The sequence below is a fragment of the Dipodomys merriami genome, unplaced genomic scaffold (assembly GCF_024711535.1).
Source record: "Dipodomys merriami isolate MVZ:Mamm:240054 unplaced genomic scaffold, mDipMer1.0.p SCAF_71, whole genome shotgun sequence".
Lineage (NCBI taxonomy): Eukaryota > Metazoa > Chordata > Mammalia > Rodentia > Heteromyidae > Dipodomys > Dipodomys merriami.
In genome coordinates, this window is record NW_027206302.1 from 7,027,106 (window position 1) to 7,097,737 (window position 70,632).

Consider the following 70,632-nt stretch of genomic DNA (forward strand, 5'->3'; position numbering starts at 1 on the left):
AAAAAGTTAAGCTTAATTTTTAAATTCTAAAAGATGTCAGCATAAACATATCTCTTAATTGCCTTGTAAATACCTTTTTTCATATAGGTAGGAGGCAGGTAGGTGTATGTGCAAGTACTGGGGCTTGAACGCAGGCCTTTTGCTCTTGCTTGATTTTTTTTGCCCGAGGCTGGCACTGTACCACTTGAACCACACCTTCACTTCCAGCTTTTGTGGGTTTTTTGTGTTTTTTTTTTTTTTTTTTTTTTTTTTTTTTTTTTTTTTTTTGCCAGTCCTAGGGGTTTGAACTCTGGGCCTGAGTACTGTCCCTGAACTTCTTTTGCTCAAGGCTAGCTCTCTACCAACCACTACCTTCTGCTTTTTCTGTTTATGTGGTACTGAGGAATTAAACCCAGGGCTTCATACATGCTGCACAAGCACTCTACCACTAAGCCACATTCCCATCCTCCACTTCCAGCTTTTTTGTGGTTAATTGGAAGTAGAATTTCAGACTGCCTGGGTTGGTTTTGTACCTAAGTCCTCAGATCTCAGCCTCCTGAGTAGCCAGGATTATAGGCATGAGTTGCCAGTGCCCAACCTATAGAACATTTTAATTACTAGTGTTTAAGAAGGAATTATAGCCTGGCTCATACCTGAAATCCTAGCTACTCAGGAGGCTGAGATCTGAAGATCACAGTTCAAAGCTAGCCTGAGCAGGAAAGTCCCTGAGACTCTTATCTCCAATAAACCACTCAGAAAACCGGAAGTGGCACTGTGGTTCAAGAGGTAGAGCACTAGCCTTGAGCTAAAGAACCGAGGGACAGTACCCAGGCCCAGAGTTCAAGCCCCACCTCCACCCCCATAAAAAGAAGAAGAAGAAGGAATTACATATACCAGAAGTTAACTTGTTTAAAACAAAACTTTGGAAGAGGAGTCTCTTAAGCACCCAATCTCTGCATTGCCAGCAAGGGGCTTTTCTTTTCTCCTTTATCCTAGTTTGCTAAATAATTATTGCTAAACTTCAGAAACAAGAAGCCTGGGAAGTGATTTCATGTTCTTTAAAGATGGACTTCAGGTCTTGGAGCATAGTTAAGTGTCACACATACAAAAGAAGAAAAAGACAGACTTTATTTCAGAGGCTCTCTTGAATGAAAAGCCTTCCTCCAAAGTTTAAAGATGAAACCACAATCTTGTTTCTCCTGTCCTTTCTGGAATGCATTTCTTTCTATTTTATATGTTTGTTTGTTTATTTTTTCTTTTGACAGATAAAGCGCCTGAAGCTCATCAAGAAGCAGCGGGCTAAGCTAATTGAGGAAGGGAAGTATACTCCTCCACCTCACCACCAGGGTCAGGAGGAGATCAGGCCTTGAGCAGGTTCTCTGTATTCCTCTGGGAAGATGGCTTGCTGGAAATCTGTTTCTCACAGTATAAAATAAAGGATTGCTCCACTTTATTTCTTTTATTTTCTCATGTATAATACTCTTCTTTTTTGTCAGTCATATGGGGCTTGAACTCTGGGCCTGGGTGCTGTTCCTCAGCTCTTCAGCTCAAAGTGAGCACTCTACTACTTGAGCCACAGCACCACTTCTGGTTTTCTGGTAGTTTATTGGAGATAAGAGTATCACGGTCTTTTCTGCCCCAGCTGGCTTTGAATCATGTTCCTCAGATCTCAGCCTCCTGAGTAGCTAGAATTACAGGTATAAGCCACTGGTGCCCGGCTTTCTGTGAGACTCTTATCTCCAATAAACACTCAGAAAACTGGAAGTGGCACAGTGGCTCAAGTAGTAGAGCATTCACTTTGAGCTGAAGAGCTGAGGGACAGTGCCATGACTGACAAAAAAAAGAGGGGCTGAGAAGGTGGCTCAGTGGTAGAGCGCTTGCCTTGCACGCATGAGGCCCGGGTTTGATTCCTCAGCACCACATAAGCAAAAAGAAAAAAGCTGGAAGTGGTGCTGTGTCTCAGATGGTAGAGTGCTAGCCTTGAGCTGAAGAGCTGAGGGACAGTGCCCAGGCCCAGAGTTCAGGCCCATGACTGGACCCCCACACACCCAAAAAAAAAAAAAAAAGATGACATGGCTTACCTGATATCAAACAGTGGAAGCACTAGAACCAGAATATGAATCTAGGTCTGGATTTACCTTCTGATTCTGATTGTGTAAAGGCCTTGAGATGTCTGGACAATGCCACTGTGCTTTTTCACAGGACTTACAAAAACAGTATATGCAAGAAAACCTTGGCAAACTAAATTCCAGAGAGAATTCAAAGGTGAACAGGAAGCTTGATCAACTCCTAATATCACCAAAAATTAAAAATCATATGGGAGGAGAAGGGACAAGAGCAGGCAGAAAAATGCATTTGTATATGTGTTGTATGCTGATCCTACGTCTTGAACTCAGGTCACCGGCAAGGTCCCTGAGCTGTTTTTGCTCAAGGCTAGTGCTCTACCACTTGAGCCATAACTGTTTACCCTTCCTCCCTTCCCTGAAAGGGATTCTTTAAGTCTGTGTATAAAGTCCTAGGCAAACATTAGGCAAACTCTTGATTGACTCATGTGTTAAACTGAATAGAATTAACATAGCAGAATTAACAGAGCAGAATACCATGCAGGTTTTCAGATTTATCTCTGGTAGCACATAAATGAAGCAGACCAGAATAGCACTGCAAGCATTTTGAAAAGGAAATTGTCTTTGCAATGACAAGCCTACATAATTAAACCAGGACTGGAATTAAACTAAACCATGCCAGCTAAAATAGAAAGTAGGATGCAAAGTCTCATACCATGCAAAATGTCCAAGTTTCAATACAAAAGTTATGACTTGAGTGAGAAAATACAATCGAGCTGGGTGCCGATGGCTTACGCCTATAATCCTAGCTACTCAGGAAGCTGAGATCTGAGGATCACGATTCAAAGCCAGCCAGGGCAGGAAAGTCCAGGAGACTTTTTTTTTTTTTTTTGGTCGGTTGTGGGGCCTGAACTCTGGGCATGGGTGCTGTCCCCCAGCTCTTCAGCTGTACACCAGTGCTCTACCACCTGTGCCTCAGCCCCACTTCTGGCTTTTTCTGCTTATGTGGTACTGAGGAATCGAACGAAAGGCCTCATGCATGCAAGGCAAGCACTCTACCACTGAGCCACCTTCCCAGCCCCCGGGAGACTCTTAACTCAAATTAACCACCAGAAAACCGGAAGTGGCACTGTGGCTCAAATGGCAAAGCTCTCACCTTGAACTGAAGATCAGAGGAACAGTGCCCAGGCCCAGAGTTCAAGCCCCAGACCGACAAAGAAAAAAAAAAAAAAAAGGAAATACAATCAACATGCCAATGCAAAGATAATTCAGGTGTTGGATTATCTGTCAGCTGTTTTTTTTTTTGGTTGGTTGTGGGGCTTGAACTCTGTCCCTGAGTTCTTTTTGCTTTAGGCTAACTTCTACTACTTTGAGCCACACCTCTACTTCTGGTCTTCTGGTGGTTAATTGGAGATTACAGTCCTGCAGACTTCTCTGCCCAGGCTGGCTTTGAACTACAATCCTCAGGTCTCAGCCTCTTGAGTCACTAGGATTACAAGCATGAGCCACCAGCACCTGGCCTGCCAAAGATATTAAAGCAAAGCAAGGCCTGTAATCCGAGCAATTCAAGAGGCTAAGAGCTCAAGATTTGAAGCCAGCCTGGGCAGGAAAGTCTGTATCTCCGATTAAGCAACAAAACAGATGGAAGTAGAGCTGTGGCTCAAGTGGTAGAGCACTAGTCGAGCAAAAAAACTCAGGGACAGCAGCTAGGCAGAGTTCAAGCTTCAGGACCAGCAGACAAAAAAAGAAAAAGCAAACATAAAAATGTTTCACTGAGGGCTGGGAAGGTGGCTCAGTGGTAAGCGCTTGCCTTGCATGCCTGAGGCCCTGGGTTCAATTCCTCAGCACCACATAAGCAAAAAGAAAAAAGCCGGAAGTGGTGCTGTGGCTCAAGTGGTAGAGCGCTAGCCTTGAGCTGAAGAGCTGAGGGACAGCACCCAGGCCCAGAGTTCAGGCCCCACAACTGGACCAAAAAAAGGGGGGGGGTGCTGGGAAGGTGGCTAAGTGGTAGAGCACTTGCCTTGCATGCTTGAGGCCCTGGGTTCGATTCCTCAGCACCACATAAGAAAAAAGCCGAAAGTGGTGCTGTGGCTCAAGTGGCAGAGTGCTAGCCTTGAGCTGAAGAGCTGAGGGACAGCGCCCAGGCCCAGAGTTCAGGCCCCACGACCGGACCCAAAAAAAAAAGTTTCACTGAATAATTACAAGTTCTTTTGAAACAAATTCATTTTTTAAAATATCAATAAATAGAAAATATAAAAGTAGAAACTATTATTTAAAATTTTTCATGTATGCCTTGCATACATGAAGAAGCCAGCCCAAGCAGGAAAGTTCATGAGACTTATCTCTAATTAACCAGCAAAAAGCTGAAAGTGGAATTGTGGCTCAAGTGATAGCTAGCCTTGAGCAAAAAAGCTTAGGGATCATTATCCCTGAGTTCAAGCCCCAGGACCACAAAGATTCAAGCTGGGGGCTTGGCTCAAGTGTAGAGCACTTTCACAGTATGCACAATGCCCTGGGTTCAGTCTTCCCTATCAGCAATACAAAAGTCAGTCTGAGCTGGGAAGGTGGCTCAGTGGTGGAGTGCTTGCCTCACATGCATGAGGCCCTGGGTTCGATTCCTCAGCACGACATAAGCAGAAAAAGCCGGAAGTGGCACTGTGGCTAAGTAGTAGGATGCTAGCCTTGAGCTGAAGAGCTGGGGGACAGGCCCCATGACCGACAAAAAAAAAAGAAAAAAAAAAAAGTCTGAAATTAATCAAAATGAAAAGTGCAGTAACCAGAATTTAAAAGTCAGTGTGAAAATGAACAAAGAGTCCATGAACTTGAAGACCGATCAACAATGCTACCAAATGGGCCAATCTGCCTGTTGTGCAATAGTCCAAAAGTTACTGAAACTAATTTTATAAAAGTTTATTCACAAGGCAGCCAAGTATGTGGAGATGAGAGCAAATGTGCCTCCTCAGTAGATAATGCGGTTAAAGCCCAATGGGTTAAAGTCCCCAACCATGGCACTATTGAAATGGAGGAAGTTAGGTAACTGGGATTGTCCAATGAAGGTCACAGATTTTTCTGCCCAGCTGGTTTCAGACTGTAATCCTCAGATCTCAGCTGAGTAGCTAGAATTACAGACATGAGCCATTGGTATCTGGCTTTTGCAAATTTATTTTTGTAGTTGTAAAATTACAAAATAAATGGGCAGCCAAGTTATTTCTAAGTAGCAAAAGATAAATAGATTTTTCCATTCTTGGCACTGCAAAACAATGAAAGATACTAGCTGAGATACTCGTGAAGCAACACACATGGGTGATAGGAGGAGGCAGCTTTGGATGTGTGGCCCAGCATTCCTAGGGGAGGCCTGTGTCAGGTCCCTGCATGGAATCAGTCCTTTCCCCATCACCCAGGTGGACACATGGAGGACTCTTTCAATTCCAGTGACCACTCAAATTCCTGGAGTTGGTATCCGTCACTTGAAAGCCAGAGATTCAAGCATAAATGACCTAGGTCAGGATTACTGACTTTTATTATCTTTTTTTTTTTTTTTTTTGGTCGGTCGTGGGGCTTGAACTCTGGGCTTGGGCGCTGTCCCTCAGCTCTTCAGCTCAAGGCGAGCGCTCTACCACTTGAGCTACAGCGCCACTTCCAGGATTACTGACTTTTAATCTGCATTGTCATTTGGAGGCACTTACCTGCCAACTCTGGCTGAAGACCATAGCCATTTTCCGCTGACATGGCTTCTGCTGCCCAGACAGTAACTCCAGACAGGAAAGGGACACAAAGGCCAGGTGCTGGTGACTCACAGCTATATCCTAGCTAATCAGGAGGCTGAGATTTAAGGATCAGCAGTTTGAAGCCAGCTGAGGCAGGAAGGTCCATGAGACTTTGGTCTCTAATTAACCACCAAAAAAACAAAATGGAGCTGTGGCTCAAAGTGGTAGAATGCTAGCCTTGAGCCCAAAAGCTCAGAGATAGCACAACTGAAGGAAGGAAGGAAGGAAGGAAGGAAGGAAAAAGAAAACTACAAAGTTTTACAAACCTTATTTGGAACCACAAATTCAGTAGACGTGTCACTTGCATCATGATATCAAGCATCCCAGATAGGTTTGGGCTCACCATGGGATCTCCCTTGCCCAGCATCCATTCTGAAAGCAAGACCCAAACAAAGTTCCCTGCCAGCCCAGGAATTAGAGTGTGGTGGTAGCAGCTGCAGGGGGAGTAGCTCCTAGCTGCTTCTGCCAGAATGAAGTGGTTGGTGGCAAGGACACTAATCATTATGTTCCCTAGTGTCTGTCAGAGTAAGACCTGGTCAGCATTCTCAGTGAGTAATGGGCTGGCCTGAAAATCTAGCCAGGCAGAATATTATCAGCTGTCCCGGAAGAGTCCCAATAGTGAGCAGATGGTACATTCAATTCAGGGTGATTTGGAGAGAGTTTAGGAAAGGGAATGTTTGCAGGGGTGAGGTAGAGAATCCACAAGGAGGATGCAGTATCACGGGGCCTGAAGAGATGGGGCAGGGAAGCAGTCACAGAAGAGACCAGCTGAGAGATGATGGCCTGCGCATGGACCAGCCTGCAGAGAGGAAACTGAGGGAGTTAAGTACCCAGGCTTTGTGTTCCACCTACTGGGACTCCATCAGCCAAACAGAACCAGAAATGGAGGACCAGGGAGCCCACTGACATCATCTTATCAGTCTCCTAGGGTACAGGATCTGGTGAAGAATAGTGAGGAGCCAGACTGGAGAAACCAATGGAACACTGCCAGCACAAGGCAGAGAGATCTGGATTCAGAGCCATTCTGTCTCTATAGTTCTGTGATCTTCAGCAAGTCACATACCCTCTCTGAGCTATAATGTCCTCAATTGCAAAGTACAGATCATTCTGATTATATCACAGAATTTCTCTGATAATTAACCAAACAGACACATGCGCGTGTGCATGCGCGTGTGCACACACACACAATTCAGAGCTGCTTTGTATAGAATAAGCATTTTGTAAATAATAGTTTCAGCTGCTTCTCTTCTCTCTCTCTTTCTTTCTTTCTCTCTTTCTTTCTCTCTTTCTCCCTTCCTTCCTTCCTTCCTTCCTTTCTTCCTTCCTTCCTTCCTTCCTTCCTTCCTTCCTTCCTTTCTTTCTTCCTTTCTTCCTTTCTTCCTTTCTTCCTTTCTTTCTTTCTTTCTTTCTTTCTTTCTTTCTTTCTTTCTTTCTTTCTTTCTTTCTTTCTTTCTTTCTTTCTTTCTTTCTTTCTTTCTTTCTTTCTTTCTTTCTTTCTTTCTTTCTTCTGATTGTAAGGCCTGAACTCCAAGCCTGGGTGCTGTCCCTCAGCTCTTCAGCTCAAGGCTAGCACTCTACCACTTGAGCCACAGCGCCACTTCTGGCTTTTTCTGCTTATGTGGTGCTGAGGAATCAAACCTAGTGCCTCATGTATACAAGGCAAGCGCTCTACCACTGAGCCACCTTCCCAGCCCATCTTCTCTTTATTTTCTTGTCTCCTGCTTGTTACTATTACTATATTATATATGACCAGACCCTCTCAAAGGGTCTCTTGGAAATGGGTTTCCTCCTGTCTGACCAGTGCCCTTGTCTCCTCATGGTGCAGAAGATAAGGCCTGTGGCATTGTGGCCAACACATCTTACAAGATACATTAAGCTAGGGTCCTATTGACAGATCAAATCATGCTGTGTTTGGTTTTCCAGGGACTGAATGTCTCAGAGATGCATGGGCTGGGCAGGGACAGAGGCCCAGCTTGCTGTACACTGCTATGCTTTTTGTCAAAACAGCAAAGAGCAGTGTGCCCAGAAGACTAGAGGTGGTGAGCTGGAACAGGGAGTGGTTTGGGTTGGGCAAAAGAGAATCAGTGGCTTCCTCTGGAGATGTCTCTGGGTAATACCATGAGTATGCTGGAGGGACTAGGTGGATCACAAGGTCTCATATTCCCCAAAGAGATCAAGGAAACTGCCTTGAGATGGATTCTGCTGCTCCTCTGTGCAGACAGGTTTCAGAGTTGCCGTGGCAGAGCTGGTTAGGTGAGCAAAACGTTAGAATCTATGAGGAGAGAGAGCGGGGGGGGGGGGGAAGAGGGGGGGACAACAACTGCTATAGTCTGGATCTTGAATATCCCCTAAAAACTCATTTGTTAAAGGTTTTGTGGTCAAACTGTGGCACTGTTGGGAGGTGGTGGAACCCTTAGGAGGTTGGGTCTAGTGGGAGGAGGTCACTGAAGGGATGTCCTTGAAATGGGTATTGGGACCCTGCAACCCTGCACTCTCTGTCTCTCAGTAGCTTTCTGTCTCTGTCCCTCTCTCTCCCCGCACCCCTGGTTTCCTGGCTCCTATGACGTGAATACTGTGCCATACCTCAGGCCCAAAGCCACAGAGACAAGTGACCATGGACTGAAACCTCTGAAATTGTGAGCCAGAATGAGCCTCTCTTTGTAAGTTGATTATTCTAGTGTCAGGAGTAGTGTACATCTGAGAACACAGCACTCAGGAGGCTGAAGTAGGAGGGCTGAACTACATAATGAGACCCTGTCTCAAAACAAAACAGTACCCAAAAATCATACACCCACAGGCACACTACAGGTTTTTTTTTGTTTTTGTTTTTGTTTTTTGTTTTTTTTGTCGGTTGAGGGGCTTGAACTCTGGGCCTGGGCGCTGTCCCTCAGCTCTGTCAGCTCAAGGCTAGCATTCTACCTCTTGAGCTACAGCACCACTTCTGTTTTTTTGTTGTTGTTTTTGTTTTTTGGGTCCAGCCGTGGGGCGTGAACTCTGGGCCTGGGCGCTGTCCCTCAGCTCTTCAGCTCAAGGCTAGCACTCTACCACTTGAGCCACAGCGCCACTTCCGATTTTCTTGGTTTTTTGGAGAAAGGAGTCTCACAGCCTTTCCTGCCAGGGCTGGCTTTGAACCGTGATCCTCAGATCTCAGCCTCCTGAGTAGCTAGGATTACAGGCGTGAGCCACCTGCGCCCGTCTTACACAACAGTTTTTTCCAGGTATTTTTTCATGGTGGTAGAAAGCTATCAGAAAGGAGCCTGGATTTAGCATCTTGGTCTCTCTACTGAAGCTTCCACATTACTGGGGTCTGTCTGGAGCCACCCATACAGTATCTTTGGCTGTTTCAGAGCAGAGCGCCTCCCCTTGGGGCGGCTATGTAGGCAGAGTCCAAGCCTTATGCTTATGCTTATTTCCCTGGGTCTGCGAGCCTCTGGCTGGCTCTGCAGTGTTTCTGCAGAAAGAGGCCAGCAGCCTCAGTCATGATGAGGCGTATCGCAGGAAGAGAAATAAGCAGGATTAAGGTGTGTCTGTCTGTCTGTCTGTGTGTTGTGTGTGTGTGTATATGTGTGTGTGTGTGATCCTAGGGCTTGAACTCATGGCCTAAGTCTGGTCCCTGAGTTCTTTTGCTCAAGGCTAGAGTTCTACCACCTGAGCCATAGCTCTACTTCTGGCTTTTGATGGTTAAGTGTAGATAAGAGTCTCCCGGACTTCCTGCCTAGGCTGCCTTCAAACTACATTCACTAGTTATCAGCCTCTTGAGTAGCTAGGATTATAGGCATTAGCCACCAGCATCTGGCTGGGTTGTCTTTTTAAATTGTGACTGCTCATGCTTCAAAGCAGTTTTTAGGCTGGGAAGGAAAACATTTTTGTAGTGATGTAGCAGAATCCTTTAAGAATCCTGCCAATGACTTGCTTTCACTTGTCTCATCCAAGTTTGCTGTGGCCAGAACTTCCTGGAGATGACACAGCCTGTGATCAGAGGTGACAAGTTTACACCCCAGGCTGTATAAGGATAAATGAAGCAGGTCTGAGAGTTAGTACAAAGTATATCTCCCATGCTAAACAGGACTCAAGAAACAAAGGATCTCCATTCAATTCAGTGTATCATTTCTAAACGACTCCATGTTCTTTTTTTGGTCAGTCATGGGGCCTGAACTCTGGACCTGGCGCTGTCCCTCAGATCTTCAGCTCAAGGCTAGCACTCTATCACTTGAGCCACAGTGCCACTTCCAGCTTTTTCTGCTTATGTGGTTCTGAGGAATCGAACTCATGCATGCAAGGCAAGCACTCTGCCACTGAGCCACCTTCCCAGCCCTGAAACATTTGATTTTTAAATGTTGGTTTTATTTTTTTGTTTGGTCATTTTTTCTGTTTTATGACAAGGTCTTGCTATGTAGCCCAGGTTGGCTTGGAACCCACAATCTTCCTGCTACCATCTCCTGTGAACTGGGATTGCAGGGGTGAACTATCACACCCAATTTAGTATTTTAAAGTATGTGAAGCAACTTCTGCCTCTGGCAAGACAAAGAAGATATCTTTCCTCTAGTCCTGCTCACTAAACACAACTAAAAACCCTGGACACAGTCTGTAAAAGAAACAGGAAGGCGGCTGGGAAGGTGGCTCAGCGGTAGAGGGCTTGCCTTGCATGCCTGAGGCCCTGGGTTCCATTCCTCAGCACCACATAAGAAAAAAGCCGGAAGTGGCGCTGTGGCTCAAGTGGTAGAGCGCTAGCCTTGAGCTGAAGAGCTGAGGGACAGCGCCCAGGCCCAGAGTTCAGGCACCACGACCGGACCCAAAAAAAAAAAAGAAACAAGAAGATGTAAACAAGAAGGCAGCCCATGATGGGTATCTTGAGATCAAAGAATGACTCAGCCCTGAGTTATCTGAGTGTTCTTTTTGCTTCCCATCTGTCAGAATGAATACTGGAGACCGGAGCAACCCAAGCAGTAAACAAGGGCAGACACAGGGAACTCCTATGGTCATCAGTAACAAGGCCTCTCTTCCCACAACAGCAGTGGAGACAACATGGGGGGAAAGAAGACAGCTCTAAGTGTACTCCTGCCCCTGGACATCTCCACTGCAACAAGATGGGGAGGGGAAAGCAGTGATGTGCATGACCCTCAGCCCAGCCCTGGCAGCCCAGCCTTGGTGTGTGTTTGGGTCTTAGTTATTAAGACAACTTTCTTTCTTTCTTTCTTTCTTTCTTTCTTTCTTTCTTTCTTTCTTTCTTTCTTTCTTTCTTTCTTTCTTTCTTTCTTTCTTTCTTTCTTTCTTTTTCTTCCTTTCTTTGTCAGTCATGGGGCTTGAACTCTGGGCCTGGGCACTGTCCTTCAGCTCAAGACTTACACTCTACCACTCGAGCCACAGCGCCACTTCTGGCTTTTTCTGCTTATGTGGTGCTGAGGAATCAAACCCAGGGCCTCATGCATGCGAGGCAAACACTCTACCACTGAGCTACCTTCCCAGCCCCCCTTCCTTCCTTCCTTCCTTCCTTCCTTCCTTCCTTCCTTCCTTCCTTCCTTCCTTCCTTCCTTCCTTCCTTCTTTCCTTCTTTCCTTCTTCCCTCACTTACTCCTTTCCTTTTCTTTTGTGCTCTGGGCCTGGGTGATGTCCCTGAGCAATTTTTTCCCTCGTGGATAACACTCTGCCACTTGAATCACAGCTCAATTTCCAGCTTTTTGTTAAGTTTTTGGAGATAGAGTCTCATAGACTTTCCAATTCAGGATGGCTTTTTATTTATTTATTTATTATTTTTTATTTTTTGGTCAGTTGTGGGGCTTGAACTCTGGGCCTGAGCACTGTCCCTGAGCTCTTTAGTTCAAGACTAGCACTCTGTGTTTTAAGCTAATACAAGTCAAAAAAGTTTTCAAAATTAGGCCTGGGAAGGTGGTGCTCAGTGGTAGAGTGCTTTTATCGCATGTGTGAGGACCTGGGTTCGATTCCTGAGCACCACATAAACAGAAAAGGCTGGAAGTGGTGCTGTGGCTCAAGTGTAGAGTGCTAGTCTTGAGCTGAAGAGCTCAGGGACAGTGCCAAGGCCCAGAGTTCAAGCCCCATGACTGACCCAAAAAAAAAAAAAAGTTTTCAAAACTAAGTTTATAAGTTTATAAATCAAAGAAGTTAGAGAGCTGGCCTCAAACTTTATATTCTCCTGCCTCTGTCTCCTGAGTGGTTGCCTAGCATGCATAAATTCTGGGTTCATGATCCAGAATTGTCAAAACAAAACAAACTACTCAGGAGGTTAAAATCTGATGATTGCAATTCAATGCCTGTCTGGGCAAGAAAGTCTGTGAGACTCTTATCTCCAACCACCAAAACCCTGGAAGAGGAGGTGTGGCTCAAATGGTGTGTCAACCTTGAGCAAAACAGCTAAGGAATGGTACCCTGGCCCTCAGTTCAAACCTCAGGACTTGCATACACCGCCACCCCCCCCTACCCCCCCCCCCACACACACACAAAGAAAGAAAGACAGAAAAAGAACAATAATCTGTCAACTTGAAATTCTGTATTTGCTGAAACAGGGGAAGTGAAGACATTTCTTTTTTTTTAATTTTTTTTTTTTTTGGTCCAGTCGTGGGGCCTGAACTCTGGGCCTGGGCGCTGTCCCTCAGCTCTTCAGCTCAAGGCTAGCGCTCTACCACTTAAGCCACAGCACCACTTCTGGCTTTTTTCTTTTTGCTTATGTGGTGCTGAGGAATCCAACCCAGGGCCTCATGCATACAAGGCAAGCACTCTACCACTGAGCCACCTTCCCAGCCCCGAAGACATTTCTTGACAGGTGGAAAACTAAGGGAATTTGTCACCAGCCGACTTACCCTATAGGGATTCCTGAAGGCAGTCCTCCAGACAGGAAGGAAATGGCAACAAAAGGATTCTTAGAGCATCAAGTAGAATAAAAGGAACAACAGAGAATCATCCTAGTTTGAGAATTTCAAACTGTTTTATGAGAGGATAGCACTGATGTGGCTGTGAATATTTGTAGATGAAATATTTCAGACAATTACATTATCAGTAGAAAGGGCAAAGGATAAAAGTAAGGTGTCTAGGGGCTGGGAAGGTGGCTCAGTGGTAGAGCACTTGCCTTGCATGCATGAGGCCCTGTTCGATTCCTCAGCACCACATAAGAAAAAAGCCAGAAATGGCACTGTGGCTCAAGTGGTAGAGTGCTAGCCTTGAGCTGAAGAGCTGAGGGACAGCGCCCAGGCCCAGAATTCAGGCCCCAGGACTAGACCCAAAAAAAAAAGTAAGGTAAGTATCAATGCAAGTAGATTATACAAAGATATGTGTATAAAATGTAATAGCAATCACTGAATTATATAAGGAGATGCACTCAAAATGTTGCAGAAAATCAAAATGCAATGAGAAAAAGTTCACCTGGCACTGATGGCTCATATTTGCAATCCTTGGTTTAAAAACCAGCTCTGGGAGGTAAGTCTGTGAGACTTTTATCTCTAATCAACCCTAAGCTGGAAGTGAAGGTATGGTTCAAATTGTTGCATGCTAGCTTTGAGTGGAAAAAGCTAAGGGACATTGTCCAAGCCCTGAGTTCAAGCTCCAGTACAAGCACAGATAGATAGATAGATAGATAGATAGATAGATAGATAGATAGATAGATAGATAGCATGATCCAATCGGCCAGGCACTGGTGGATCACACATATAGTCCTACTTACTCAGAATATCTGAGAATCCCAGTTTGAACCCAGTTCAGGCAGACAAATTTTCATTTAACCCAGCAAAATGCCTGAAGTAGAAGTGTGGTTCAAATGGCAGAACATTATCCTTAAACAAGAAACCTGAGCCAGAGAAAGAGGCCCCTGGTTCAAGCCCCAGTACTGGCACTAAAGATTGAAAACAAAAGAGATTGAAAAGGTATGAAAACCTTAACCACAGAAAGGTAAATAAGAATGGCTCTAAGGTGAGGTAAGTGTAAACAGACTTTAGAATAAAGAAAGTTACGAGGGCAAGTAAAAGACATTGCAACCAGGCCCTGCTGGCTCAATCAGAGGCTCAGATCTGAGGATGGAGGTTCAAAGCCAGCCTGGGCAGGAACATCCTTGAGACTCATCTCCAATAAACCACCAGAAAACCGGAATTATCACTGTGGCTTAATTGGGAGAGTGCTAGCCTTGAGCTGAAGAGCAGAGGGACAGTGCCCAGGCCCAGAGTTCAAACCCCACAACCAAAAAAAACAAAAACAAAAAAACATTGAATAAGAAAGAAGAGACAACCAGTGAAAAGTACATGGCAAATATAAATGTGTACATATCAAACAACACAGATGCAAAATAACTGAAAGGAGAAATAGGCAAATTCATGATTACAGTTCAACTTTAACACTCCTGATTCATAAATTGATGAAACTACTAACAAGCCAAAAAGACTCTAGGGCTCAAGCCCTGTAGAATATTTCATTCAGGGGCTGGGAAGGTGGCTCAGTGGTAGAATGCTTGCCTTGCATGCATGAGGCCCTGGGTTCAATTCCTTAGCACCACATAAGCAGAAAAGGCCAGAAGTGGCGCTATGGCTCGAGTGGTAGAGCACTAGCTTTGAGATGAAGAGCTGAGGGACAGTGCCCAGACCCAGAGTTCAGCCCCCCTGACCAACAAAACAACAACAACAACAACAAAAATCCTTGCCCTCATGGGCCTTACATTCTATACTTTTTCCTTGAAACTCATCTCCACAGCTGATCCTCCTTTTTATTTTTTTTTTATTTTTTTATTTTTATCAGTGGTGGGGCTTGAACACTGGGCTTGGGCGCTGTCCCTGCACTCTTCAGCTCAAAGTGAGCACTCTACTGCTTGAGCCACAGCACCACTTCTGGTTTTCTAGTGGTTTATTGGAGATAAGAGTCTCTTGGACTTTCCTGCATGGGCTGGCTTTGAACCCAGATCCTCAGATCTCAGCCTCCTGAGTAGCTAGGATTATAGGCTTGAGCCACTGGCGCTCGGCTGATCCTCCTTTTTTGTTGCCCACACCACAGGCCTTTGTCGGAGTGAGAAGTGATCTGCAAGGCCTCTGTGGCTGTCATACAGGAGACTGGGTGCTATTGCAGAGCAAGCTCTGTGCTTAGAACAGCAGACCCATCGAATCTTTCCTCCAGCGCTCTAGCTGTAAGTGAGAACTTAACAAGATATCATCCTCTCCCTTCCCTGATTTCTTCATCTGTAAAATGTGATGATGACATTTTATACCGGGAAGGGTGCTGAGTGTATGCACAAAACATGTGGCCTTGAGCCTAAATAGTAAGGTTTCAATGAATGTGGCTGTGTTGAGTTTTGTATATCAAAGTCAGGAGGCTTGAGCAGAAGGCTCAGGAGGGAGATGCAGCATCCACATATAGAAACATAGTAGCAGAAGAGTTTATGAGCCAGGAGCTAGCAACTCACACCCACAATCAGGAGGCTGAGATCATAGGATCAATGGTCAAAGGCCACAAAGGAAAGACATGGTACCCAGCCTATGTGGTATTAGTGAAAGCCATATGGGGAACCTGACTGCCATCCTGGCTGCCCAGTCATGAGGAGCCCCTCCAGCACCAGCTGCCAGTATAGGCCAAAGAGAAAACCTGGACTTTCACCCCTCCTGGCGGTGACAAGGCTGCATCCCTGTTTTCCCCACAGGGTTGTGTTGGAGGAGACCTGCTCAAACACAGGGTATGAACAAGATGCAGAGTTTTACTACATCTAAAACGTCTGAGCCTCAGTCCAAAAAATCAAAATCTGACTTGAATAAAAAAATCTATAGGGCTGGGAAGGTGGCTCAGCGGTAGAGTGCTTGCCTTGCATGCATGAGGCCCTGGGTTCGATTCCTCAACACCACATAAGCAAAAAGAAAAAAGCTGGAAGTGGCGCTGTGTTCATGAGACTGATTTCCAATTAACCACCCCAAAACTGGAAGTGGAGCTGTGGTAGAGCACTAGCCTTGAGCAAACAGCATTCAGGGATTTCCCAGGCCCTGAAGTTAAGTCCCAGGAAGAACAAAAAAACAAACACAAAAACAAACAAACAAAACCTCTAGAGTCTCAGGTTGTTAATGCTGGCTCATAATCCTAGCTATCTGGAGACTGAGATCTAAAGATGAAAGTTTGAAGCCACCCTGAGCAGGAAAATGCATAAGATTCTTATCTCCAATTAACCACCAAAAAGCCAGTAGTAGGGGCTGGGAAGGTGGCTCAGTGGTAGAGTGCTTGCCTTGCATGCATGAAGCCCTGGGTTCTATTCCTCAGCCCACATAAGCAGGAAAAAAAAGCAGGAAGTAGCACTGTGGCTCAAGTGGTAGAGTGCCTTGAGCTGAAGAGCTGAGGGAGAGCGCCCAGAGTTCAGGCCCACGACCGGACCCCCCCCCCAAAAAAAAAAGCCAGTAGTAGAGCTGTGACTCAAGTGGTAGAGTGTTAGCCTTGAGCACAAAAGCTCAGTGACAATGCCCAAGCCTGTCTACTAGGACCAACACCCAAAAAGTAAAGAAACAAAAAGCAAACAACAACCAAAAAACCCCAGCATCTCAGGGAAGAAATATAAAGTCTCAACAGTCAGTACAATACAAAAACTAACAAAAAACAAGAAACAAAAAAAAAAAGCCCCTCAAAGCAGCTAGTAACATAAGACAGTCATCTCAAAGGAAAAACAAAAACAATAATGACAACAACAAAACCCAGCGAACAAATAATATTCTCACCTCCACATTTGTCAGCTGCCACCCTATCATTTTTTCCTTCCCTGAACTTCCTCATTCTATAGCTCCCCTCAGCCTGCTTCTAACCCCTCACCTCTACCCCAGTCCTCAATGCCTGCTCATGCCAATCACATGCAAACCTCGCTGTTCTGGTTCTAGCCCCTTTATCAAACAGAACCAGCACCTGCACTGCATTTCACGTTACAAGAGACTTTGCGTGTCCCTTGTTTAGAACCCTTTAGTGGTTTTTGAGTCACACTTAGAACAAATCCCACGCTGCTTTGCACAAGACTTCACAGCAGCCCATCTCATCTGCTCCTACTCGGCCCACCTACATCTCACTCCTTCCTGCCCCACTAGACTCTCCTCAAACACACAAAACCATACTCCCACCAGTCCTGAACTGGAACTTCTGTACTTGGATTTCCTTTGCCTGGAACATTCATCATCCACAGCCCAATACCAACTACTACCACACTCAGGTATTGCAAATGGAGGTGCACCATATATATGAAATGCACACCAGACTAAGTTCACACACACTCAAAAGTACTGAAGTGTTTTTTTCATGTTGATATTATTTTCCCCAAGACAATTTCCACTATGTTGTACAGGCTAGTTTTTAAACTCTTAGGCTCAGTGAGTCTCTTGTCTTAGCTTCCCAAGTAGTTGGAACTAGAAGAATGTACTAACCATGCCTGGCTGATAGCATATTGAAATTATATTATTTTAGGATATGTCAGACATGTAGAATTATTTCCAGGACTGAATATTCCATGAGTTTCTATATACTTGTCCCCACAAATGCACAACCACTTTCAGCATTAACTTCCCACACAATAGGGATACCTTTGGTACCATTTATGAGCCTACACTGAGAGATTGTTATTGTCCAAAGTTCATACTTGATATTAAGATTTACTCTTAGTGTTTTTTTTTTTTTTTTTTTTTTTTTTTTTTTTTTTTTGGCCAGTCATGGGCCTTGAACTCTGGGCCTGGGCGCTGTCCCTCAGCTCTTCAGCTCAAGGCTAGCACTCTACCACTTGAGCCACAGCACCACTTCTGGCTTTTTTCTGCTTATGTGGTGCTGAGGAATCGAACCCAGGGCCTCATGCATGCAAGGCAAGCAATCTACCACTGAGCCACCTTCCCAGCCCTACTCTTAGTGTTGAACATTGTGTGTGTGTGTGTGTGTGTGTGTGTGTAGTGCTGAGGAAGGAATTCAGGGCTTGATTTTTGCTAGGCAAACACGCTACCACTGCGATATATCCCCAGCCCTACATCTTCCAGGTTTTTAAAGTATATAACATATCCATTGTTGTAATGTCATCAGCATCATTTCACAAGTCCTGTCTGCCTGTTCATCCCTTCTTCCCCCAACTCCTGGTTACCACTCACTTTTACTTTCTTACTTTTGAAAAAAATGCCTACTAGAAGTTTTGTGTGTGCGTGTTTGTACTGGTTCTGGGGCTTGAACTTAGGGCCTGGGTACTGTTCCTGAATGTTCCTTGCCCAAGGCTACCCCTCTACCATTGAGCCACAGCTCTACTCACAGCTTTTTGGCGGTTGGTTAATTGGAGATAAAAGTCTCACATTTTGGTGGCTCAGTGGTAGAGCACTTGCCTTGCATGCTCGAGGCCCTGGGTTCGATTCCTCAGAACCACATAAGAAAAAAGCCGGAAGTGGCACTGTGGCTCAAGTGGTAGAGCGCTAGCCTTGAGCTGAAGAGCTGAGGGACAGTGCCCGGGCCCAGAATTCAGGCCCCACGATCGGACCCCCAAAAAAAAAAAGTCTCACATTTTCCTACCCAGGCTGGCTTTGAACCATAATCCTCACATCTCAGCTTACTAAGTATAGAAAAAATGTAATTGCATATGTGGCTTGTATTTTTTTTCCAGGCAGCACTGTTCTACCTGCTCCCAGGCTACCTGCTTTCCTCTGTCCAGTTTTTTGCTTAGATATCTCCTGAGTGATGTTTTCTCAAGCCGTCCTGCAGCTCTCTCTGCCATGATTTCCCTACTTCTGTGTTCTTTTTTCCCAGCACTTACTGATAATTGCATCCCACTGCAGATGAGTTATTTGTTGAGTGCCTGCCTCCTGTAGTAGAACTTTCTTTCTTTCTTTCTTTCTTTCTTTCTTTCTTTCTTTCTTTCTTTCTTTCTTTCTTTCTTTCTTTCTCTCTCTCTCTCTCTCTCTCTCTCTCTCTCTCTCTCTCTCTCTCTCTCTCTCTCTCTCTCTCTCTCTCTCTCTCTCTCTTCTCTCTCTCTCTCTTTCTTTGTTTTTTTTTTGGGGTCCGGTCATGGGGCCTGAACTCTGGGCCTGGGCGATGTCCCTCAGCTCTTCAGCTCAAGGCTAGCGCTCTACCACTTGAGCCACGGCGCCACTTCTGGCTTTTTTCTTTTTGCTTTATGTGGTGCTGAGGAATCAAACCCAGGGCCTCAGGCATACAAGGCAAGCGCTCTACCACTGAGCCACCTTCCCAGCCCCCCCTCTTTCTTTCTTTCTTTCTTTCTTTCTTTCTTTCTTTCTTTCTTTCTTTCTTTCTTTCTTTCTTTCTTCTTTCTTTCTTTCTTTCTTTCTTTCTTTCTTTCTTTCTTTCCCCCTCTCCCCTTTCTTCCTTCCTTCTGTGGTTGTGAGGATCAAACACAGGGCTTTTCAACATGCTAAGCATGTGCTCTAGCACTGAGTTCCGTAATTTAAATGTTATGACATAAAGACTGACTTCCTTCCTTCCTTCCTTCCTTCCTTCCTTCCTTCCTTCCTTCCTTCCTTCCTTCCTTCTTTCCTTTTTTCCTTCCTTCCTTCTCTTTCCTTTCTTTTTGGATTTTTCAGACAGGTTTTGATATATAGCCAAAGCTAGGGGCTGGGGGTTTAGCTCAGCGGAAGGGCGCCCACCCAGCGCGCGCAAGGCCCTGGGTTCAGTCCTCAGCCCTGGAAAAGAAAAAGAAAAAAGAAAAAAAAAAGCTACAAAAGGCCAAAGCTAGTCTTTTCATTATTATTATTATTTTTTTTTTGTCAGTTGTGGGCCTGAACTCTGGGCTTGGGCACTGTCCCTCAGCTCTTCAGCTCAAGGCTAGCGCTCTACCACTTGAGCCACAGCGCCACTTCCGGCCTTTTCTGCTTATGTGGTGCTGAGGAATCGAACCCAGGGCCTCATGCATGCAAGGCAAGCACTCAACCACTGAGCCACCTTCCCAGCCCCCCAAAGCTAGTCTTTTAACGCATTGTATAACCCAGCCATGAACTCACAATCCTCCTATCTCAGCCTCCCTGTTCATTAAGGAATGGACTGCCACTCCACAACCCCTATCTCTCTTCATGCTGATTCTGAACTTTGTTGACTTTCTTTTTTTTTTTTTTTTTGTCGGTCATGGGGCTTGAACTCTGGGCCTGGGTGCTGTCCCTCAGCTCTTCAGCTCAAGGTGAGCGCTCTACCACTTGAGCTACAGTGCCACTTCCGGTTTTCTGGTGGTTTATTGGAGATAGGAGTCTCACGGTCTTTCCTGCCCAGGCTGGCTTTGAACCTCGATCCTCAGATCTCAGCCTCCTGAGTAGCTAGGATTACAGGCGGGAGCCACCAGCGCCCGGCTACTTTGTTGACTTTCTTGAGCATCCTGTACTATCGCTCAATTTCAGGTCGTTGAGCATATTGATCTCTGCTGGTAAGTCTGCTCCCAGCGGTGCCCACTCACGTGTTCATAAATTCTCTCACTCAAGCTTTCATTCATGAACAGTATCTCACTGAGGGATTCAGAAGGGAACAGCACAAAGAGGATCCTCATTCTTGAAGAGTTTACTACCTAATGGAAGAGTCTGCAAATAAATAGGTGAAGAAACAAACAAGATGACAATAAAGAAATATCTATTATGATCTACCCTGAACAACAGGAACCAATATACAAGGACACGTGCACCTCCATGTTTATTGCAGCACTGTTCGCAATAGCTAGGGTATGGAAACAACCTAGATGCCCCACCACAGATGAATGGAACCAAAAATTGTGGTATCTATACACAATGGAATATTATGCAGCCATTAGAAATGACAAAATAATGGCATTTGCAGGGAAATGGATAGAACTAGAAGGAATCATGTTGAGCGAGGTAAGCCAAGAACGAAGAGACAAACAGTACATGGTCTCCCTGATAAGTAGATGCTAAATCCAAAATGTTAGGTGCTATGACAAAACTAACAGGACTTAAGAAACAAAGAACTCCCACTCATCTGGTTGAACCACTACCAAATATCCCCATGCTGCTGATCACATATATGGTATATAACATGTGAGCACCGTTATATATTACAGACTGTGATAGACAATTTGCTCCAGGAAAGTTAGAATGAACTTGTGACTTTAAATGAGCATCATTATTCCACAATACTGTGAATTTCCGGAAATTAAGTAATCACTTAATCACAATCAAAAAAAAAAAAAAAAAGAACCTGGGGAAGGGAGGGAGGGAGGGGATGGTAGGGGGAAAACAATGGAGGGGGTAACAATGTTCAAGAGGAAGTGTACTCATTACCTCACTCATGTAACTGTAACCCTCTGTATAGTATCTTTACAATAAAAAAATTAAAAAAAAGAAATATCTATTATGAATGAGGCAAAAAGAAGAGGCTGCTAAAAAAAGACTTCTGAGAGAAAATAATTGTGCAGATGAGTCTCAGATGATTAAAAAAACACTAAACGTGCAACAACATTTATTTATTTATTTATTTATTTATTTATTTATTTATTTATTTATTTATTTATTTATTTATTTATTTATTTATGTGAGCATGTCACCCATCTTCAGGGTATAGACATGAGCTTTAGGTTTAAGTAGATGAGGACTCTGTACATTATCTTTACAATAAAATAAATAAATAGAGGAAGAATTGGGACAGAGGAGAGAAATGTACATAATTAAACAGGGGTAGGTCAAGGATGGCTTGGCTGACCATTATCTCAGTTCTGGTTCTGCTGGGTTTCCAGAGAAGTGATTATCTCTGGTATCATCTGAAGGGAGGAACTGGTATCCATTGGAGCATTCTCCCACTCCAAGTGGAGCCTGCTCATTTGGAGATGGTCTATCCTGTGAGACACTGCTGGTTCTTTCCTTGGGGGTAGTTTTGTTGCCTTGTTATAAAGATGTTATCATTCGGTCTTGTCCTCCTTGGATTCCAAAATGGCTGAACTGACTGAAGTAAAAAAGACTCAGAGCAAATACAGATATACAATATGGCAGCAGGGATATCAAACTTTTATACTGCTTCTGTTTAACTTATGGACCCACAAAAACTGCAAAAGCAGTTTTTAAAGAAAATTTGTATTGTTATTATAAAGGTGATGTACAAGCTGGGAATGTGGCTTAGTGGTAGAGTGCTTGCCTACCATACATGAAGCCCTGGGTTTGATGCCTCAGTACCACATAAATGAAAAAAGCCAGAAGTGATGCTGTGGCTCAAGTGGTAGAGTGCTAGCCTTGAACAAAAGAAGCTCAGGGACAGTGTCTAGGCCCTGAGTTCAAGTCCCAGGACTGGCAAAAAAAAAAAAAAAAAGTGATGTACAAAGGAATTACTTTACATAAGTCATTTCTTTTTGGAAAAGGTCACTCCTCCCCTCTCCCCCACATCTCTTTCTCTCTCTCTCTCAGTTTTCCCTCCCACAAATTGTATAGTTCACTTTCAACAGTGTCTAGTGAGTGCCCCTGGCAAAAACAGTTTCTACGTACCTATTATAGCTCCTCTTTGAACACCTAGCATAAAATTTCGTACTTGCACGGAGTTAAGGCTTAATTAATGCTAGCTGAATAGGGTGTCATCCTACTGAGGAAACTGGAAAGTGGGGATTCACTTTGCAGGCTGGAGGACCATGTCAGGACTCCAATAGTCATGATGGTAAGAAATTATTCTTGAGGGCTGGGACGTTGGCTCAGTGGTAGAGTGCTTGCCTTGCATACATGAGGCCCTGGGTTTGATTCCTCAGCACCACATAAGCAAAAAGAAAAAAGCCGGTGCTGTGGCTCAAGTGGTAGAGCGCTAGCGTTGAGCTGAAGAGCTGAGGGACAGTGCCCAGGCCCGGAGTTCAGACCCCACGACTGGACCCAAAAAAAAAAAAAGAAAAGAAAAGAAATTATTCTTGAGCTGGGCCCTGGTGGCTCACATTTGTAAACCTAGCTTTTCAGGTAGCAAGATCTGAGGATTATATTTGAAGTAGAGAAAGTTCATGAGTCATATTTTCAAATAAACACTAAAAACCAAGAAGTGGAGCTATGGTTCAAGTGGTAGAGTGCCAGCCTTGAGCAATAAAGCTAAGGGATAGTGCCCAGGCCCTGAGTCAAGTTCCAGTAGTGGTGCATGTGCACACACACACACACACACACACACACACACACACACACACACACACAATTATTCTGTGCCCTTCTAAGGCCCTAAGGGGACCCTGCTTAGATGTTTGGGATTTGAGATAACAAGCATGCTTGCTTCTAGAGGGACTGGCTTTGGTTGGTAAGATGGGACCAGTGGAGGGAAACAGTCAGTAGGCCTGAAGGATGTGCAGAAGTCAGTGATTTTTTTTTGTTGGTCCTTGGACTTGAACTCTGGGCCTGGGTACTGCCCCTTAGCTCTTCAGCTCAAGGCTAGCACTCTACCTCTTGAGTCACAGTGCCACTTCCAGTTTTCTGGTGGTTAATTGGAGATAAGAGTCTCACGCACTTTCCTCCCAAGGCTGGTTTTGAACTGCAATCTTCAGATCTCAGCCTCCTGAGCAGCTAGGATTACAGGCGTGAGTCACTGTGCCCAGCTGAAGTCAGTGATTTCTTTTTTTTTTTTTTTTTTTTTGGTCGGCCTTGGGGCTTGAACTCTGGGCCTGGGCGCTGTCCCTCAGCTCTTCAGCTCAAGGCGAGTGCTCTACCACTTGAGCTACAGCGCCACTTCCGGTTTTCTGGTGGTTTATTGGAGATAGGAGTCTCACAGTCTCTCCTGCCCTGGCTGGCTTTGAACCTCGATTCTCAGATCTCAGCCTCCTGAGTAGCTAGGATTACAGGCGTGAGCCACCAGCGCCTGGCCGAAGTCATTGATTTCTAAGTGCCGGTCACCTCTATCAGTCCACAAATTCTCAAGGACAAAGACTTGATCGGATTAATTTCCATGTTTCCAACAGAGCCCAAGATCTTCCCAGAACATAGTTGTATTCCTCAGTAAAAGATTGCTGAAATGAATTGAAGCCCAGTAGCCCAAGGTCATTGGTAGGCTGCCAACTGCAAAGTTCTTGGCAAATCTCACCAGTTGCTCAATCCTAGGGTAACACAGTTGTAGCTACAGGCGCAGCTCTGGGGTTCACAGCTGAATGTCCTAAAATCAGAAACTTCCGGAAGCTCCAATTTCTAAACAGCTCACAGCATGAATAATTCAGAACAAGCGTGGTGGTCAGATTTGGGAAGGGCATTGAGGTGGAAGAGGAAAAACTTCCAAGGTCTTCCAAGCAGTGGGTGGATCTTCAGGCTTCTTGGTGACTTGGCAACCCTTCTCGTGAGCCCTAGAAGCTGGCCCTGACTACTGAGACCCTGTCCACTGCTCCTGGCAGCAGGGCAGAGGTTCACTTTCATGCCCAGGCTCCTTGTATTCAGCCTAGGTTTTCAGCTGGCTTTCTGCTGGGTGCCCAAGCTCCTTTCTATCCAGGGAAAGGCTTTGGCTGGCCATCATTTCTAAGATAAAAATGGCTGCCTCCTGTGTATGTATGTCTTAGCTTTTTATTTAAATATGTATGTATGTATGTATGTGTGCATATATGTATGTATGTATGCATACATGAATACAGCCCTTCGGGTTAAATCTGTGATCTTGTTCATTCTGAACTAAATTCTGTCATTGAGTTACAATCCTAGTCCCTAAAACTTATTTATTTTGTTGGTCATGAGGCTTGAACTCTGGGCCTGGGTGCTGTTCCTCAGCTCTTCAGCTCAAGGATAGCACTCTACCATTTGAGCCACAGCGCCACCTCTGGTTTTCTGGTGGTTAACTGGAGATAAGAGTGTCATGGACTTTCTTGCCCAGCTGTATTTTGATCCTCAGATCTCAGCCTCCTGAGTAGCTAGGATCACAGGCACGAGCCACCTGTGCCCAGCCCTAAAACTTATTTTTAATTGAGGAAAAATACATGTAGTCAGCATTTACAATATAAGTGTGTGTGTAAGGGGTGTGGTTACTGGGTTTCAGCTCAGGGCTTTTATTTGCTAAGCAGGTTCTGGTTTGGATTTTTTGAGATAGAATCTCAGGGTGTCGCGATGTAGCCCATGGCAGCCTGAACTCATGATTCTTCTGCCTCCACATCTCGAGTACTAGAATTATAGGCATGCCACACTCCCTGGCTCTCTAGTTTTTGTTGTTGTTGCTTGTTCTGGAGATCAAACCCAGGGGTTCTGGCCTTCAAGGCAAGTACTATATCATTAAGCTCTACCTCTGAGGCTGGTCGTGGGGCTTGAACTCTGGGCCTGAGCACTGTCCCTCAGCTCTTCAACTCAAGGCTAGAGCTCTACCACTTGAGCCACAGAGCCACTTCTGGCTTTTTCTGCTTATGTGGTGCTGAGGAATCGAACCCAGAGTCTCATGCATGCAAGGCAAGCACTCTATGACCCCTTCCTAGCCCCTCCCCTTTTTTTGCCAGTCCTGGGACTTGAACTCAGGGCCTGGGCACTGTCCCTGAGCCTCTCTGTGTTCAAGGCTAGCACTCTACCACTTGAGCCACAGAACCACTTTCAGCTTTTTCTGTTTTTGTGGTGCTGAGGAATCAAACCCAGAGCTTCATGTATACTAGGCAAGCACCCTACCACTAAGCCATATTCCCAGCTTAATTATGATGTTTTGAAAAAAATATATATATAGCTAAATCAACTTAACATGTATTACCTCACATAACTTATTTTTGTGTGTGGGTGAGAACACTTAAAATATACTTTCTTAGTAATTTTCAAAAACACACTAGTTTTTAAAATACTACTGGGGTTTGAACTCAAAGCATGTACTCTACCACTTGAGCCAATCCTCTAACCTAGCATTTTTGTTTTATTATTATTGAGTAATTGTGCAAAGGGGTTACAATTCCATAAGTCAGGTTATGGATACAATGCTTTTCGGTTAATGTCACCTCTTCCTTCATTCTTCCTCATTTCTCCCTCCTGTCTCTACCCTCAAATTACATAATGTAGTTCATTTTTCATAACGTACATCGAATATAATGACTGCATTTCTACCTCCCTTCATTCCTGTGTCCTCTTTGCCCCCCCTTACTTCCTGGTCAGCTCATTTTTGTGTTTATTATCATTATTAATATTATTAATATCATCATCATTTTGCCAGTCCTGGGGTTGGGTGGTGTTCCTGAGCTTCTTTTGCTTAAAGCTAGTGCTCTACCACTTGAGCCACAGTGCCACTTCCAGCTTTTTCTGAGTGTTTACTGGAGATAAGAGCCTTACAGGCTGGGAATGTGGCTTAGTGGAAGTTGCTTGCTTAGCATGCATGAAGCCCTGTGTTTGATTCCTCAGTAGCACATACACAGAAAAGCTGGAAGTGGTGCTGTGACTCACGTGGTAGAGTGCTAGCCTTGAGCAAAAGAAGTTAAGGGACAGTGCCCAGGCCCTGAGTTCAAACCCTAGGACAGGAAAAAAAAAAAAAAAGAGTCCCATAGATTTTCCTGCCCAAGCTAGCATAGAACTACCATCCTGAGATCTCAGCCTCCTGCTTAGCAAGGATTACATTAATGAGCCACCAGTACCCAGCTATTAGTATACTTATTTTTATTACCTGTTGTTACTATGTTGTCCAATAGATCTCTGAAATTTGTTCCCCCTAACTGAAATGTTGTATCTTTTGACCAATACTCTTTCTTTCTTACCAGCTCCTGATAACTATTCTTTGCTCCCATGAGTTCAATTATTTTGGAGTCAGATGATAGTTGTCTTTCTGTCCTTAGCTCCTGTGATCCATTTTTCAAATTAACCCATGCTGTTAAAATGAAACGATAACCTTTAAAAAATTTTTTTCAGTCAGTTTGAACACAGGGCCTGGAGGCTGACCCTGAGCTCTTTTGCTCAAGTCTCCTGCTCTACCACTTTGAGGCACAGCATCACATCCGGTTTCCTGGTAGTTAATTGGAGATAAGAATCTCATGGACTTTCCTGCCACGGCTGGCTTTGAAGTAATCCTCAGATCTCAGCCTCCTGAGTAGCTAGGATTATGGGCATGACCCACCAGTGCCTTGTTTTGTTTTTTTTGTTTTTTGTTTTTTGTTTTTTGTTTTTAATATTCCATGATTCAGGAACTTAAGAAGTCTCCCAGGGGCTGAGTAGGTGGCTCAGGGGTAGTGTTTGCCTTGCATGCATGAGGCCCTGGGTTTGATTCCTCAGCACCACATAAGCAGAAAAAGCTGGAAGTGGCAGTGTGGCTCAAGTAGTAGCGTGCTGCTTTGAGCTGAAGAGCTGAGGGACAGCCCTGAGTTCAGGCCCCATGACTGACAAAAAAAAAAAAGTCTCACAGGTGTTTAAGAACCAGGCTGCAGAATTCTCTTGGGCTGAAGCCACTGGAGGTTTATAGGGAGAAGATATCACAGAAGAAGCCTGCACTATTGGCTCAACATGGCTTCAGTTACAATTGTGGACCCCCAACATTTTCCTAGAAGACTCAGAGGTACCTGTGGTGTAAAGAAAAGAGCCTTCAGTAATTAAAGAATCTGAGTTCTTTTCTTAGCTTTAGAGGATGCAGAGCAATGTATATAGTGTGAGATTTGGCACCAGATAGGCTTGGACTCAAACACCAGCTCCAACATGAGTTTCCTCTAGGTTCTAGTAAGTCATTTAACCTCTCAAAGTCCTTCTTTTCTTTTTTTCCTTTCCTTTCCTTTCCTTTTCTTTCCTTTCTTTTCCTTTTCCCTTCCTTCCTTCCTTCCTTCCTTCCTTCCTTCCTTCCTTCCTTCCTTCCTTCCTTCCTTCCTTTCTCTTCTTTCTTTCATTTTTGTCAGTCATGGGGCTTGAACTCTGGGTCTGGGCACTGTCCCTGAGCTCTTCAGCTCAATGCTAGTGCTCTACCACTTGAGCCACAGTGCCACTTCGGTTTTCTAGTGATTTATTGGATAAAAGAGTCTCATGGACTTTCCTGCCCAGGCTGGCTTTGAACTGTGATCCTCAGATCTCAGCCTCCTGAGTAGCTAGGATTACAGGCATGAGCCACTGGTGCCAGGCCCTGTTTTCTTATTTGTAAAATGAAGCTAATAAAGATAGTTACTAGAAAGAGTTCAGGGTATGGGTTAATGACATACACAAAATGCTCAGAACATTGTCCAGCACTTGTGTTTTGGTAAATGGTGCTTCTTTCCTATATTTATTGTGAGAGAGTCCCTGCAAACTCAGAAACCCAGTAGGCAGAGAACATTCCTTCCCTTCTCCATTGTTGGTCTATGGGTGATTCAGACCCTCATAATGTGTGTGTGTGTGTGTGTGTGTGTGCATGCACATGTGTGTACACACACATGCATGTGTGTACATGCCTGCACTGCACACATTTGCCTATTTACTGTGCATGCTGGTATGGAAACCAAGATCTGGGGCTGGGAAGGTGGCTCAGTGGTAGAGTGCTTGCATTGCATGCATGAGACCCTGGGTTAGATTCCTCAGCACCACATAAGCAGAAAAAGCTGGAAGTGGTGTTGTGGCTCAAGTGGTAGAGCACTAGCCTTGAGCTGAAGAGCTGAGGATCAGCGCCCAGGCCCAGAGTTCAGGCACTATGACTGGCAAAAAAAAAAAAAAAAAAAAAAAAAGAACCCAAGATCTTGCACACATTAGGAACATGGTCTACCACTGAGACCTCTTGCTCCAGAACCTCATTACCTTTGCCTGGGACTATTGCAGTAGCTTTCCTGTGCAACCATCCATATGCATCTTACACCAGCCAGTGACTTACTTTCACCTTTGTTATTTTTTTAGACAAAATCTTCTTATATAGCAAGTTGGTCTGGAACTCTTGGTTTTCTAGCCTCAGCCTCCTGGAGTGCTGGAATTACAGACATGCATCACTCTGTCTGTCTTCACATTTCTACTTTGACACCTTTTTTGGCTACTAAAATTGCAAAATGTAGATCAAATTTCTTAGCTTGAATTCCAAGGACTTCTGTAAAGTGCTCCAAATGAACATATAATTTCCACCCAATCTCCCATCATTACAGTGAAAAGAGTACAGGGTGTAGACTCTAAAAACAGGGTTCCAGTCCTGGGATCATCCACTTTAACCCTTGATGTTCTTGAATAAATCATCTAATCTTGGTCTGCTTTTATAAATGAGAGATCACGATGCTATTCCATGAGATGCATTATACTTCCTGGTTCTCCTGCTGGACTGTAAGCTCAGTGGAGTCAAAGGGCAGGGATTCAATGGCAGATGTTCATTTGTTGGATTAATTAATGGATGAATGAATAAGTTTGTGAAGGGTACTGGGGCTTGATCTCAGGATCTGGGCACTGTCCCGTAGTTTTTTGCCTCAAGGCTAGCATTCTATTACTTGAGCCACTTTTGGCTTTTTGGTGGTTAAAGAGAAAGGTCTCAGGAGTTTTCTTCCTGGGCTAGCTTTGAACTGTGATCTTCAGATCTCAGCCTCCTGAGTAGCTAAAATGACAGACAGGAGCCCCGGGCACCCGGCTGAAGATTCATTTTGACATGTCCCAGGTAAAGCACTTTGCAGGCTACTGGGAGACATGCCCACATGGTAGTTGTTTCTATGCAGGTTATTAGCGAAGTTGGAGAAATGTCCTCCCTTCCTGGACATACTGGTTTATCTGTGCCACGAGAGGCCAGAAGGCACTCTTGGTTTATTTTCTGTACCATCAGCTCATGCATGCAGAAGGGGTTCAATAAATGCTTTGTCAATGGATGATACTTCTGAGATTCTACCGAGAACTGGTTCTGTTTAATCCAGAGTCTGAGATCCCTTCTCAGGCCAGGTCCCTCTATTTCATGTATTCCCGGGACGATGTGCCCCCTATGCATTCTGTTCCCGCAGGGCCCCAGCAGTGGGGACAGGATGGGGTTAGGGGACGAAGGGGGGAGGGGCTGGCAAGGGTAATTCCAGAGAGGGGGGAGGAGAGGCCAGGGCAGAGGGGCAGCGGGCAGCCTGGGATTGCGATTCTGGGGCTGGCGGAGAACGGTTCCCAGGAGGCAGGCCGGCCAGGGTCAGCGAGCGGCCGCGGGGCAGGGGCGGAGAGGTCGGCTGAGCAGAGGGCGGGGAATGTGGGGGTGTGAATTGGCCCTGGGGACGCTGGTGGCCGCCAGGAAGGAGCTGCGAGTAGCGACTCGGAGAGAGACGACCCCGGGGAGCGCGTGAGGACGCGGGGTCAGTGCGGAGGGGGCCGCGGGGCGCGCGGCGGCGCCGGGGTGGGGTGCAGGGCGGGGAGCGCGCGCGGGGGGCGGGGGGCGGCGTCGGCGCTGGGGGTGGGGTGCGGGTTGGGCGGCTGCGCCGGCTCCGCTTCAGCCGCTGCCGCTAGGGCGCGGGGGGCGGGGGGCTCGGCGCCGCGAGCTCGGCCATTGTGGGCGCCGCTCCCCTCCGCTCCGCGGTGCTCCCCTTCTCGAGCCGCAGCCCGGGGCGCGCCCCGTGCCGCCGCCGGCCTCCTCCTCCTCCTCCTCCTCCTCCTTCCGCTCTCAGGGTAAGGCGCGGGCGCGGGATGGGATCCGGGCTCCCTGCCCGGTGCGATGCGCGGGTGCGTGGAGGCGGCTGGGGCGCGGCGACGGAGACGGATCGAGCCGGGCGGCCGCGCCCCAGCCCGGGGCGGAGGCTGGCGGGGGTGACAGGCGTGGACCCCGGGGCTGTGCGGGCCTCGCACCTGCAGCCCCCCCTGCGACCGGACGGCTGCGGGGAGGGCGCGGAGCTGGGATTTCCCGGGCGGGCGCTGCACGGACCCGAAGGGAGGCGTGTTTCCTTGCAAAATGAGGCATCGGTCCTTGCCGGGGGACGGCCGAGGGACCTGCCGGGGCGGGACGCCCGCTGTCCGGCCGCAGGGCTCGGCCGCTGGCCCTTGCTCCCTGGCGGCCCTCGGTCACGCGTCCCCGCTCTTTGTCAGCCACGCGCGCGCAGCGGGCACGCGGACCCACCCCGCGCCGCCACCGGCTCGCGGCGCCCCTCCCCCGCCGTGGGGAGGGGGTGAGGCCAGGTGGGGAGGGCCGCGGCCGAGAGGTGTCTGGTGAGGTCCTCACATGGCCCCGGCCAGGGGCCTTTCGGGTGGGCTGGGGGTATGGGTGCGCGCTGCTGTGACCCCGAGATTGATGGAGTGACCTGGGTGACGAGGGGTGACATGGGAGGCCGGAGGCCACACAGCTGTGTGTGAAGGGCCGGAGGCCGAGCAGGGTAGAGGTGAGGACGGACCGCCTCGCCCTGAGGTGGCCTTGCTGGAGCGGGCCTTTGTAGTAAAATGGGCGTCTAGGAGAGGAATGGGCGGCTCTGGAATAAAGCAGGTGGTCTGAGAGGAGGGGCGTTTTCCTGCCGGTGCCTGGGGGTCAAATGGAAGCGCAGCCTGAGTTTCCTGGAACCTGAGGCTGACACTTCAGCCCCTGACTTGGCATGAATGGGAAGGTGGGCACCAGGAGATGAAGGTGGGGGTGGGAGCCAGTGCTAGGATAAAGGGCCAGGCTGTGCTTGCTAGGCCCTGAGTCCTTTCCTTTCTACCTTCTGTGGCTGGATCCCAGCTTGATGCTTCAGAGCAAGAGGACCCACAGAGCTCACGGCATAGGGAGTCGCTGGCGGGCTGGTCTGGCTGCCCCTGGCTGCCTGGCCTTCCTGCCCCGTGTGATGTGGCTTTTATTATTTCTGTGTTCTATGCTAATGGTGGGCATCTACCAGTGACCCAGGACTGGCTGACTCTGTCCCTTGATGCCTCCAAGCTGAGATTCCCAGAATCCCGAAGTTCTACCAGGGAAGCTTGGGGTCCAGCCATTTAGTCTACTTCCCGGTCTCCATTCAGCCTTATATGCAAGTATTTTCCTTAAAGGGAAAGTCAACAGCTCCTGCTCCTCTGGACCCTGGAGCTGAAGTGAGAGCTAGTTACTGGGCTGTGTTTGGAGCCTGAAGGAAGGCTGACAGCTGAAGGTATGCGCCATCTTGGCTCTGATGGAGCTCTTAGGGTGGTGGGCCATGAGTAGCAGATGGTTCTGGGAGTGAGCTTGGCCTGGCCGAGGGAAGGCTGCCCAGTCTGGCTGGTGGAGTCCAGCTGGCTTCAGAATGATTGTGCTTCCACTCAACAACCTTCACTAAATGACCAGACTTTCAGTATCATCCCCTCCATCCCATGCTTTACAACTGATTCCCACACAGACCTTGCAATGAGTCAATGATTTTATCTAATGCTTTTTATGTGCCATCCATAGTTTTACATGTACATGTCACTACTTTCTTAAAATATCCTCTAAGGTAGATATCATCCTCATCTTGCAGATGATGACACAGTCTCTGAGAGGTGGAGTGACTTGCCCTTGATCACACCAATTGTAAGTGGACAAACCAGAATTTGTGCATAAGTTTATCTACTGTACTTTTTTTTTTTCTCTCGGTCGGTGGTAGGGCTTGAAATCTGGGCCTGGGTGCTGTTCCTGTGTTCTTCAACTCAAGGTAGCACTCTACCCCTTGAGCCACAGCGCCACTTCCAGCTTTTTCTGTTTATGTGGTACAGAGGAATCGAATCTGGGGTTTCATGCATGGTAGGCAAGCACTCTACCACCAAGTCACATTCCCAGCCCTATCTACTGTACTTTAAGTTTAGTACTTTATCTGATCTACCTGCTGGAGAAATCCAGGAATGTGTATCTATTATATAGCACATAGTTTGTTTCCTGTCTACCATTGAGATTGTGTTTTAGTTTTTCAAGAATGCTTTCCATCTGTTGCCTCATTTAAAAATTTTTTTAATTAAATTAAATTAATTTATTTATTTATTTTTGTCAGTCATGGGACTTGAACTCTGGGCTTGGGCGCTGTCCTTGTGCTCTTCAGCTCAAGGCAAGCACTCTACTGCTTGAGCCACAGCGCCACTTCTGGTTTTCTGGTGGTTTATTGGAGATAAGAGTCTCACAGACTTTTTCTGCCTGGTCTGGCTTTGAACCCTGATCCTCAGATCTCAGCCTCCTGATTACAGGATTACAGGTGTGAGCCACCGGCACCTGGCTTGTTGCCTCATTTTATCCTTTTTTTGGGGGGGGGGCGCCCAAGACCAGGACTCAAACTTGGTACCTAATGCTTTTGCTCATTGGCTAGTGCTCTACCAACTGAGCCATGGCTCCAAACTTTCATTCTATACTTGTAGATTTTTTATTTTTTATTTTTTTATTTTTTTTGCCTGTCCTGAGTCTTGAAGTCAGGGCCTGGGCACTGTCCCTTAGCTTCACACTCTACCTCTTGAGCCAAGAGCCACTTCTGGCTTTTTCTGTTTATGTGGTACTGAGGAATTGAACCCAGAATTTCATGTATGGTAGGCAGGCAGTCTACCACTAAACCCCATTCCCAGCCCTTAAAACATTTTTTTTTTTTTTTTTGGTCCAGTTGTGGGGCCTGAACTCTGGGCCTGGGCGCTGTCCCTCAGCTCTTCAGCTCAAGGCTAGCACTCTACCACTTGAGCCACAGCACCACTTCTGGCTTTTCTCTCTTTGCCTATGTGGTGCTGAGGAATCGAACTCAGGGCCTCATGCATGCAAGGCAAGGGCTCTACCACTGAGCCACCTTCCCAGCCCCCTTAAAACATTTTTTTAAAAAAGCTTTTATTTATTTTTTGCCAATCCTGGGGCTTGAACTCAGAACCTGGGCACTATCCCTGAGCTTCTTTTGCTTAAGGTAGCACTCTACCCCTTGAGCCACAGAGCCACAGCTTTTTCTGTTTATGTGGTACAGAGGAATCGAATCTGGGGTTTCATGCATGCTAGGCAAGCACTCTACCACTAAGCCACATTCCCAGCCCCATAGCATTTCTTGAGGAATTTTTTAAATTGTTATTATAAAGGTAACATACAGAGAGGTTACAGTCTCGTAAGTCAAGTACAGTTCTTTTTCTGGAGTTTTTTTTTTTTCCTGATTAGTTAGAAGTGGAGTCATGAGGACTCCTGGACTGGCTTCTAATTTTGATCTTCTAGGTCTCACCCTCCTCAGTACCTAGGGTTACAGGTGGGAGCTTAATTCTGTTTTTCTAATACTGTCCCCAAACCCCATGAATTAGTCTTGGTTGTATTATCATCCCATTTTGCAAATGAAAAGCTGAGATTTGGTAAAGGTCAAATCAGTGGCAAAATCAGGACTAGAATCACAGTTCCCAAGTCTCAGGGTGTTCCATGTGAACCCTTTGGTCTGTTAACATTTATCCTCTTTCCACCAGATCCCTCTCCCTGGCTTCCCAAGTCCTCTTGCTGCAGCCCCTGCCTGGATCATGTCTTCCTCAGATGAAGAAACGCTCAGTGAGCGGTCCTGTCGGAGTGAGAGGTCATGTCGGAGTGAACGGTCTTACAGGAGCGAGCGGTCCGGGAGCCTATCCCCCTGTCCCCCAGGGGACACCTTGCCCTGGAACCTGCCACTGCATGAGCAGAAAAAGCGGAAAAGCCAGGATTCAGTGCTGGACCCTGCAGAACGAGCTGTGGTCAGAGTCGCTGGTAAGAAAAGACCCCCCCTCCCCAGCAAACTGGATGCTGTGGGTATGAGGGGAGGATGGGCCGGCCAGTGTACATGGGGTATGCTGGTGGGTAGAGAACTGATGGGTCCTCAGGACCATGCCTGCAGCTATCTAAGTTGTTATTACTCTTAGAAAGATTCAGGAAAAGCTTGAAGAAGAAAAACTTGTCCATGGATGCTGTCATGAGCGTGTTCTCATTGGCATCAGTTTACCATAGCGATCTGACTCTTCACTTACTCTTTTTCCTTTTTTTAATACTTTTATTTATTTTGTTTTTATGTGGCACCAAGCAATCAAACCCAGGGCCTCATGCATACTAGGTCAACACTGTACCACTAGGCCAAATTCCTTGCCCTGCTTAATCTTTGTCATTTTGGTGATACTGGGATTTGAACTGAGGAACTTATGCTTGCTCTGCTGGTACTCTACCATAAGCTACTCCTCCAGCTCTGCTTTTTTTGGGGGGGGTATTTATTTTGGAGATGGTATTTCAGAAACTTTTTTTTTTTGGCCTAGTCTGGCTTTGAATTATGATTCTCCTGGTCTCACCCTCCTGAGGAGCTAGGATTACCAGCTTCATTTATGTTGGAAAGATTTGTTTTTCAAATCACATTTCAGACTATAGTTATTTTTAAAGTCCATGTAATATTTCATGACTTTCTAAATCTTCCACAGTAGACAGTGTTACAGTGAACAACAGGTTTAAGAATAATTTTTGACTTCTGTTGTGTTATTTCCTTACAAGGAAATCCTTGGAAAAGTTAATTCCACTCCTCTTACCTTTTCTTGTGACTCAATGTGGAATTGGGGATTGCTTCCCTCTGTGCCTGGAGGGACCCACTTCTCTTTCATCAAGATAGGCAGTATTTATTTATTGCCAGTACTGGTGCTTGAACTCAGGGCCTGGGCTGTGTCTTTTAACTGTTTCGCTTAAGGATGGTGCTCTAGGGGCTGGGAAGGTGGCTCAGTGGTAGAGCGCTTGCCTTGCATGCCTGAGACCCTGGGTTCAGTTCCTCAGCACCACATAAGCAAAAGGAAGAAAGCTGGAAGTGGCGCTGTGGCTCAAGTGGTAGAGCGCTAGCCTTGAGCTGAAGAGCTGAGGGACAGCGCCCAGACCCAGAGTTCAGGCCCCATGACCGGACCAAAAAAAAAAAAAAAAGGATGGTGCTCTACCACTTGAACCACAGCTCTACTTCTGGCTTTTTGATGGTTAGCTGGAGATAGTTTCAGAGACTTTTGAACTCAGATCTCAGCTTCCTGAGTAGCAGGATTATTTATAGGTGTGAGCCACTGGCAACTGGTAGACAGTGGTTATGAATACAGGCTTTGGAGTCAGAGAGGTGAGATGCTAGACTGCAGCCCTGCCACTGACCAGTCTGAGCTCTTATCCTTTCTGAGTTTCAATTTCCTTGTCTTGTGAATGTCCCTGTGCAGGGATGCCTTGAGGATTAGATAAGATCATGTGCATAAAGGAGCTGCTTTCTCTGAAGGCATGGACAGTTGCCCCCAGGGTGTGCTCAGCATCTCTGCATGGATAGTGTCACTGTGTGGAGAAAGATAGAGCTAATTCAATGATGTTACTGGCTTTCAATCCATCACCAAGGTCTGTCCTGAAGCTTCTTTTGTGTCTTTCAGATAGTGCACCCCTTCCTCTCCTTTATCATCTCTCACCTGTACCTAACAGTTCTCATTCTCTCAGTTTCCTTACTCTTCTTCCATAGAACTGACAGAATGTTTTTTGTTTTTTGTTTTTTTTTTAATTATTTTTTTATTTATTTTTCCAGTCGTGGGGCCTGAACTCTGGGCCTGGGCGCTGTCCCTCAGCTCTTCAGCTGAAGGCCAGTGCTCTACCACTTGAGCCACAGCACCACTCCTGGCTTTTTTCTTTTGCTTATGTGGTGCTGAGGAATCGAACCCAGGGCCTCATGAATGCAAGGCAAGCACTCTAGCACTGAGCCACCTTCCCAGCCCTGACAGAATGTTTTATTCTAAGATGCAAATCTGACTCTATGCTTGGACTGTTAATAAACCAGGTTTGGTTCCTCATTGCCTGTGTGGACTGCGGACTTCGGCATAAACACTCATCCAAATCAGGTCCCATTTCTACCTGTCCTTTACTGGCTGCCACCTCTATCCCAGGCCTGTGACAATGTACTGTAATTTACCCTTCAGCGATATGCAGCTTGCAGGATCAAACCTCCAGGCTTAAATTTTCTTCTCTGCCCGACACTTGTAACCCCTCCTCCTCTTTTAAGTGCCACCTCCTCTGTCCCTAACATCCCTGGTGGTGCCTGAAGTTTCCTCCTCCGCTTTCGTATTCATACTCTCCTCCGTGTTCCTTTGCACACTGTAGCAGTTACTCCCCAGGGAGCCCATCACTCTCTCAGGACTGTGAGCAGTTTGGGACTGTGACTTGTTTATGTGTTGACCCACAGTGACTTATGCTAGTGATCAACCAATATTGAATGACTGGATGGAAAACAAGGGATATTTAGAGGATAGTATGTGACAGGTTGTAGAACAGGCAGTGGGCTATACGAGGAACTTAGACAGTTGTGGGCTTAGGAACTGGGAATGGATTTTGGCAGGGGTGAGCTCCAGGGGAGCTCCACCATGGTGAAGTCTGGCAGGCTGCAGTTTTAACTTTTGGTGGGCAGTTAGGGTTACCTCAAAGAAAAGGCTCAGGCCCTTCCTTTGAACATATAGCATCTACCAGCAACAGTTTCAGAGCTGACCTTAGGATACCAGAAGGGGTCTACTTGTCCCTAACCTTGAGGAGCCATGACTCAGGGCCCTCTGAGTCACAGACCTTCCATTCTATGGAAGGCAGAGAGGTTGCTCCCTTCTCTCTTCCTACACTCACCCTTCCCTTTCCTTTCCTTCCTTTCCCTTCCCTTCCCTACCATCCTCCCTTCTTCTCCCTTCCCTTTCTTTCTGCTGGTACTGGGACTTGAACTCAGGGTCATGTGCTCTCATTTGACTATTTGCTCAAGGCTGGTGTTTGGCCACTTGAGTCACGCTTCCACTTCTGCTTTTTGCTAGTTGGAGATAAGAATCTCTCAGCTTTGTCTGCCAGGGCTGACTTCAAATGATCCTCAGATTTTCAGCCTCCTGAGTAGCTAGGATTACAGGTGTGGGCCACCAGTGCCTGGCCCTTCCTACATTCACTTCCCAATCCTCCATTACTCATTCTCATTTCTAGATTGCTTTGTGATGATTTCCTCTAATCTTCCTGGAGGAGGCTTTACTAAGATTCTGCATCTAGGTTAAAAGTGGAGTGGATGCAAGGGGCCTTAGTTCTGAAGCAAAGCCTCTCAGAACCCTGCCAGGTCAGTCAAGAGAAGGGCTGGGTGGCTGTTGGGCTGTGTTTCTGGCATGGATGCTGGTCTTTGCATCCTGACTCTGCTGAGTGTCTGTCTTGAGGAGGGGGCTGGGCCAGTGGAGCTGAAAATGGGGAGATTGCCATGGTTAAAAATAACTGTGTGCTGCAGTTGGGCGTGTTTCTTTCACAGGAGAGAAGCGAGGCAGCTGAGACGAGGCGGGACTGCTACTTTAGGGTCTGGCTAAAGTCTACGTGTGATTTTTAGATTCTGTGGGGGCTCTGCCAATCTGATGACAAAGGCAGCCTTGCCTCTGTGGGAACTCCTTCATGTAGGCGCAGAAGGGGTATGTCTGCAAAACCCTGGATGCCCTGAAGCTCTGTAGAAGATCTTTCCTTCTAAGAGGAAATGAAGTCAGGCTCACATTGGAAGCCAGCTGTGGGCTGTGCAATTTTCTCTTCCCTCTGGGTCTGGGTTGTGAAGCCACGTGGGGTGTTAGGAATCAGCTTCCCTAAATACAGAGACTTCCTTTTCCCTGGCTACATTTAGTGTCCTGAGTTTGAGAGGCCTGACGGGGATACACTGCTGGTCACACATGTCAGAGGAGTGAGGCCAGTGAGGGCTGAGAAATCTTCAGGTCTCAGTCTGCAAAGTCAAGAATCCACACATGCTGCAACCCTTCCTTCTTCCTCTCTCCCCATTTTCACCCTTTCCTTCCATGATTTTCTCCCACTTCGTTGCCTGCCCTATTTTTGACTCCCTAAGTCCAGTCACACTGAAGTGTCCCAAGAGTCACTTAGGACAATACTTTGCTTCTGTTCCTCAGGCTTCTGGTTTATGTAGTAATTTTTTTGTAATAATGCTATGAGCTAGGCAGGATACCTGCTAGCATCTGAGGCCTTAAGGGAGTTGCCTTAATTACACAGGATTGGCAGACATAGATCTACCACTCTAAGCACGTGGCATTTTCCATTTCTCAGGCAACCAGGCCAGTCTTACTTCTTCAGGGTGTGATCTAAAAACTTGCTCTCCACAATCATTTGAGAGACCCTTTGGTCACTTCTGGGAGAAGCCATGCATATAAAAAACAAAAAATGGGGGGAGCGAGTGACAAAGATGAAAGGAACATTGTTTCTACTTCCTCAGGCTGTCTTTGGTGAATATCAAAGTAATATCCTTTCTCATTGTTGGGGGGGGCAACAAGGAAAGGGACAGCTGGGGAGGTTGTCCTGGTGAGGAATACAACCCCACAGAGTAGGAAGGGGAGCAGAAAAAAGGTGATATTCCTGGGGTGTGTGGGGGAATGGATGAAATACAGAGTGCAGTACAGGTGTCAGGTGGTTTTACCACTGCACAAATCTAGGGGGCATCATTCACATGTGTTCTATTGTAGATTTGTATATTTACTATGAGAAATTTCCTGCAGATGGCAGTAAAGTCTCTAGTTTCTGCTAGGGCAAGGATGAGTATAGGAAGGATTCACCGTCTACCCACCAATCAAATTCATTGTCTGACATCACATACTATCCGAGCTCTTCTTAGTTTGTTTTGTTTGAATTTTTGAGACAACATCTGGCCTTGTAGCCTGGGTTGGCCTCAAACTTGTGATCTTCCTGGCTCAGCCTCCTGAATGTTGCTGAGTCCCTTCCTGTTCTTGTCATTACTACTTAAAAGATAGCTGAAGATGTGGTTCTTTCTTATGGAACTCAGGAAAGAAGCCAAATATTAATTACACCCTCATGTGTATTGTGAAGCCTAAGAGCACAGAGTCTCAGGCTGGATGGATCTTGTAGTTAAGCAACAGGATTCTTTCTTGAGAACCCTCAGCAGATGCTGCTGTGAAATAACCATACCAATAGCCACTCTGTTGGAGCCTCCCCCAGGAAGCCCTCTCTGTCTCTAGTCAGACAGCAGTTTTATTTCTTTCCTGTCCTTATTGGTTTTATATCAAAGTTCCTTGTTGCCAGAGTCATTTTTTCTCTACCAGATGTGCAGCTCATTGTAGTTAGGTGTCCCATCTTGCATTTCTGTCCCAAGCAGACAGCCCTGAGGGAATGGTGCACAGTCAGAGGAGGAATCCTGCTCTTCCTCTTTGTCTACATGTTTCTTTTCTAGGAGATAGCAGAGGATATTGACAGGCACTTGTCTTTTCCTTCCTTCCTTCCTTCCTTCCTTCCTTCCTTCCTTCCTTCCTTCCTTCCTTCCTTCTCTCCTTCCTCCCTCTCTCCCTCCCTCCCTCCCTCCTTTGTTCCCTCCCTCCCTCCCTTCTTCCCTTCCTCCATTCCTTCCTTTGTTCAATAAAAAAAATGGTGTGAACCTCAGCCACATTTCAGGCACTGTGAATTCAATTAGATCTGAGGTGAAAAAGTTTGCACAAAGTGACTTCACTTCTTGAGCCTCAGTTTCTTTGTCTATAACATGGAGGTGACACCACCAGTTCTCAGTGGCCATTGAATGACCAGAACCTGCTGGACAAACATGGGTTCATATGCATGTTACTGCATTTAGCAGTCATTCTTTATAGCTACCCAGGCAACCAGGGGACACCAGCAGTTTCCCAGGCCAGCAAGGAAGGATCTCAAGCCTGTTAGTTCTGTCCCTTTCCTTTGTTTGTTCCAGGTCTTTGTCAGAAAGCAGATGAAAGTGGTTTATCATAGCCAAGCCATGGGTGGGAAGAAGGAAAGGAAGGAGAGAGAAATGGGACTCTAAAACAATTCTACAGGGAATGCTTAATTCCTGAACAGGCCACCCTCCCTCCCCCTCCATTGTCCTGGCTTTTCTGAGCTTTGTCCTCTTCCCAGATCTCTTCCTCTTCCTGGCAGTGTGCTCAGTCCCTGGCCCAGTCCTGGAGCTTGGTTTCAGTAGCAAAAGAGAAGATCAGAAGAGGCTCTGGAAAGTGGGACAGAGTGAATTGTAGCTACATGCCACCAGCTCAGCTACAGCTCTTTGAAAGTAAATCTGGGTCACATTAGCTGCAGGGATGGAAAATGACCACGTGGGCAGAATTCTGCCATGCTGGTGACAGAAAAGACAGCCAATCTATCCTTTCTCTGAGGTTCTGGGTCCCTGTGGGGACTGAAGCTGTCAGGGGAGGTTGTTGCTGTGTTGTGTGAGGTGCAGTGCTGGCCTTATCATCTTTCGTAGTGATTTCCAGGTAATACAGAGTCTGATCTGGAGGTCAGGAATGCAGAGGAAGGACTGGTTACTGTGGGAACCATGGAAGGCTGTCATTTCTCAGTCCAATGGGCTCAGAGATTAGATGCCCATAGAGTAACTGGTGGTGCAGAAGGATCTAGCGTTGTACTTGTCTTTATTGCAGCTGTCCCTCCCCTGGGAAAGACTGTGGACATACCAGAATGTGAGCATTACTAATCCATCATCACCAACTGCTTTAACCCAGCTGATGTCTAGTCCTGTTAACTCTAGCTGGGACCTACAGCTAGGCCTGGCCCTGTGGCTGCAGGTTGACACTGTCAGTTTAACCTGGCCAACTTCCTGGCTCTGTCTTGGCTCTTCTGTAGTGGGAAAAAGTGTACTACTGGCTGGAATCTCTCTGGACTGAGGATGCTGCTACAGAGACGCTCTGGCAATAGCCCAGTCCTGAAAGTTGCTAGGCTTTTACTTTGTGGTCAAGGGGAGGATTCTTCCTACAACGTTTCTGAAGGTGTCTCTGGGCATGCCCCTCCTTCTCATGCCCTCCCTTGTTCCTCTCCACAACTGTTCACTCTTCTACTCTTTCAGGCAGGGGAATTATTTCTTTGTGAGTCAATTGGAGTCATTTTTTTTGTTATTTTTTTTTGTTTGTTTCTTTTCTTGTGCTGATAATGGAGCTTGGATTCAGGGTCTGGGCACTCAAAGCTAAGGCCCTATCACTTGAGTCACACTTATGCTTCCAGCTTTTTTGTGGTTAATTAAAGACTTGTCTCTTGGACTTTCTGGCCTGGGCTGGCTTTGAACCATGATCCTTAGATCTCAGCCTCCTGAGTAGCTAGGATTATGGGTGTGAACCATTGGTGCCTAGCTTGGAGTTCCTGTTTTATCACTTGTCACTTGAGGACCCTGGAAAGTTGCTAAGTTCACCGAGCCTCACTTTCTCAGCGTTAAAGTAGGAGAGCAAGAGAGCTGCCTCAGAGACTTGCAGAGTGGATTAAATGAGATTAGTGCAAGTAAGATAGTAGGCTTTACGTCTGGTATGCAGGAAGCTGTTCTTGAATATTTGTTCATTCATTCACTCACACATCTCTTCAGTGGTCTATGAATGTGCTGATTTACTCCCTTGCTCATTCAGTGGTCAGTGTTTGTTCACTTAAACATTCATAGGGCTCCTTTGTTCTAGATTCTGACTGGGCTTCAGAGCCCAGCTCCTGCCTATGAAAGAGTGATGCCATATGCAAGAAAAGAGAATTTTAAGGAGGTTCTGAGAGGAAAGGGCCTCCTGCTTCTGACCCTCCGGAGCCTACAGCAATGACATTTGACTTGGTACTTGGAAAAGAAACAGGAATGTGCCAGGATCTCCTAAAAAGAGAAGGCACTTTCTTATTACTTCTTTCTTTTCTTGTTCTCCTTTCTTTGGCCTCAGGAAAGGAAAATGAAGACAGCAGATGGGAGTTAGGAATTAGTGAATGCAGAGGATGGTTGAGGAGTTCTGTAGACTCAGTTCAGGAGCTCCTGAGAGTTGATGTCATCCAGAATTCTCTAGTAAGGAACAGATGAAAAAGAATTATTGTGTAGCGTTCTAGATGCATGCTGGTAATTTTATATACACAATCTAATCCTCCCAGAACCCTGGGAGGTAGCTGCTATTCTCAACAAAATAGTTGGGGAACTTGTTAGGTTATCTAATTAGCAAACAGTGAACTGAGATTCAACGAATTCAACATTCAACATTCCTTAGTGTACATAGCGCCTCCTGGAGCCTCATATGCACATTACACCTTTCAGAGTTGCTCAGTGTTGTGCTTCAGTTCCAGCTGACAACAAAGCTGTCTGTCAGGTTTCAGATATGTACTAAAGTAGGGAGAGCTGTATTTTTTTTTCCCTTCGGTTGGTTGTGGGGCTTGAACTCTGGGCCTGGGCACTGTCCCCAGCTCTTCAGCTCAAGGTGAGTGCTCTTATCAATTGAGCCACAATGCCACTTCCGGTTTTCTGGTGGTTAAAAGGAGAAGGAGTCCCAAGGACTTTCCTGCTCAGGTTGGCTTTGAACCATGATGCTGAGATCTTAGCCTCCTGAGGAGCTAGGATTACAGGTATGAGTCACCGGTGCCCCGCTAAGAGAGCAGTATTCTAAATACCCAAAACAAAGAGTTATCTATCAGATGGGATAGATCAGTTTTATTTTATTCGTACTTCACTTCTGCCTCCATTGTTACATTAAAAAAAAAAAAAAAAAAGAAGCTTATCTGGGCTTCGGTGGCTCCTGCCTATAATCCTAGCTCTTCAGGAGGCTGAGGATTGAGACATGAAAGTCTGTGAGACTCTTATTTCCAGTTAATTACTAAAAAACTCAGAAGTGGTGTTGTGGTAGAGCATTATCTAACCTTGAGCAAAAATAAGTTGAAGCCCCAGGACCAGCACACACAGAAAAAAAAGTTCAGGTAATCAGGTACTTTTGTACTTCTGTTCCTCCTCCTCCTGCTCCTCTTTCTTCTCCTCCTTCTCCTCCTCCTCCTCTTCTTTCTTCCTTCTTCGTGTTCATTTCTTGTTTTAAGAGAGAGTTTTACTATATAGCCTAGCTTACATCACTTGCTAGTTGGGACCCTGAAAAGTTACTTTATTGAGCCTTTCTTGTTGTTAAAATAGAGGAGTATTGCTAGATGGATTAAATGAGATTGTGGGAGTAAGATGCCTGGCCCTATGTCTGCCGTGCAGTCTGCTATGCAGTTATCCTCTGAACTGTGATCCTCCTGCCTCTCAGTCTGTCTCAGAGGTGTTGGGATTACAGGCATGTACCATCACAACTAGTTCCTGCCTCATTTTTTTTTAAATGTGTGTTTTTTTGGGAAGGGAACTGGGGTTTGAACTCAGGGCCTCAAAGCAGGCTCTCTAAGCAGGTCTCTACTACTGACCATGCCTCCAGTCCTGCCTCATGTTTTAACACTGCCCTTTCCCTAGTAGCAGATATATTAGTTTGTCTGATTCAAAGTTCTCATTTAAAGACTGGAGCTAGGGGCTGGGAAGGTGGCTCAGTGGTAAAGTGCTTGCCTCACATGCATGAGTCCCTGGGTTCGATTTCTCAGGACCACATAAACAGAAAAAGCTGGAAGTGGCTCTATGGCTCAAGTGGTAGAGTGCTAGCCTTGAGCTGAAGAGCTGAAGGTCAGTACCCAGGCCCTGAGTTCAAGCCCCATGACTGACAAAAAAAAAACAAAAAACAAAAAGACTGGAGCCAATGTCACTTGACCCATTGCCTAGAAGCTTCTTGAGGGATTTGAGCTTCAGCTCAGCCAGTCCTCTGATCCTTTTAGCTGAAGCTTATGCTCTGCTCCCAGAAACATAGAGCAAAATTTACAGCATACTTGTTCTATGACTGGAAGCTGAGTTTTCATGATGGTGTTGGTTTGTTTCACCTGGGACACTTCTAGCTCATGGACCCTGGGATTGAATCAGGACTCTGCTAATATGATTGAGGAAAATATCCCAAGGAAGTAGATTTTAAAGATTCAGTCTCAAGAATCTGAAGTTAAGACTTTTCAAAGTTAAAGACGTTGAAATCACTGAAAAGGATCTATGTCCCAGGCCTGCTGTGAAGCTGGTGACTGTGATCTCACTGAGAACAGTAGCCACCACCTTTTAGGGTTCTTGGGGCCTCAGGGATTTTGTGCTTAATTCCAGTCTGCTTGTCTCTGTCCCTTTATAGGCCAAGGCTGTGTTGGCAGGAGAGATGTTTTGAGTGGAGGGAATCTTCAAAGGTAAATAGGAGGGAGTTTACCCATTCCCTCCAAAATATAAATTTCCTGTGCACTATTTAGTGGGAACCTCAGTGGTCCCATACAGGATGAGATCTTCTGCCTCAGAGTAGGAAGAGAGATTAGGTGTAGTTAAGTGATGCGCATGTTAACCTGATTGTGTGTGTGTGTGTGTGTGATTCATAGGGCTTGAACTCCTCATGGCCTGGGCACTGTCCTTGAGCTATTTTGCTCAAGGCTAACACTACCACTTTGAGTCACAGCTCTACTTCCAGTTTTCTGGTGTTAATTGGAGATAAGAGCCTTGTAGATTTTTATGCTCTGGCTGGCTTTCAACTGTGATCATCAGATCTCAGCCTCCTGGGCAGCTAGGATTACAGGTGCAAGCCACCAATGACCAGCTTGATTTCCTCAAGAAGGAAAATAGGAGTTGTATTCCCATACAAAGAGCCTGTGAGACGTAGAGAGACCAATACTATCTTTTCTCTAACTACTACTGATTATTCCGTTCCAAATGCAGGCTTTGTGCTTAGCTTGTTACATGTTGTATTAGACCCAATTATCAAAACAACCTTAGGAGGCAGATGTGCGACACAGAGGAGATGGATACCTGGAGAGTTCTGTACCCTGCTTGAGATCCCTAGCCAGTAAAGGCTCAAATTGGGCATGGCTTTTGTTCTGCCTAGAGCAACCAATTGCCTCTCCATTACAAGGCACAGTTAGCGTGATAACAGCTAAGATCTGTGCTGTACTTCGAGGTTCACAGAGTCTTCACACCCATTATCTCCACTGTGCCAGCTCTGGGGCATGTGGGACAGTTGCCTATCAAGAGTCTACTCTGTGCTCCTTTTCCCGAGAAAGGACAGGGGATTCTCTGGTTTTAGCTCTGACATGCCAGAGAAGGGAGATGATGAGACTTGGCCAGTTACTATGGTTACCCAGATGGCTGGGTAACCATTTTGAGGGTTGCTATAGCGACAGGCTGCCTAGTGGCAGGGATTTTGTCTTCCTTGGTGGCTGGCACCCCATCTAGGCTTCTTAAATTAGAGATGTTACACTTTCCAAACGGAAGGGGGCAGCATGAGAGCTGGCAACGTTTTCTACCCCAGAGTGGGTTTGGGAACTTGGGGCAAAGTTTAGAAAGGGTTTCCAGGAGCTAGGCAAAAGGGAACTTTGGCTGGAATTAGCCAAAGCTTATGTTCAAGAAGCTGGAGGAGCTGGGCCTGGAGGCAGGACTGTCGAAACTGGAATTAGGCAATTATTCGTTCCCCAAGTAGGGGCTAAAAGATAAGGATAAGCAGCCTTTCCAGTGTTTGACACTAGCTACTGTGGGGAATGTAAAAGACACAAGAGGCAGCCTACACATGCAAGGAGGAATGGAGGAAACACACATGTGTATGTGTGCGTGTGCACACACACACACCATACTAGCAAAAGTTTATTTATAAAACCTCAATTAACACATGAAAAATAGTACAGCATGAGCCAAGTGGGAAAAGTGCTGGGAACAAGCCTCCTGAAGGTTGGGGAGGAGCACCAGCAGGAGGAATTATTTTGCACTCTTCTCTCTTCTGTTTACACAGGAAATGGCATTGACTTGGATTCTCAGTTATCCTGTATCACAGATCCAGCTTCCTACCCCCAATTTCCAAGCTTCAGGGGCATTACCTATGCATATTATCTATCTATCTATCTATCTATCTATCTATCTATCTATCTATCTATCTATCTATCTATCTGCAGTGCCAAGGAAGCAAATATTTATTGATCATCTAGTTAGGCTCTCTGATGAAGAAATAGGTGAACCTACTCTCATCTACTGATGAACAGTGAGGTTAAGGAGACAGCCATGCAGACACCCACAGTACACAGTGCTGGAGCCCCATAAACAGAGGAAAGAAAGTATAGTTGGGATTTTAAGAACCTTTTTTGAGTTGATTAAAAATAACTTCATGTTGCAGGTGCTGGTGGCTCATGCTTCTAATCCTAGCTACTCAGGAGGCTGAGCTCTGAGGATTGTGGTTTGAATCCAGCCAGGGAAGCCAAGTCCATGAGACTCTTGTCTCCAATTAACTACCAGAAATCTGGAAAAGGAGCTGTGACTCAAAGTGATAGAGCACAAGCCTTGAGCACAAAAGCTCAGGGACAGTGCCCAGGTCCTCAGTTCAATCCCCACAACTGACCCCCCCCCCCAAGCAAAAAGAAAAAAAGAAAAAAACCCAAAAACCCTTGTAGTGGAGATGTATAGATTCAAGTGGTAGAGTACTAGTCTTGGGGGGGGGAAAAAAATCTCAGGGACAGTATCCATGCTGAGTTCAAGACCCAGGACAGGCACATAAAATGAAATAAAAATAACTTTATGTTGTTTTGGTGAACTTTTGAATAGAACTTCAAGAGATGGAGTTAGAAGGGGTGGACCTTTCTAGCAAAGACTTGGGGTTTAATTATAGGGAAAGATGTTTTCCATGAGGGCATCATGGTGGATCAGCCTGAAAAGGAAAGTAGACATCAAAATATGGAGGACTTTGAATGCTAGGTTTAGATAAGGGGTGCAGTGAGTTACAAATTTTACTGTGTGTATGTGTGTGTGTGCACGTGCGTGCGCGCGTGTGTGTGTGCACGCGCACGCGCGCGCACGCGCATACATGCAATGTGTGCTCATGCATGCATGACAGGGATTATATCTAGGCTTTGTGCATACTAAGAATGCATTTGATAACTGTATTATCCCCAACCCATACTATCTTTTGAAATACTCTAGTCCAGTTAAAAGCCACAAACAACTATAAATACATTGGGATCATCTGGTTCACTCATTTGTGCATTTAATAAACTTTTTTTTTTTTTGGTCATGGAGCTTGAACTCTGGGCCTGGGTGCTGTCCCTCAGCTCTTCAGCTTAAGGCTAGAGCTCTACCACTAGAACCATAGTGCCACTTTCGGCTTTTTCTTCTTATGTGGTGCTGAGGAATTGAACCCAGGGCCTCATGCATGCAAGGCAAGCACTCTACCACTGAGCCACCTTTCCAGCCCTTACTAAACATGTTAAGCAAATATTTAATGAGTCCCCTGTACATGCTAGGTTCTTTGCCATGTCTTGAGGGTCTCATGGTGAGAAAGGCAGATAAGAGCGAGCTCTGGGCCTTACAGAGCTAAGGCTTTAGAAATGATGAAGGTCGAGTCTGGTGTCGGTGGTGTATACCTATAATCCTAGCACTTGGAAGACTGAAATGGGAGAACTATCCGTTGGCTACATAGCAAGAGCTTGTCCACCCCTCAAAGAAAGGATGAAGGACACTGAACCATAACTTCAAATACAATGGATATTATGGAGGGATGCAGAAAGACCCAAGGAACCAAGGAAAGGTTCCCTGCAGGAGTTTCCGTGAGTGGAAAGTGAGTCAGGCCAAGGAAGGAGAGAGGCCAAGGGTTATAGCCTGGGAGAAAAGCAGGAGAAGCCCTGAGATGAGACAGCACAGTTGAGGAACTGAAGCAATGGCAGGCTTTAGGGAGAAAGGGACATTGAACTGCAAGGGGAGTCCAAGGGCTTTATTTCCTTGTGTTACCATACTCTACCACTAGATGTCCTCCTGAGTACATGCCACCTCTTGTTTCTTCCATTGCTGTCTCAAAACTGCAACTTCAGCCTCACCCATCAGGAGCAAAGGAAAATCATAGGCCAAAAGAAGAAAGCCTCAGAGCTTCCCAGTTGTATGGTCTGACTGTAAATTTAGACTCTTCTTGAAAAACAAGACAAAACAAAACTTACCCTTGTGGGTTTCCTACTTCTTCCTATTCCCGCTCCAAGCAGAAGCTTTGTTCCTCTAGGCTCATAAAATTTTCTCTGCATAAAACAGGAACGTCAGCCAAACATGTAGACTTCCCCCTTTCCATTTATTAGAAAAATACTTAGCTCTTAATTTTCATGGGGTATTTAAGTGCAATTGTTATTAAGATTCTGAGAGGCATCCTAGCCACAACCCAAACCAGAACTTTTCTTCCTTGATTACTTTATTACTTTACTTATTGAGACAAGTGTGTCTCACTATGTAGTCCGGGCTGACTTTGAACTCGAGTCTCTTGCCTCAGCTTCTTGAGTGCTGGGATTAAAGATATGCACCATTACTCCTGGCTTTACTATATTTATCAATAGGAATCTCAATCCCTTTGCCTTCTTCCACATCTCCAGGTTTTCAACACAGCTGTAGTCACAGAGTAGACTCAATTCTTTCTTATTTCTGCTACTTCCTCAGCTTTGGCAGGTTCTTGAAGAACCTGCTCACATACTGATGCTTGTAGCAGCCCCAAGAGGAGAATAGGAGTTTTTCTATTGGCTGCAGTCAAAATGAGGCAGCAGATGTCTATAGGGGATAAGGGTGGAGGCGTGTGTATGTTGTACATTTGTGTATTTGTGTCTGGGCCTTCTTGGTCCTACTGGTATAAAATAATCTAGGGAAATGCAGTGACTCATCACTGATCAAGAGCCTCAGAATTAGCATTCTGTGTTCTCTGTTTACAAAAAATGTGCTTGAGCCATCAATCACCAACTTCCCATCCTGAATTCTCTGCTAAAAAGAAAAGACCTTTTATTTGCCTCAAACTTATCTCACTTCCCCTTCTCCCCCCCCCCCTTTTTTTTTTTGGTACTGAGTTTTGAATTCAGAGCCTTGTTTGCTAGAGAAGTTCTCTTCTACTTGAGTCTTGAGTCATACCTCCAGTCTTTATTTTGTTTTAGTTGTTTTCTTCCAAGTGGGGTTTCATGTTGTTGTTGTTGTTTCCCTGTAGGTGGGCCTTAGACTTCAATTTTCTTACTTATAACTCCAAGAAGCTGGGATTTCAAAGGTGTACACCACCATGCCTGGAACCCTATTTACTTTCTTTCCTTTTATCTTTCTTTTTTTTTTTGGTTGGTTGTGGGGCCTGAACTCTGGGCCTGGGCCTTGTCCCTCAACTCTTCAGCTTATGGCAAGCTCTCTACCACTTGAGCCTCAGTGCCACTTCCAGCTTTTTCTGCTTATGTGGTGCTGAGGAATTGAACCCAGGGCCTCATGCATGATAGGCAAGCACTCTACCACTGAGCCACCTTCCCAGCCCTTCCTTTCTCTTCCTAGACTGAGCTCATTTACAGCTGCCAAACTAGGAACTAGAATCCCCCCCCCCCCCCCCCCCCCCGCAACACACCAACCACAGAGGATTAAATGAGAAAGAAATGAACATTTGTCCAAATATCTTCCCTGTCCTCTTTCAGGTTCACCCTGCATGATGTCTACATCTAGAAGTTGGGCAGTCTCAGCAAAACTTGATGAGAGAAGATATGATTAATGACTTGCTCACCCAATTTCTGATTGTGGTGTGATGTGGAAACCTATTACTGAGCCTATTAATGAAAAGCCTCATTTGTTTTTCTTGTTATTAATGTGCTGAGCATTGACTGACCAAATATTTGGCAGTAGTCACTAAGTACTAAGATACAATCTCTGCTGTGGGGGGGTGGGGGTGGGGAGGAGCTCCTCCTTCAAAATGTTGAGAATGAGCCCAAATCCCAATTTTGGCTGCTCAGTGTTACAGGAAAATTTTTTCCCCCACTTGATCATGTGCCCAAGTGAGATTAGCCACTCTTAACTTCTAGCCACAACCACTTCCCCATCCCCTGAAAAAAACTAAGTTAACATGGGAATACAGTGGCTGACTAGGCCAAATATAGGCTAACAACATCACCTCCATGTGTCTCACTTCTTCATTCACTGCTTTTGATCTCAGCAGTCTGTGAATATTGCCATCCAAGTGAATGAAGGATCAGATGAAGCTGGGAATTCCCCCCCCCCCCAAAAAAAAATCCCTGGCCATATTACCAGTTTTCTTTCTTCATTCTTTCTTTTCCCTGGTAATGGAGAATAATTGGCTTCCTTCTTTCTGCCCTGACCAGTTAAGCTCCAGAATCCTTTCTTTGTTTCCTAACAGTCCTGGTTCAGTCTCAGGTTCCTATATTTCTCTCCTTTGATCTAAGTCAGTCTGTTCAGATGGCTGTCACAGTTTAGTGATCCTGTTGGTTCTATCCCCTCTAGATTTATGCCCTCCTGTCTCTCTTATTGGCCCCACGGGACAGTCAGAATCCTGTTTTCATTTCTCTCTCAGTTGTCATTTCCAGGCTCTGCTCTCTGGCCCAGTTTCCTTCCTGGTTAGGGGTCTGTCCCCATAGCTTTGGGTTCACTTTCTGCTGTTGGTGGACGACCCTTTGTTCTGGTATTCTTTGTGGAATTCCCTTCGGCTTCATACTGCAGCCCTGGCTGGATCTTGCACCCAACTCCTGCTTGTCCTTGTCCTTGTCCCGGCTCTAGCTGTGGCCCTGGGGAGGCCAGGCATCCTCGGCTCTCCCGGTCCGCCTCTTCCCTAGGGTTTCTCCGGCTTCTCCAGCAGCCGCCCGGGCCCTTCGCGGCTCTTCCCCAACCAGAGGGGGCTCTCCGCCTTTGTCCCGGCTCGGGGTGGAGGTCAGCTCAGCCGGGGTGGCTGCCGCCCACCGGGCCGCGTCTCCCTGCCCCTCCGGCCCGCCCAGCCTTTCATCCCGAGGCGCGGGGGGCCTCCTACCGGCGAGCCTCGCGCCGGGGACGGCTTCCCGTTCTCCCGGGCCCAGGGCCGGGCGGTGGTCGGCAGCCCGCGGGGACACCCCCGCGGGGCCCAGCCAGGGGGCCGAGGGGCTCGCGGGGCGGCGGAGGCGGCGGAGGCGGCGGGCCGAGGGGCGGGGAAGCGGCCGGGCCTGGCGCTCCTGACAGGAGGAGCCGCCGCCGCCGCGCCGGGGCGGGCTGAGGGAGGAGCGGAGCCGAGGGGTGGGGAGGCGGAAACGCCGGCCGGGACCGGCGGAGCGCGAGCGGGCTGAGGCGAGGAGCGGAGCCGGGTCGGGAGGGAGCTGAGAGCCAGAGCCAGCGAGAGCCAGGGCGCCGCCGCCGCCGCCTCCTCACAAAGGCCGAGGCTGGGGCCGCTGCCGCCGCCGCCGCCTCCTCCTCAGCCTCCTCAGCCTCAGCGCGCGGGCCTGGAACCGGCGCCCCCCCGGGGCCCGGGGCGGCGAGCGCGGCGCGGGCGGCCATGGCCGGCTACGTGCCGGGTCAGCAGCCGGCCAACCGCAACCAGGAGAAGGAGTTCGTGCAGGCGTACGAGGATGTGCTGGAGCGCTACAAAGGTAAGGCCGGGCCAGGAACCGGCCGGAGCCCGAGGCCCGCGGGCGGGCGCGGCGGCCTGAGCTGCTCGAGCTGCTCGAGCCCGGCTCGGCGGGCGGCAGGTGGGCCGGTGAGGCGGCTGGCGGGGTCGCGCCCCACCCCGCGTCCCGTCTCGGAGCCGCTTTTATTTACCGACCCGACCTGGGAAATCGGCTTCCCACGGCGGTCGGCGCCTGCCGATCGCCCTATTTATTAACTGGCTCCGGCTGGAAGCAGGCGAGACGCCGGGCTGCCCGGGGAGAGCCCCAGTGCTGCGGGGACGGAGGAGGAGTTGGGCGCGAGGGCCAGCCACCCGTTCTGGGGTCTCGTCCAGGCCAGGACCCCCTGCGTGCCCGCCCCGGGTCCTTCACCCGCCCGCTTTTGTCTCCGAGGACTCGCGTGCAAAACGTGAAGTCGTGGGGGTCGAGTGTGCAGGGGTCTCTGTGTGTGTGTAGCAATCCTTCCCTTTCATCCTCACCCCGTGTCCACTCTCCTCCTCCCCTTCCCTCCCCGCCACCATCCTGGAGGTCTGTGCCTCATCAGGGCCGGGGTCTATTTCTTTCTGTCCCTCAGAAATCGTGATTGGTCTCGGAGCTCGGATTTCAGCCCCTGGAGGCGGTCTTGAGAAGCAGTTGTGCGAGTTAATGCCTAATCGGATCCATGGGTGTAGGCAGAGAAAGTTTGACAGACCGGAGGGCTTGCGGGCTGCCTGCCCCTAAACTGCTGTAGGTGCCCTGGAGTGCAAATCAAGGGTAGAGACTGGTCTTGGGAACACCCCTCCCCCTTTGATCTTCAGCCTTCTGTTCCGGATTTTTGCTCTGGGCGGCAGTCTAGTTGTGCTTACCACTGGGGTGGAGATTTTCCAGGAAACTCCATAGGTAGCACTTTTCTCCTATTTTATTTAGCTCTGGCCCTTGTGACTAGCCTTGCGTTTCTTTTCTTAAGGACAACAAACTTCAGCCCTATGACCGAGTCCAGCTTACTTGGTTACGACACCTACCCAGTGAAGGGAAACTAATGAAGAAGCTGTAAAACATCTTTTTTCCCCCCTTCCCTTTTCTTTTCTTGTGGCATTAGTGGCTTGGGAAATGCAGCAGGAAAAAAAAATAGATGAAATGTTAAAATGGATCTGCTAGGGCTTCTGGTTTGTTCCCTTGTGCACCAGCTCCTGTAAGCTGTCCAGATTTTCCTGCCTGCAGCAAGTTTTCTGTCAACCCCCTGTAGTCTTTCTTTTTAAGAAATGTGGTTCATTTCAGAGCACAAAGAGGTTAGATTGTGCTGTTGAACTTCATTGAAAAAGTGCTGCTCAGTGAATGGTTCCATTAAGTTTCCTTTACTGGCTTTAAGAAGGGGGAGGCATTGGGGCTGTCCCTGGCCATGACTAGCTTAAAAACCAGCAAAAATTAAAACGAAAATAGGTGAAAGAATCTCAGAACTTCTCTGAATCAGATTGTGGTGGTCCCCAGCTGAAAGGAAGTTGGACTTCTACCAGTTGAGACCAGGAGAAAAAAGGGGAAGTAGGGCTTGTTCCCGGAGAAGCTGCTGGCGTTTCTCTATCCTTTTAGCTGTCTCACTCACTTTGGCTTTCTCTTGAGTTTGATCAGGTGTATAGGAATTTGATTGCTTCCAGTTACAGATCCTTTGTGGGAGGGAAGGAATGAGTGAGGAATGGTTGGCTGAAGTAAATTAGCTTGAGCTGTATGAGGGGGTTGTACAGTGTGCTTTCTGTTAGGGGCAGCACAGCCTCTTCCCTCACTGCACCAGTCTCACCGGGAAGTCAGAGCGCCTTTGTTACTTTGCTGTATAGAATCCCTGCATTTTCCCCCGACTTTGAAATCCTCTTACTGCCTTAATTGGAGAACTGTTTGCCTAAGCCTGGGAGTATGCTGTAATCTATAGAGTGACTAGGGGAGGGAGTTTGCGAGGATAATGCCAAGAATTAGTTTCAGAGAGAGAGAGATGGGGGGGTAGACATTAATGAGGATTCATATGTATAGATATTAATTAATGATTGGGGTGGCCTCCAGATTGTTTGGTTCTCTATCACTCCACTCTACAAAAAGTAGGGTTTCATACACAGAAGTGCTCTGGTTTTCAGCTGGATAAGCTGTCCCTGGGAGGGGCAAGGTGAGAGGAGAACTAGTGCATTCATCCTGTGAAAGAGAGCAGAGCTGTGGATATTGCAGCTGCATTAAGGATGGTTGTCAGGCATGGGTTTTCTAAAGCTGTACTTGGCAACTGTTTCCCTGTGTATTGGTAGTGAGCATGGTCTTGGCAGGATGAGATGATTCAGCATGGACATAAATGCTCGCCCTCATTTCCTAAATACTCCCAAAGGCTCTTTCAGCTAGCTGGCCAGTAAACAGGAGGCATTAGATGATAATTGGGGACCCTAACATTTCAGGGTGGGCAACAATCAAGAGAACCAAGGTGAATCCTTCATCTATGATTAACTCTTTATTGGTCATGACATAGTGTTAGGCACTGAAGATGCTAGAATTACAGATGAGATCTGGTTTCTGTTTTTGGTATTCACATCTAGCAAAAGAAAGATATATGTGAATAGTAGATATGTATAAAATATTATAGAAGAGGAGGGAAGAATATCTCTGTGGGGTTCATTGAGAGGCTTAAAATTTTTCTTTTGAGATGGGTTCTTGCTATGTAGCTCAGGCTGGCCTCACACTCAAGATCTTCCTCATTCCTTCCTCCCCTGTACTGGGGTTACAGGTATGCATCACTATGTGTGGCTTAGGTTTTTGTTGTTGTTGTTGTTGAATTATTTTCCCTTTTCCCTTTCTTCCTTTTTTTTTTTTTTTTTTAATAAGTTTACCACTGAGCTATACCTGCAGCCCCCTTGGGAGATTTGACAAAGAGGTGACACGAGAGCTTTTAGGGATGAACAGGATTTAGCCAGAGAGAATGGGGTGTTGGGGGAAGACACAGGGCATAAACAGCACATGCAGTAGGTTTAAGGGAGCTAAGTAGTTGAATGTGATAAAGAGTTTTGGTGGGAGAGCCTGATGCTGTAACGAAGTTAAGATCCTGCTTGTAAAGAATCTTCTGTGACTTCATTCCATAGGGGCAAGGGAGTCATTGAAGCTTGAGAAAAAGCAACTAAAATGCCAGTTTTTTTTTTTTTTTGGGTCCGGTCGTGGGGCCTGAACTCCGGCCTGGGCGCTGTCCCTTAGCTCTTCAGCTCAAGGCTAGCGCTCTACCACTTGAGCCACAGTGCCACTTCCGGCTTTTTTCTTTTTGCTTATGTGGTGCTGAGGAATCGAACCCAGGGCCTCAGGCATGCAAGGCAAGCGCTCTACCACTGAGCCACCTTACCAGCCCCTACAATGCCAGTTTTATTAATAGTGGAATCCTATGTTCTGGTGGATACTCACATTGCTGCCTGGGCACTTTCTTCATGTACCAATGTGCTTAATAATCAGAAGGTTGTTAACTAAATATGAAAATGAAAGATGGATCGTTTTAAGGAATATTTCATCTAAGTGATGGTAAAGTTTTGTCTCTGGGTTTCCTCTTTGGTGTTCTTATAGACACCAAAGAAAACTAAAAAGAAATGAGAGGCAGAACTAGGAGCTGCTTCCTCTTATAACACAGAGACACTACAGAAGAAGGAGGCCACATGGGGCTATAGTTTAATTTTTTTTTTTTGGGGTTCCCAAGTTTTATTCAAGAACTCATACAAAATATTCCAGATAAATGAATTTTAATCCTCGTCTTCCTCCTCTTCTTCATCCTGGTTAATCTGGAAGTAACGTAATTCATAATATAGTTTAATTTTTGGAGAAGAGGTTTAAAAACAAACATGGTCTGGGCCCATGGTGTTTGGTTAAGCAGAAAAGTAATATATATATTGGTTTAGACAGAATTGTTTTGTGTTTTCACAAAACTTTGGTGGTTAAAGAGTCTTAACATGCTTATAAACTTCAGGGTTTGAGCCCGATCCTATGGCTCACATCTGTAATCATCTCTACTCAAAAGGCTGGGATCTGAGGATCTCAGTTCAACACTAGATGGGGCAGGAAAGTCCATGAGGCTCTTATATCCCATGAACTACCAGAAAGCCAGAAGTGGATCTGTGACTCAAGTGGTAGAGTGTCAGCTCGAGTGAAAAAGCTAAGAGGCAGCATCTAGGCCCTGAGTTTAAGCTCTAGTACCAGTGTGCACACACATACACACACACAGAAGCAACCTTTCAGGATCCTTGGTAGATGCTATGAATATGTAAAACTAGTTAGAACCAATGTTTATAATAACAAAGGAAAGAACTTACAAAACAGTGCACCAAGAATTTGTAATGTACGGTCTATATATTAATTTATACAACTAACTAGGCAGTTTGATGAAAATAAAAAGGTTACCAAAGCTGGGCACTGGTGGCTCATGCCTATAGAACTACCTATTCAGGAGCTGAGATCTGAGGATCATGGTTTGAGGCCAGCCCAGGCAGGAAAGTCCAGGAGACCCTTATCTCCAATTAACCAGCAAAAATCCAGAAGTGAAGCTGTAACTCAAGTGATAGAATGCTAGCCTTGAGCAACTCAGTGATAGTGTCCAGGTCCTGAGTTCAAACCCTAGTATCAAGCCTGGCACTGGTGGCTCACGCCTGTAATCCTAGCTACTCAGGAGGCTGAGATCTGAGGATCGTGGTTCAAAGCCAGCCTGGGCAGAAAGTCTGTGAAACTCTTATCTCCAATAAACCACCAGAAAACTGGAAGTGGCGCTGTAGCTTAAGTGGTAGAGTGCTGGCCTTCAGCTGGAGAGCTGAGGGACAGCGCCCAGGACCAGAGTTTAAGCCCCATGACCGACAAAAAAAAGAAGACAAACAAAACAAACCCTAGTACCAGCAATTCCTTTTCTCCCCACTTTGCTACTAAAGCAAAACTTCAGATTTCTTTAATCTTGGGTTCCAATCTTGGTCCTTAGGAAGGTTGCTTAACTTAAGCTTGGCGTGGTGGTACAGACCTGTAATTTCAGCTGCCTGGTAGGTAGAGGTGAAAGGATCAAGGTTAGAGACAGCCCAGGCAAAAAAGTTACTGCAAAAAAGTTACTGAGACCTCTCAGAAAACAAGTAAGTAATCCTAGCTATGCAGAAGGCTGAGGTAGGAGGATCACAGTCACAGGCTAGCCTCAGGCAAAAGTACAAGTTTGGTGTAGCTCAGGTGGTAGCATTCTTACATACAAGTCTGAGAGTTCAGACTCTTAGTACTAGGGTGGGGGGGGGGGGGAAGGAAGGTTGCTTAACCTCTCTGGTCTTTTTTTTTTTAATCTATTAAAAAGTGTAGGGATGGGGCTGGGAAGGTGGCTCAGTGGTAGAGTGCTTGTCTTGCATGCGTGAGGCCCTGGGTTCAATTCCTCAGCACCACATAAAGCAGAAAAAGCTGGAAGTGGTGCTGTGGCTCTAGTGGTAGAGAGCTAGCATTGAGCTGAAAGAGCTGAGGGACAGCACCCAGGCCCAGAGTTTAGGCTCCACAACCATCAAAAAAAAAAAAAAAAAAAAAAGAAGGATGATTCTGGAGCCTGGTGTTGATGCCTATAATCCTAGCTACTTGGGAGCCTAAGATTTAAGGATCAAAGTTTGAAACTAGCCCAGGCAAAAAAGTCTATGAAACTCTTATCTCCAGTTAACTACTGAAAAAGCCAGAAATGAAGCTATGGCTCAGGTGGTAGAGTAGTAGTCTTTTTTTTTTTTTTTTTGTCGGTCATGGGGCTTGAACTCTGGGCCTGGGCGCTGTCCCTCAGCTCTTCAGCTCAAGGCGAGCGCTCTACCACTTGAGCTACAGCACCACTTCCGGTTTTCTGGTGGTTTATTGGAGATAGGAGTCTCACGGTCTCTCCTGCCCGGGCTGGCTTTGAACCACGATCCTCAGATCTCAGCCTCCTGAGTAGCTAGGATTACAGGCGTGAGCCACCAGCGCCCAGCTTAGAGTAGTAGTCTTGAGCAAAAAAGCTCAGGTACAGTACCTGGTCCCTGAATTCAAGTCCCCAGGATAAGTACATATATATATATATATATATATATATATATATATATATATATATACACATATACATACATACATACATACACAAAAGAATGATGAGCCAAATACTGGGGCTTACACCTGTAATCCTAGTTATTCAGGAGGCTGACATCCAGAGGATGGAGGTTAGAAGCCAATTCAGGTAGAAGAGTCCTTGAAACTCCATCTCCCAAATAACCAGCAAAAGCCAGGCTGGTGGTATACCTTAAGTGGTAGAGTGCCATCTGAGCAAGCACAATGAAGCTGGAAACCCTGGGTTCAGACCGTGGTACTAGCAAGAAGAAAAAGTGTGGGAGGGATACCAATGGAGGAGAGGAAGAGTGGGCAATTGCAGTCATTATATTCAATGTACATGATATAAAAATTGAACTCAGTTGGGGTTGGGAAGATGGCTCAGTGGTAGAGTGCTTGCCTTGCATGCATGAGGCCCTGGGTTTGATTCCTCAGCACCACATAAACAGAAAAGACCGGAAGTGGCCCTTAGGCTCTAGTGGTAGAGTCCTCGCCTTGAACTGAAGAGCTCAGGGACAGCTCCTAGTCCTAGAGTTCAAGCCCCATGACCGACCGACCCCCCCCCCCCAAAAAAAAAATTGAACTCTGTAACTTGAGAGTAGAGATGGGAGGGGGAAATGGGTGACATTGATCAAGGTGCAACGTACTAATAACCTGACTTAACAGAATCGAAGCCTCTTTGTACAACTACTTAATAAATAAAAAATAGGGACTAAAATACCAACTTTTGGAGAGTCAGAAGTAAACAAACTGTTGATAGGTATTAGGCTATTACTGTTGAGAACATTTCATAAATACGTGTTTTATATTTAATACTTTATATATTTTTTAAATTTTATTGTAAAGATGATGTTCAGAGGAGTTACAGTTACATGAGTAAGGCAATGAGTACATTTCTTGTCAAGCTCAATACTTTATATTTTACATAGCTGTTTCATGTTCATTATCTTATTTGAGCTTTCTGATATAGATAAGTGAATGTAGGCCTATAGATTAAAATTTTTTGTTTATTTACAATATTTCAGACTTCTTGATGATGGTTCCACATTGTATCATAGAAGGACATTTTACAATCAGCATTGATGTGAATTAAGTGAAATAATTTCTGAAAATGTCATTAGAATGTAATTGTTAGTAATATGGTTAAGTTTTAGTTTCAGAAGTACAGACACACTCTTGAAGTGCCTTACATTTGTATATCTCTGAACTATAAAGACTTTTCTTCTTTTTCTTATACAGTTTCATGGTATGTAAATTTTCAAAAATTTTGTATAACAGAAATGTAGTGTAAAGTGATAAGATTTTGTTAACATAGTGGTTGGGAAATACAGCCTGAGAATTTGGGGGTTGTTTAAGTATTAATGCTCTGGGGAAACTTATTGGTTAAATGTAGACTCAGTTTTGAAGTTCCTTTTAGAACAAAGTCCTAGAGTTGGAGTGGATTCTTTCTAGACAGAACAATGGAGTAATTGCTACTTCTGGACATGGACACTGTTAATTCAGAAAGTGAGTCAAGTCCATCTGCTGGGAAATCACAAGCTTTGGCCACATCATGCTGCTGAAATAATAAAATGTGTACATGTACTAACTCCTTTCAGAGCTACTGCCTTGTCTTGGGCTTGCTTGGCAAGTGATGTAATACAAGCCTGGGAAATGGATCAACTGAGACCTATTATCCTGGTAGTTTCCAGGATTTAGAGATCTTGTTGGGAAGAATACTTTAGAGTATGTATCTGGGGATAGAAACATCCCAGAATAAGTCCTGGCCCTTTCAGCTTCTCATAATTTATTATATACAGTGAGCTTGATTATTGATATTAAGTTTCTTTTCCTTTCTTTTCTTTATTTTTTTGATGAGAGGATGGTAAGAGGGTGCTGGGAATTGAACCTAGGACCTCCTGGGTAACCATGAAAGGGTTTTACCTTGGAGCCCCTACCTTTCCTTTCCTTTCTTTTCTTTTCTTTTCTTTTTTTTTTTTTTGTCAGTTGTGGGGCCTGAACTCTGGGCCTGGGTGCTGTCCCTTAGTTCTTCAGCTCAAGGCTAGCACTTTACCACTTGAGCCACAGTACCACTTCCTTATGTGGTGCTGAGGAATCGAACCCAGGGCCTCATGCATGCAAGACAAGCACTCTACCACTGAGCCACTTTCCTAGCCCCTCCTCCTCCTCCTCCTTCTTGCTCCTCCTCCTCCTCTTCTTGCTCTTCCTCCCCCTCCCTCCCTCCCTCCTCCTCTTCCTCCTGCTCCTCCTCTTCCCCCTTCTTCTTTTTTTTGAGATAGGATCTCCTGTGTAGCCCAGGCTAGCCTGTAAAGTCATAATCACCTTGCCTCAGCTTCCCAAGTACTAGGATTACAGGTGTACTCTATCATGCCTGCCTTCTCTCATGGTTTGATTGAAGTTGACACTTCTGTTGTGTAGATTCTGACTGATTTCCTGGCCAAGAAGAGCCACTTCTGCCCTCTTGTCTTGGCTGATAGTATGTTGGAATGTTTATTCCAAACTTTTAGTTTCTGGACTGATTTATAATGGAACTCTGATTCTTTGTCTTTGTCTTTGAAGGATTTGACTTGTCCTGGTACCCAGCTGTCCCCAGTATGATTGCTTTACTCCATCTGGACTGGCCTTAGCATACTTACCCTACTTCTCATTCCTGATTCTGTACCTGCCTTTATATCTTCTGAAATGCCTTTCCCTTTATCATTATTTAAGTCTCATTTCTTTAGTATTAAAGCTAACACATGTGGCCTTTCTGTGGTTAAATGCTTTCCTTCTTTCATCTCTCTCAATATTTAACTTAACAGTTTGTTGTCTCACACCTGTTAAAAGTGGTTCTTTTATGACATAATGCTATTCCAGTATAGAAGAAGTATAGAGACTTTAAAAAAAAATTGCAGGGGCCTGGGAAGGTGGCTCAGTGGTAGAGTGCTTGCCTTGCATGCTCAAGGCCCTGGGTTCGATTCCTCAGCACCACATAAGCAAAAAGAAAAAAGCCGGAAGTGGCACTGTGGCTCAAGTGGTAGAGTGCTAGCCTTGAGCTGAAGAGCTGAGGGACAGTGCCCAGGCCCAGAGTTCAGGCCCCACGACCCGACCCAAAAAACAAAAAAATTGCAGTACAGGGGATTAGCACTTTTTGTCTAGGCTAGCCTCCTAGGAGTTAAGATTATAAATGTGAACCACCACTCCTAGCTTGTTTGTTGGTAACTTTTTGCCTTGGCCTTTTGCCTGTGATCCTTCTATTATCTGTCTCTGAAGTAGCTAGTATTACAGGCATGAACCTGCAAGATCCAGCTTGGGACTTTTACTTACTTAATTACTTAATTTTTTGAGGTAGAGTCTATGTAGTCAAGGCTGCCCTCAGATTCACTGGCCTTGTAGTTGTCCTGCTGCCCCAAACTTTCCAGTGCTGCATTACAGGCATGTACCACCATGCCTGGCTGGGTAGGGGATTTTTACATCTCTTGTGTATTCCTTTGATTAACAGGGAATTTCCTTTCAAGAGAAATGTTCTCAGATGTATTGAACTTTTTCTTTTTCTTTTATAGACGTAATATGCTTCATTATAACAAATCAGAAGAGTATATAGAGTTTTACATACTATTTATGTGTGTGTATAGTTGGGGTGGAAAGGAAGGTAGACCAAAAGATAGATGTGCTGGAGAGAACAAGAGAACTCAAGGACAGGCCCTTTGTGCCCAGTTTGGGGTCTGAGAACTGTTTGTTCTAGTTATGTAAAATTGTATTACAGTGTAAATATGTGCTCCTAGCACAGGCATGTGCATTCTGTACTCAAAATTGCTTTCTTCTGCATGAACATGTGTCAGTCATCAGGGATGATTTGGCTAGTCGCCTAAGACTAGTTAATTAATTGGTCAGTAATCATCTTTTTTATGAGCAAGGGCTTTACCAGCTGTGCTGTATGTTTCTATAGTGATTGTTGTTCAGGGAAGGTAAATATGATTCCTTTATATGTGGGTTTTTCCCCCCCTTAGTTCAGATGGTTTTCAACTGACAGGAACATCTTGGATTAAGACACACAGGAAATGATTTTCTCGGGCTGGGAAGGTGGCTCAGTGGTAGAGCGCTTGCCTTGCATGTCTGAGGCCCTGGGTTAGATTCCTTAGCACCACATAAGCAAAAAGAAAAAAGCCGGAAGTGGCGCTGTGGCTCCAGTGGTAGAGCGCTAGCCTTGAGCTGAAGAGCTGAGGGACAGCGCCCAGGCCCAGAGTTCAGGCCAAAAAAAAAAAAAAAAAAGAAATGATTTTATTTTCTTTTTTTTAAAAAAAGTATTTATCTATCTATTTATTTATTTATTTATTTTTCAGTTGGTCATGGGGTCTGAACTCTGGGCTGGGGTGCTGTCTCTGATCTTCTCAGCTCAAGGCTAGCGCTCTACCACTTGAGCCACAGCACCACTTTTTTTTCTTCTTACATGGTGCTGAGGAACCGAGCCCAGGGCCTCATGCATGCAAGGCAAGCACTCTACCTCTGAGCCACCTTCCCAGCCCGGAAATGATTTTCTTTGGCTGTGCTTTTTAGTCAGTTATAGTAATGAATACGTCCACAGAGTACTTAGCACCACATAAGCAAAAAGAAAAAAGCCGGAAGTGGCGCTGTGGCTCAAGTGGTAGAGAGCTAGCTTTGAACTGAAGAGCTGAGGGACAGCTCCCAGGCCCAGAGTTCAGGCCCCACGACCACACTGCCCTCCCCCCCCCAAAAAAAAAAAAAAGACTTTTAGGCAAGGATGACTATGGTTAGATTTACATTTTAGAAATACTTTCTCTCTGACAGCAGTGTGAAGTAGGTGGTCAAGAATAGTGACAGGACGAATAGGAGACACAGTAATTGAGGAAGGGAGTGATGAGTTTAAAATCTGTTTAAAGGCTGTAAAAGTAGAAAGGTGGCAAGTGAGACTTTTTGGTGACTAGCTGGCTGTGAGATGTATGATGGGGAGAGGGAAGAACCTAGGATGACTTGCAGGTTCTGCTTTGGTTGTCTATGGGAGTGTGGTGTCATGAACTAAAATAGGGACAATGGGAGGAAGGTTATTTGCAGAGGAATGGCAGCCACAGAGTGCAGAAACTTCCAGTTTAATTAGGTTGTATTGAGGTTTCAAGGGATGCTTGGGAAGTCCTGACATTGGTGACAGGTGCTTTAGAGTGTGGAGCTCATGAGCATTGTTGAAGGAGGCAGAAGTCAGCTTATTGAATCAAAGCCACAGTGGTGAGGAAGATTACTTATGGAGTGGGTATAGGAAGAGAAGTTGAATACAAAAACTTTGGGAATCTTCAAGGAGAAGGTGACTTCAGGAGCTGAGTAAGGGAGTCCTTGGGAGGCCAAGGGAGAAGGAGAGGCCAGAGAGGTTGGAGAAGCAGGAACGACATGACTTTCTAGGAGAAAGGTGTGGTGTGGAAGGTGTGTCTCACTATGTCAGAATATGCTGAGGTCAAGCTAGATGTGGATTTTAGATGTCCAAATAGAGGTCACTTTAGCTTTTTCACTTTTGTTGGAACAAAGTTGTGGGAAGTGCAGAAGCAGTCAATGAGCCTAGAAAACTGGACTTTGGACGAACAGAGAGAGAGGAAGAAGGTCTTATAGAGAGGCAGATGTAGGATGGAAGGAGTTGTGATAATTGTAACTAAGTGATATATTTAAGTGGTGTTAGGAAAGAGCTAGCAGAGATGAGATGTAATAAAATTCAAAGAAAGGATACTACAGGGAGCATAGTATCAGAGGCAAAAGATACATGACTTTGAGAAAGACCAGAGGGAAGAAGAAGGCAAAAAATATGAGTCAGTCTGTTAGAGGTATAAGAACTTGAGAATTTTTCCTGATGCTCTTATTCTCTCTGAAATAGGAGCTGAAGTCATCTGCTGAGAGTCAGGAGGAGAGAGAATGGCTGTGTGTGTGTGTGTGTGTGTGTGTGTGTGTGTGTGTGTGTGTGTGTGTGTGTGTGTGTGTTTCATGTGTGTTCATGTTCCTTCTCTTTAGAACCAAAGGACTCAACAACCTATGTGAAGATATTAAGGGAGACAGGTGAATTGATCTAATAACAGTTTTCTTCCTTTTTTTTTTTCTTTTTGGGTCCGGGCATGGGGCCTGAACTCTGGGCCTGGGCGCTGTCCCTCAGCTCTTCAGCTCAAGGCTAGCGCTCTACCATTTGAGCCACAGTGCCACTTCCGGCTTTTTTCTTTTTGCTTATGTGGTGTTGAGGAATTGAACCCAGGGCCTCATGCATGCAAGGCAAGTGCTCTTCCACTGAGCCACCTTCCCAGCCCCCTAAGAACAATTTTCTAGTATAAGTTTAATACAAGAGTAACAAAGGGGCCAGGTGCTGGTGGTTCACAACTATAATCCTGGCTTCTTAGGAGGTTAAGATATAAGGATCCAGGTTTGAAGCCAGCCTAAGCAAAAAAGTCCATGAGACTCTTACCTTCAATTAACCAGCATAAAGCTGGAAGTGGAGCTGTGGCTCTTGTGGCTTAAGAGTGTCAGACTTGAATGAAAAAAGCTAAGGGACCCACGCCCTGAGTTCAAACTCTAATACTGGCACCAAGAAAAAAAGAGTAAGAGGCCCTTGAAGTTTTCCTAAAAATATAACATGTCTAGATAATCCATAGTTTGTATGATTCTTTAGCTGGCTTCTAACTTTTTAGTCCTAGCAAAATTGTATGCTCCTTTAGGGAAGAAACCACATATGGTTTTAGCAAGTTCTGGGCAGAAACTAATTATGTATTTATTAATTTAATTCGACTTATATAGACAGGAACATCCTTTGTCCTTTCCCTCCTCACTGTTAGGGATCAAAACCAGGGCCGCACATGCTATAGCACTGAGTACAATCTCAGCTCCTGACCAGAGCACCTAGACTCTTGACAGAGAAAGAATCTCTTCTTATCTGTGGTCTTTTTTATTTGAGAGTGAATTTCAGGCCTAGGTTCCACATAAAGCCTACAGGCTACTCTTCCATGATAGTTGGGTTTAGAAACACTTGTGGGCTTTGCTTTCCATGAAGATTATAGGATTAGAATACCCCTATTCTCTTTGGACCCGTCTTGTGAAGACCCGGGTTCTTTGCAAGAGCAGACAGAGGGGCTATTGTGGAAGATAGAGCCTCTTTCTTGTTTATGTTGGCAGACTGTGGCAGCAAATGTGATGGATTTGTGCTCATGACTCAGAGCCCTCTCTGCCTTACCTTAGCAGGTTCAGTATAATCACTACCTTTCAGATGGTGACAGTGTCCTTCAGAGTTTATCTGACCTTTATATCTTAAAAGAGTATTAAGTTCCCTTTGTCCCCTATTTTTTTTCACCTTTAGTCCACTGTAGAGGATATTTCCTAATATTTGAGGCCCAGTTCAGAATTGACTTGTCTTAACCCCATTTGGTGTATCCTGCATCCTTTTGTTGTTAATTGGCCTGTCCCCAGAGTGTAGATTGTTTCCTGCTTCTTGTTTTGTAAATTTGGACTGGTATCTGATAAATTTGTTGTGAATCACTAATGGGTGTGGTAGGTAGTATCTTCACTAATTTAGATTATCTTTGATCTTGTTTTATCCTGTACCTTTTTTTCTTCTCTCTGTGTGTGTGTGTGTGTGTGTGTGTGTGTGTGTGTGTGTGTGTGTGTGTGTGTGTGTGTGTGTGTGTGTGTGTGTGTGTGTGTGTGTGTGTGTGTGTGTGTGTGTGTGTGTGTGTGTGTGTGTGTGTATGTGTGTGTGTTTTACCTGTGTATCCCCTGGCTCTGGTTTCACTTATTGATGTGGATGGTTGGAGTGGGGGAGCTGCTACTTTGCATTTGTAGATACTCTCTAGCATCAACAAAAATGTCTTTATTGGCTGGTAGCTCATGCCTGTAATCAATTCTAGCCACTCCAAAGGCTGCAGTCTGAGAATTGCAGTTTGAAGCCCAGGCTGGAAAGTGGGTGAGACTTTTTTTTTGGTTGTGGGGCTTGAACTCTGGGCCTGGGCGCTGTCCTTCAGCTCTTCAGCTCAAGGCTAGCACTGTACCACTTGAGCCACAGCGCCACTTCCGTTTTTTTCTGCTTATGTGGTGCTGAGGAATCGAACCCAGGGCCTCATGCATGCAATGCAAGCACTCTACCACTGAGCCACCTTCCCAGTCCAAGAAAGTGGGTGAGACTCTTATCTCCAATAAACTACTCAGAAAAAGTCAGAAGTGACACTATAGCTCCAGAGATACAGTGCTAGTCTTGAGCACAAAGAGGCTCAAGGACAGCTCCCTGGCAACTGAGTTCAACCTCCAGGACCTACAAAAAAAAAAGAAGTCTTTATCAATAGATTTAGAATACAGTGTAGTATATATAACACTGAATAGGTAAAATTTATAACTTTCTGTCTGCCTTTGAGGAGTTTACAGCATACAGCAGACATTATAGATGACAGAAGACAATAAAGAACACATTAAGTGGTTAAATAAATGATGGATGGTTACTTCTTATTTATTTATGTTCACTGTAGAAGGTATATTAAAAAGAGATTTGGTATAAGACATGAAGACTAGAAGAGAAAAGAATCTTTTGTTCCAGCTAGGATGGCAGGATGCTGCTACCCATTGCTCTTTGGTGCTAGGCAGTTGAAGATTCTTTCTGATTTTGTCTTGTAGGACCTATTCACCATGTTATATTTCCATATAGCCAGGACAGGATCTCAGTGGGGCCCTCATTCTGTAGTGACTTGTGGGTGGAGAGGTAGGCTCTAGTTTCCAGCAGGGACAGCACCTGGAACACGTGGCTCCTTTGGTACAATGATCTTTGTAATATGAGGACTTTTATCCTAGACCTATTGCAAACACTTGTGTGCCCACAGATATCACCAACTGAGCAGCAGCCAAGCCTACCTCCTCCTAAGCATGGGACCTTTGTTGGTTAAAGAAGCTGGCTCAGGGCTGGGAAGGTGGCTCAGTGGTAGAGCGCTTGCCTTGCAAGCCTGAGGCCCTGGGTTCGATTCCTCGGCACCACATAAGCAAAAAGAAAAAAGACGGAAGTGGCGCTGTGGCTTAAGTGGTAGAGCACTAGCCTTGAGCTGAAGAGCTGAGGGATAGCACCCAGCCCCACTACCGGACCCCCCAAAAAAACAAAAAAAAAGAAGCTGGCTCATTCCAGCTTTAGCCACTTCTCTAAGGCAAGAATGAGGATCTGTTCCAGTCTTTGCTGGTTAGTTGCTCAAATAGAAAACGGGGACCAGACTAGTGGTGCTCTCAGAGGATTGGTTGTTTTTAATTAGTATTATTATTGTATAATAACAATATTTGTGTAACATTGAAATGTCAAGGGCTTGAATTTCCCTCTACTTTTTCTGTAGGAGAGACAAAGGGAGCACAAAGTTCCCATCATTCAGGCTTCCTTTCTTCGATATTATGTATGCTTCCTTGTAAAGGGTAAAGTGGTAGAGGGATTGGTCCAGGCCATGGCATGAACATTCCATTGTGAAGGAAGGGATAAGAAACAGATCTGGTGTAGCAGTAGCATAGATGCTATGTTAGTAAGTGAAGATAGATGTGCGGCTGAGCTAAGGGGCCTAACAGAGGCTGAAAATATTTGTTTGTTGTCCTTAGCTACTGCCTTTTGTCTACCTTTGTTAAAAGCAGAACCCAAACTCTAGCATTCTTGTGTCTTTCTCTTCTTGATTACATCCTAGTTTTTTACTTGAAAAGATGTACGGATCTCCAAAAAATAGGCTTCTGGTGATATGGAAAGCTAAATAAAAAGTTCTAGAGATGGAAAGGCAAACAGTGACTTGATTATGGTCTTTAAGTATATAACAAGGGTTTTTCTTGTGATTCATCACAAGGCAAAGCTACCTTACAGCATTTGCTTTGTTTTGTTAATTTTAGTTTTTTGCCAGTCCTGGGGCTTGAACTCAGGGCCTGGGCACTGTCTCTGAGCTTTTTTTGCTAAAGGCTAGTACTCTACCATTTGAGCCACAGCACCACTTCTGCCTTTTTTTTTTTGGTCAGTCATGGGGCTTGAACTTTGGGCCTGAATGCTGTCCCTTGAGCCACAGGGTCACTTCTGGTTTTCTGAGTGATTTATTGGAGATAAGAGTCTCATGGAATTTCCTGCCCGGTGGCTTTGAACCACAATCAAATCTCAGCCTCCTGGTTAGCTAGGATTATAGGCATGAGCTTGTGCCTGGGACTTCTGCCTTTTTCTGTTTATGTGGTACTGAGGAATCGAACCCAGGGCTTCAGGCATGGCATGCTAGTAAGCAAGCACTTGACCATTAAGCCATATTCCTAGTCCTATTATTTAATTCTTTGTGTTTACTGTTCATGTGTGTCTAAAATTCCAATTTAAGTGTGGTCTCTTTGAAGGGCTACATTGTGTCAAATGAGATGCATATGATACACTAAATGAATTAAACCATTTTGTAAATAGTGATAGTTGTAACATTTCTGGAATTTCTGATAACTTCCAGCACTTTTCATAATGGGTTTTTTCATGTGGTTGTACCACAGACATTGCAAACTTGTTATGTCTGAAATTAACATTATTGCCCTTCTCCTGGTTCCCAGATCTGCCTTTTGTCCCATATTCCCTGTTTCAATGAAAGCATGCCTTGTTCATCTAGTGGTCTGAGCCAAATCCATTCATGTGTCCACCCTGTCCTGCAGCCTGTCTTGTAGCCTGCACAAGCAGCCAGTCTTTCACCAAGTCCTGTAGATTCCATCTCCCATGTCTCTTTCCATCTATCATCTCTCCAGCTTCACTGGTAATATGTAAGTCCAGAGCCTTATTATTTCTTACTTGAACTGCCCTGTAAGTGGTTTTAACTGGTTTGAGTTCACTCTTTATTTTCCATCAGACTTTCTTCATCATTTCTACCAGAAAAATACTTTCCAGAGTACAAAATTAACCATGTCTATTCCCTGCTTCAAAATCCCTCGGTGAGGCTGGAAGCCAGTGGTTCACACCTGTAATCCTAGTCAGGAGGCTGAGATCTGAGGATAGCAGTTTGAGACCAGCCTAGGTAGGAAAGCCTGTGAGACTCTTACCTCCAATTAAGCACCAAAAAAGCTGAAAGTAAAGCTGTGGCTCAAGTGGTAGAGTGCTCACCTTGAGCAGAAAAGCTTAAGGACAGTGCCCAGGCCCTGAGTTCAAGCCCCAGAAGCAATGCATGTGCACGCACGCATACACACAGATATGCACATGCATATATACACATACATACACAACACATTTTTCAGTAGGATTTTGCCTGTAGTATTTGCCTCATTGCTTAAAGGATAAACTTCAAGTATGAAATAAACAACAAACAAAGTGATGCTTTAACGTTGCCTACTTTTTTTGGGGGGGGGTCGATTGTGGGGCTTGAACTTAGAGCCTGGGCACTGTTCTTGTACTCTTTTGCACAAGGCTAGCACTCTACAACTTTGAGGCACAGCACCACTTCCCAGTTTTCTGGGGTTAATTGGAGATAAGAGTTTCATGGACTTTCCTGCCCAGGCTGGCTTTGAATTGTGATCTGTCTTTTTGAGTAGCTAGGATTATAGGCATGAGCCACCAGTGCCTAGTCTCTGCCTGCTTGTATAACCTATGCTTCCTTTTTCTTTTTTTCTTTTTTTCTCTTGATCAGTATGATGCTATGTTCATCTTCCTTAACATGCCAGGCTGGAGAATGTCTCTGTGGCTTTCCTTGTTCAAGCTTTTTCTTCTGCTTATAATTCCTGTTTTACCTGTAAACCTAACCTGTCAGCAGATTCGTGGACACTGTCAAGCACAGTTCAAACAGTGTATTGATAGAAAGTTTTTTCTGACCTTGTCTTCCCTGTAGTTAGTTTCTTTCTTCCCTGTAGGTTAAGTATTCCATATCACAGAGTATTGTGGTTTGGTTGGTATGTGGTTATCTCCTTTCTCCTCTGTAGTCTTGCCTAGTACAGTGCCTAGCATGTATAAGTGTAGGGGAAATGTTTGGTGAATGAATGCTGCACACATAGATTTGCTATAAATATTTTATACTGCATGGTACCATGTCTAAAATGAGAATATATTGCACGATAAGAGCTTTTTCCTAAATATCTGGGACCAGAAGTGTTTTATATATATATAAATATATATTTTATATATATATATATATATATTTTTTTTTTTTTTTGCTGGCCCTGGGGCTTGAACTCTGGGTCTGGGTACTGTCCCTAAACCCTTTGCTTAATGCTAGAGCTCTACCACTTGAGCCACAGTACTTCGTCCCGCTTTTTCTCAGTAATTTATTGGAGATAAGAGTCTCATGGACATTCCTGTTCCTGCTGGTTTGAACCGCAGTCCTCAGATCTCAGCCTCCAGAGTAGCTAGGATTACAGGCATGAGCCAGTGGCTTGGCTCAGAAGTGTTTTAGATTTCAGATTTTTTTTTTCAGATTTTGGAATATTTAGATATGCATAATGAGATATTTTGGGACCCAAGTCTTATATATACCTTAATACAGAGCTTGAAATTTGTTTTATGCAGTTTTTATTTTTAGAGACTTTATTATTATTATTATTATTATTATTATTATTATTATTACTATTATTAGCCAATCATGGGGCTTGAACTCTGGGCCAAGGCTCTGTCCCTGAGTTCTTTAACTCAAGGCTAGCCCTCTACCACTTGAGCCACAGCGCCACTTCCTGTTTTCTAGTCGTTTTCTTGGAGATAAGAGTCTCACGGACTTTCCTGCCAGGGCTGGCTTTGAACCTCGATCCTCATATCTCAGTCTCCTGGGTAGCTAGGATTACAGACGTGAGCCACTGGCGCCCAGCCTCCATATACATTTTAAGTGCACCTGTGTATTTGGGCTGAAATCTGTTATGTGAGGTCAAATGAAGAATTTTCACTTGTGGCAGCATATTGATGATCAGAGAGGTTTAAATTTGGGAGCATTTAAAGTTTCAGCTTTTTGTGTTAGGAACGCTGAAACCTGATTTAGATAATAGCAGGAGAAATACCACTGACCCTAATGGTAATGACATTAGATTATGAGATGATTTTTTTTTTTTTTTGGTCTGTCATGGGGCTT

The 70,632-nt window shown here is 45.6% G+C and overlaps 2 protein-coding genes across 2 annotated transcripts in view; both read left to right on the forward strand.

Moving 5' to 3' along the window:
* The window catches only part of Ndufs5 (NADH:ubiquinone oxidoreductase subunit S5), a 10,875-nt gene extending 9,443 nt beyond the window's left edge, over positions 1 to 1,432 (forward strand). The window contains exon 3 of the mRNA XM_070008739.1: positions 1,245 to 1,432. Within this exon, the coding sequence (XP_069864840.1) occupies positions 1,245 to 1,349 (105 nt within the window). The 3' untranslated portion in view covers positions 1,350 to 1,432. The remainder of the gene's footprint in view (positions 1 to 1,244) is intronic.
* A 28,649-nt stretch (positions 1,433 to 30,081) lies between these two features.
* Positions 30,082 to 49,821, forward strand: Macf1 (microtubule actin crosslinking factor 1). The gene is made up of 4 exons (XM_070008788.1): positions 30,082 to 30,159; positions 31,941 to 31,993; positions 33,865 to 34,135; positions 49,628 to 49,821. Exons 3-4 carry the CDS (start codon positions 33,916 to 33,918, stop codon positions 49,699 to 49,701), a joined length of 294 nt encoding a protein of 97 aa, XP_069864889.1. The 5' UTR covers positions 30,082 to 30,159; positions 31,941 to 31,993; positions 33,865 to 33,915; the 3' UTR covers positions 49,702 to 49,821.
* The last annotated feature ends 20,811 nt before the right edge of the window (positions 49,822 to 70,632 follow it).

What these genes read in the sequence shown, in the direction of transcription:
- Macf1 (XM_070008788.1), top strand. Translation starts at nt 33,916, where the DNA reads ATGTCTTCCTCAGATGAAGAAACGCTCAGTGAGCGGTCCTGTCGGAGT. An exon ending in AGCTGTGGTCAGAGTCGCTG is followed by an intron (nt 34,136 to 49,627) that starts GTAAGAAAAGAC and finishes GTCCTCTTTCAG; the next exon opens with GTTCACCCTGCATGATGTCT.